Genomic DNA, 72,089 nt, shown 5'->3' with positions numbered 1-72,089 from the left:
GATGTGTTGGTGTAAAAGGCAAATTCTGTAGTAAAGAAATATATTAACACAGATTCAAAATATAGGATCCTACTTAGTTCATTAAATTCTTCACCTCCTTATTAGACCATTGTACCCCGACAGGAGCTTCCTAACTTATATGACTTGTTAAAGGACAAGAAATAGTTGTAAAAGTAAGTAAAAACTTTCTGCAATATCCTGCTAGTCCAAGGAAAGTCTCATGTGCCTCTTAGTACAGGATGCAGGCAAGAGTTATATGGTCTCTTTTTTCTCTGGTTGTAGCCTTCCCATTCCCCTTCCCATAAGGTAGCTAAAGTGTGCTGCTAACCACACCACCCTGTTAGTTTTTTCTACAGTTACAAACAACATGTCTGCTTGACTTATGGGTTCTAACACAGCCTGGCCATTATGTTAATGAAATTCCCCATCGTTTGGATGAATGGCCATTTAATCCATATATCCAAACGAATATCCATCAGCCTCTGAAAGGTGGTTGTAACTCCACCAAAATATAACACTGTGTACTATAATAGGCCATCACAGACATACAAACTGATTTTCTTTAGCAAAGGGAGTTAGTAGTATTTACCACTATCCCTTCATCAAGTTTAGTGTTATCAGATATTTGGCCTTCTTAAGTTCATTGCCAGCTCATAAAATAATAATAATAATTATAGTCACCAGATATCCATACCAGGAACAGAACAACTGCAGTGCATGTGGCAGCAGAGGTACCCCCAAAGAACTTGAAATTTGGTATGTTTCTGGCTACCTGCCCAAGCATAACTTCAAGAAAAAATGGGAGATAGGAATTATATAAAAGTGCAGACTTAGTCAGTTGTCCAGATAGTGCCATAAAACAAAATAGCAGCACGTATGGTTTCCAGTTTGAAACAAAATTAATATAGTACCTCTGCCTACTTCTCATTAGCAGTATTCAAGCCACATAGCCCCTCCAGAATACAGACAGTTTTTTGGGGAAATGAAAGTGCAGGACTGTAAGACATTTCCAGTCTCAGTTTCCAGCTCCACAAGTGGTACTTTCACAAGGTATATTCACAGATTAGTCCTGAATTGGTGTATAATCTATGCTTACTGAATCTTCTATCAGATAATCCTCCAAGTGAGGAACTAACTTCCTTATTTGGTGCATTCCAGCAACCTCCTTATATATAACCTTGATAGTCAGTTAGAACACTGTTGCTATAAAACTAGCCCATATTTACGATATTGGAATTTCATAACAAGAGGATGTCAAACCAGTCTATCAATGGAAAGTAAATCTAATCTTCTGTGCTCTATTAATTTAACATTCAGTTTACAAGTATTGAAAATTTATACCTGGAAATACATTCATAGGGCATTTATTACTCCTGATAAATTAGCCAAATTCAACTCTCTCGATAACATCATTTGTTAGAAATGCTCTTTAACATGTAAAGCAGACTGGACACATGTTTTTTATGATTGTATTAATATTACGGTTTTTGGGAAGAAATCACAAAATTTCTCCAAGCTATCTTCAAAGATTCTTTTGTTTTAACCAAATCTCTAGTTTTTCTGAATGTTAATGACACTACTGAAAAAAAAAAACTTATACCTACTTTGGTCCATACTAGCTGTGGAAAAGAAATGTATAACAAGAAAGTGGAAGTCATCACAAGAACCCACTCAGGAAGAATTCTTGAGATTAATGGAAGAAACAGTGTTACTAGAAATCAAGGTGAAAGAACTGAGGATTTTCCCTAAAACTTGGAATAACAATCCTTGGGTAAACATTATTGCTCTTATTGAGTCACTAAAAATGAATTCAAACTGACTTAATGTGTAACTTTTACATTTTATTGATTGAATATTACATTTTTTCTTTTTCTCTTTCTTTTCTTACTACATTGTTACTTGTTCAGGTCAATTGTACATAGTATGTATAAAGGGATATAGCATTTGTTCACACTGATTACTGTAATGCTAAATATTATTATATATGGAAAATAATAAAAAATGATTTGAGAAAAAAGTAATATTTCCGTGTTCCACAGTGCACATTTTTGAAGATACATGACACACATTCAAGGCACATGTTATAATATATGAAAATTATGCATGTATTGTTTGTCTTTTCGGCTTTTCCCGGTTAAGGGTTGCCACAGCGGAACTCCGGTCCGCTAATGATTGGCAGTCAATTTTTATGGTGCCCAGTTGCCAGCCCGATGCCCAAACTTCAATGAAGGTACACCCATTCACGCATGTCTTTCGGAGGCCACTCGACCTCGGGGAGGACATGCATATAATAAAAAGGCTACACATTTTTTTTTGCAGGATACCAGATGTTTCTCCAACAACTGTAAACGCAAATATATATATAGGAGAAAATGTAAGATAAAGTTGTAGAAACATTGTTCTTGTTTAATGAGATAACTTTGTTTGAGCATCTTGCATGTTCAGATAAATTTTTATTTCTTATTAGTACAACTTAGTACTTAAAAGAATGTGTTGCTACTTAATTATATTTCTCTGTCTTGCTGGCTGCTGTGCTGTTAAGCTACACCTCTACAATACTACACTAGATTGGACTGGATTAGACTACTTGACATCCTTCTGCTGTTTATGCTGATCATTCTGCTGACTACATTATAACTATTTGCTTTATATTTACTAAATTTATTTACACTATCTGTACTTATTGCCCTACAGTTACTTGGAACTATTCATTTAGGTCTTCTTTAGCTATTACTCTACGGTTACTGTACCTAAATAAATTCAGTTAGGCAATTTGTTGTTCATAAGTTCATAGGTCAGTATTAGGCTTGCTGCCCTTGCAGGCCATTTTAAGCCTATAGCCAATTTCCCTTTTTGTGCTCAAACTAACCTATCTCATTTGGTTAGAGATTGGTCTTACCCATCCAACGGCCAATAATTATATATTACCCCCTACAGAGATTAAATGGGACCATAACATAGATAATGTGAGGGGCACCCATGCATGGGATATTTACAAGCTGCCTTTCTACAAAGGGCAGCCTGGGGTAAATATTTTGTTTCCCATCCAAAGATTCAAGTTGAACATGAATATGGACAGTGATGAACTCTGTTTTATATGGATGGAGAGTCTGTTCCAGAGCAGTGGTATCCCCTGAGAGATATACTTGTACTTCCAAACTATTCTGTTGATGTTGCATAACAGGTTTAGATCCCTAGACTGAAAGCTAGGAGCAGTCATTGAATCCCCAAATCCCAAATGACTTAGCCATCCATCTGGCAGCTTTGTCCCAAATAAATAACTGGTGTCAGAATTTTTGGTATTAAACTAAATGCCAGAAAATGCAGCATTGTATCCTTTGGGAAGTTATTTACCCTGGGGAACTGCCACATTGATAATACACCCCAAATTATACCATTCAACTTGCTGATGTGCAGTAAATCCATCAGTATTTGATTGGACAAATCTTTGTATGCCAGACACAGGTCATCTGTTAGCAGTCTGTAGGATACTATGTATAGTGACAAGGCTTTGAGTCTATCCATGTAGGATATGTTTATTCCTTGTATCCTTTTATTAAGGTGTATCTGTGCGCATTCCAGTTGTTACATGTGTCTGGACAGATACATGCTAAAGGAGTCATTATACATAATGACTGGCCTAATAAGGGATTTGTGAAGGGGAACAATGACATCACTAGATCCAGACATAACTCCGTTGTTTATAAGCTGTGCAATATTGAATGACTTTCTTACAAAAATGGACACATGCTGGTCAATAGGTCACTGTCCACACAAATTCCCCAAGTCCCGAACAGCTAGTTCATCTTTTTAGTGGTATATTGTCATTGTGGTAGTTCAGTGGGGTACATGACTTCCCAAATGATGCAATAATGCATTTTCTGGTATTTAGTTTCATTCTATAATTCTGGCACCAGTTATTTATTTGGGACAAACCTTCCTGCAAGATGGCTTAGTCATTTGGGAATTCAATGACTCCTCCTTGCTTTAATTCATCTGCAAACGAGTCAGAGTCCTTTGTTATTGGCTTTTACTTCAAAAAAGTAGACGCCAAACAAAAGAGGTCCCAGTACAGAACCATGGAGGACTCCACTGGTGACTGGTATTTTTCTGGAGGTAACTTACCCTGTTTTTATTTCTTGCATCCTATCTGTGAACTATTTGGCAATCCAGCAGGTGACATAGGGGTCTATTCACAATTTATTTAGCTTTTCTAGTATGTGTGAATGGGGAATTGTGTCAAAAGCTTTGGTCAGGTTGAGGAATGCTGTGTGTGCTATTTTACCTTCATCTATTGCTTTTGTGACTTTTTTTAAAAAAGTCTACCAGATTGAGTAAGCATTACCTTCCCTTTGAAGAATCCAAACTGAGATGGGTTCAGTGTTTGGAGGGTCCCTATGTTCTGATTGATTACTTCCATATGTCTTTCCATGGCTTTGCATATGAGACTGGTCAGACGTATGAGTCTTTAATTGTATGGGTCTTTGGAAGGTCCTTCCCTTATGCAGAGGAATGACTGTAGCTGTTCTACATTCACTTGGTACAAAACCTGCATGGAGTCCGAGAGTGAATAGTGTTGATAGGGGTGTGGCTAATTGTCCTTCATGCTATTTAAGATGTATTCAGGGATATTTTAAGGACCCATTGATGCAATAATTTTAGCTTTTGATAGCACTTTTAGGATTTGGTCTTGTGTGATAGCTGGAGGAAAGCCACTATCAAGTATATCTTGAGGGACAGGCGGAGGGAGAGAGGGATAAAGTTAGAGCTAAATTTATTGGCCAAATGGTTCACTATATCTTCAGCCTCAATGTTGATAGCATCTTTCACAATCAGGTCAGTGCATCATTGCATTATGATTTTGAGATTTCTGATTGCTGCTGCTTGGTCTTGTCTGATAGCTGGAGACGAGCCACTTTCAGGCGTATTTTGATGGACAGACGAAGTGGACAGTAGTCTAAAGTTAGAGCTAAATTTATTGGCCAGAAGGTTCACTATATTTTCAGCCTCAGTGCAGGTAACATTATTCACAATCAGCTCAATGCATTGCTGCATTTTGCTTTTGAGATTACTGATTGCTGCTATTAGTTCGGTAGAGACCCAATTAACCTATTATTTCAGTTATTGATTGCATCTCATCTCTATTTTGATATTTGCAGATTGTGTTGCCACTTATATTGATTGATCCTTTAATTTGGAAACTGAACCTAGTGCTCTCATTTACTGTAATTGAAACTATTATATCAGACCATCTCATTTAAATTTGATACTTTTTAATTACTTTACTACTCCTTCATACTGCTGTTGTTTCTGAGTGTTTTGTACTAGTAAATATTACCACTGTCACTTATTGTGTCCTGAGTCAGTAGTAGTCACATCTCATATTGCCATCATTTTCTAGTCCAGACCATTGTCCCCTACTTTCTTATATCAAGAATATGTTATTAAGCTATCCTATTTGATCATACCCTTTCATACCCCGGCTAACTATATATTCCAACTCAGTGGTAGCCGGGGTGTGGGGGGCACAGCCCCCCACAATAAGGAGTTTGATTCCTGGCATTTTCACTCATTTGAGCATTCGTTGACTTGCTCTTTCAGTTATCTAATATAGACCCAAATTTTCTTGCATTTGGTCTACCCTTGGTAGCATATATTAAAAGGTCTGGCCACTGAAGTAGGAAGTGACCAGGCTTTTTCCTATTGGTATATGCTCGATTTACAAGTGGTATGCTGGCTAGGCTGACCAATCAGCATGTACGTCTTTTAACACTGATAAGAAGTCATTGCATAATCCACCATATACAATCTGCAATGTCCTTCCTAATAATGAGAGCTTCAGAAACCTTCCTTTGTGGCACTAAGTCAAATGCGCTCAGCATATCTGGGTATACAATTTTATAAGAAATGAGCTATCCACCGTGGGATGGTCATTTGCAGGGATAAATACTAAGGCATTGATGTTCATGGATGACTGCATTTTACTACAGACACTGAGAAATATAGCATCCAAGTATTTGGACATATTTTTAAAAATGTCCAAAGTTATTCAGGGATAAGGACCAATAAGGGGAAAACTGAACTACTCCCATTAAATGAAGAAACCAAGATTTGGAAAAAGACTGAATGCCAAACTTTCAGTAATTGACCTGGAAATTTATGTGGTAGAAAAATCTGCTAAGATGATATCATTAAACATACTTAAAATGTTTGAGCAACTTTATATTAATTTCCATACAAGGTTAAGGTTGCATTTGCAGTGGTGAGGTAGAATACAAGCGGAAAAACAGTATTATTGTCAAAGATTTATTATATATTAAGTAATTTTTCAAGAGACAGCAATATGTAAGATCCTTAAGAATATACAGAAATATTTCTTGCAATTTATATGTGGAGGGAGAAGATGGACAATACTGGATCAAGTATTATACATACTGGTAAAGGGATGGGGTTTTTGGGTGCCCAATACAAGAATGCATGCATTCATCTTTACCCTATACAAAATACTAGCATTAAGGGGGAGGGGGTATTCAGCCCACCTGTTCTCAACTGGAAACGCATGTTCTACACAGTGAAACACACTCATGGGAATATTTTGGTAAAGTAAGAAAGTAAGGACGGTTCCAAAATTCTTTGGAGTGCCCACTAGGGTAGACTAGATATACCAAGATTTAAAAATAGGAAGCAACACCATTTACTGGAAAGAGTAGAATGAGATGGGAATGACATATATGAGGGATCTTGTGACAAAGGTCAGTAGGATTTGGTATATGCTTATCTTTTAGGCAACTGCAAAATAAATGTGGCTTGCAAAATCTGGATATTTGGAAATACTGAGGTTACATTATGTAGATAAGGTCAGATGTGTATGATGCTGGGAAGGTCAGGCAAATAGACTTCACATTCTGGTTGTGTCCTGAAGTAGGCATGTTAGGGGAGCAGGTGGTGTGAGTGATTAAGGAGGTGCTGTAATCAAATCTACTCCATAGTCTTCTATGTGACTGTTAATTGACTCACCCACAGTGAATGATCAACAAAAGAACAAATGGTTACTACAGTACATTCCTATGTTCTAACAGGACACCATATTACACAACCATGGACATTTCCCAGTAAGCTTAAGGTGGACCAACATAAAATAATATCACCATGCAATCTGCCCAGTCTATCTAAGCCACATAGATCTTGCACAGAACGAAAGTAGAGCATTTTAACTTTCCCACTCAAGGGAGACCTCTACTGCTTTATGGGATAAAACTGTCCAGTGTGTATGCATGACAGTAGGTCATGGAAATAGAATTGGGCTTAACACTGATGTATAATTGTTGCAAAGGCTCAGCAAGTTGTATAACTGCCGAATATGGTTAATATGATTCTGTGCTGTTTAACAGTCAACACAAGAAGAATTATACTACTGCTGTTATTCTAGATATATGTACTATATGAAGTTTTTTTATGTTTGCGCATATAAGTTGTGTTTTTTCAATAAAGAAATATTATTAAATCCTGTGTTTATCATCAGACTACTGAGTAAAGAGACATACAGTCATCCTTGCCCAAGTCAGTCTGACTCATTTTTATTGACTTAAGTTGACCTTTGAGATATGTTTTCATGTAGAGTGTCTGTAACATTAACTGAGTGAGTCCTCATATTCATGTTCCCTTCTCTATTTCTAATTTTAAATCTAAGTACATTGTTTAATCTAATGTTACTGTCCTGGCATACATTTGCAGAGATATCCAGTGAGATCACAACCTTACTCCACTTCCTCTGACAAAGTCTGAGTACTTTTCTTTATCATTACTCTTTTAGTTAACACACTTTCTTATACTTTGTCACTATACTTATTAGCAGTAGTCAATGCCTGCTCGGAGTATAGCACTAAAGGCTGGCATCCTTTTTCTAACATTTTTTAATAATCTATTACAGTTTCACCAGGTATTTTTGCTTATTGCAAGCTTCTGTGCCATCAGTAAAATTTGATGAGGCTTTGCACACATACCTCATATTTCAACAGCACCAGGTTTAAAACTCTTCCACTAGTAGCAATCACGTTGCCTCCAACTTAAAAGATGTGTCCTTAAAGGCCCTCCATTCCTGCAGGTCATACTATTTTCACAGGACATGCAAAGATTTTCAAAGAGAAAGTATAAACTATACACTGGAACTAACAGTGACAGAGTTTGAGTCGGTTTACTATCGAAATTGCGATCGCCCATCGTCGAATGTACACACTGTCGACTCCTTTATGCAAAAGCTGTAATGCCGAGTCCTCAAGATATCGAACTAAAACACCGAACTTCGACATTTCCGACCGCTACACCACAAAACAAGTGCTACCGTGGGTCCAATGGGGGGCAAGATTTTGCATTTCGGAATATCGGTGTTCGACATCCCAGCAGTCGCTGTTTGGAGTTCGCGTTAGTGGTTTCAACGATGGGCGATCGCAATTTCGATAGTAAACCTGAGTCATTTAGAAGAAAACTCAATTGTGGCAACAGAACAAAACGATAATAAAAGAAAGTCATATGGAACAAAGGATCATTTGTTATTAAATAAATTCATAATGGAGAACTGTAAAAAGGGGATGAATCTAAGTATGGAATAGACTGACTACAAAAAAGCATTTGACAGTATCCCACATTCATACATCTTACACTGATCGATTACATTACAGCGATCATGAAACAGTGGCAGACCACTTTGCAATTAAGCCATGATAAAGGACAAATTATTATTCCAGGGATAAAAATTCAAGAGGGGATAGTTCATTGTGACTCATTGTCACCCCTGCTATTTTGTCTTGCCCTTAACCAATTAAACTGTCTACTTAACACATTATGCCACGGCTATGATTTGGCTCCTAGAAAACAACAAAGTATAAATACCTCTCATCTTCTTTTTGTCGATGATTTAAAACTGTTTAGTTCATTAGATGAAAGCACAACTGCAAGTGTTTAAAACTTTTTAGATGATATATGAACATCATTTGGTCTTAATAAACATGCAAAAGCAACCTGTAGAGCAGGAAAGCTGCAGAACCAAGAAAACATCCGTTTGGGACAGGAATGTGATATAAAAGAACCCGAGCAAGAGAGAGTATATAAATATTTAGGAAATTATGAAGGATCAATAAAACATGAGTAAATGTGAATAATACTTAGTAAGGAACATTTTAAAAGGCTTAAATTAATGCTAAAACCAGCATTGACATATAGGAATAAAGTCCAAGCTATAAACCAATTTGCTCTTGCTGTCTTAGCTTACAGTTTTGGAGTGACTGATTGGCCCCAAAATGCATTGGACAGGTTAGACAGGAAAACAAGAAGGGTGCTTCATGCTCATGATTTATAAAAATGAATGCACACCAAAGTTATATATCCCACATTCTGAAGGAGGTATTGACCACCTCAAAATTGATTACATGTATAGATTTGTAATTGTGGGACTGCACACATATCTGTTGACCTCACAAGACCCAAATGTAGTGAACGTTCTTAAACATGAGGAGAAAAAGTAAAGGACCAGATGAGTAGGCAAGAAATGGGGAAAATGCATAAATATATTGCAAGTATAGGAAACTCTTGGAACAACCTTATGCTGATCAGGACTGAGTGCAGGAATGTTTGAGGAGAGGTGAATTTAAAACAAAAGATGAAAGGTTAATATTGATGGCCGAAGATAGGGGACTGCATACATGTTGGTTTACAAAGTCCATTGAACATGTGGGGGAAACAGACAAATGTTGGTTTGTAAAACAGAACTGGAAACAGTCGCACATATTGTAGCTGGTTGTGATATAGTAATGGCAAAAGGATTGCATAATGAAAGGAACAATAATGTGGCAAGATTGTTGCATTGGGGATTGTGCAAGCATTATGGTATTGAAGTGGATGAAAAACATTGGAAACATGAGCCACAAAGCATCATAGAAAATGATGAAGTTTATATCACACGGGATCACCCACTACCAACAATTCAAAAAATAGATGCGAGAAAACCAGAAATAGTAGTCCATGAAAAGAAGACAAAGGTAGCATTGATTACTGAAATTGCTACACCCAGTGACTACAGTGTCTTATGTACAGAGAGACAGAAAGTCATAAGATGCCAGGATTTGCAGGCATAAACGAGGGGAATGCTGAAGAAGGATACCCAGACAGTTCCAATAGTAGTAGTAGAGGCATACTTAAAATATGTTACCAGTACATGTAACTCCATATGAATTGCAAAAGGTGTCATTACTGGGCACATTGCGGGTGCTGCAAAGAGCACTTTTGGCTAACATCAAAGACTGAGACAATACTAATTTCATGAACTTTAATTGTACTTTGGCTTAGGAATAGGGTCCATTCCTGTCATGGTATTAGAAACCCAAAAGACTTGGAGAAATTGAAAAAGGGAGAAACTATGTGTATTTTTGCATTTTCTCATAGGGCCAGATTTGAATAGAGTTGCTCTCAGTGTAAGTCTGCCCTGATTCCAAAAGGCTTGCTTTCAGTGTAAGTGACTTACTTCAGTGTAAGGCCTGTCTATAAACAGGTTTACAGTGGGAGCCAGATTCCAAAACACCTGATGCTAGCCTGCACTCTGTGTAAGTGGTCATTTACAATGACAGCAAGTCTTTTGGAATTGCAGCCCCTTGGCAAGTGGCTGTTTTTATACAGACATGCAGTCTCTGGGTGCGAAAGATCAGGAAGTGGTACTCTACTTTCTTTCTGTTCCTTAGATACCTTTAGATACCTTTATTGCCTTTAACTTTGAAAATAGGGGAAAACGTGGAATATTAAAAAACTAAAATAAATGAAGTATTAAGCACACTGCTTGTTTGTGTACTTTGACACAAATGGTCCCTAGAGTGCAAAAGATCAAGAGGGTGTAGTATACTTTTGCTGTCCCTTGGATATCCACTGTGCCTCTAATTAGAAAATAAGAAAAGAAAGATGCAGAGTTAAAAAAAATAAATAAAATGAAAGCAGTGCTCTTCGTACTCTATACTTGGCTGTTTTCATACAAACAAGTCAAGAGCCTCAAATAACTTGATTTTGTGCAAGTATTAAATAAATTAGATTATCAAGAAAATCACAGCAGATGATGCAACATTTGTGCCTTCAGCTTACAGAAACAATACAAAGAGACAGATGTTATGTCTTTCATGCAAGCATGACCACCCCATTTCCCATTTTAAGCTGGATGCTTTCCCTAAGTTTGCCATCAGGCAGTCTCATAATGTATATCAATCTCCTAATTCCTGAAGCCAGACTATGGCTGATACAGTCAAAAAGGCATTGTTTTCAAACAGGCTAGTTAAAGTTAATGAAAGTCAGAGATTCACTGTTTGGTCAGGAAGATTTATTTATGATTTCTAATGTCAGTTGTTACAGAAAAGACAAGTTCAGGTGCTTCTTTTCAAGTGTCTATGGGTCCAAAATTTGAAAATGATTACCCTTTATCCAGCATGACTGAATACTGCCCTTTCTGGAAGATCTCATGATTTCCCCCCTGAACAATGTTTTTACATTACAAAGTCTGAATCTGCAGATAAAACTACAGAAAGTGGGTGACACAAAACAAAATTCAGAATCATCAGTCATTCCACAAACCTTCTGCTTACCTAGACATAAAATTTTTGAAATTCTTGCAGTCCTAGGATGTGTCAGCAATGGGAGACACGACTGTAAGTGGTGTCTGAATGATTGTAGCAACTTGTTTGCTAATAAATGAACTGACTCTGAAATTTCAGTTCACATAGATACTCTTTTCACCTTTACAGAGTGTTTCTCATTTCCCTCAGTTGTTTGTCCACTACAAGTACTTACTATGCTTTCTGTTGTTGTGTTTGCTGGGAAATCACTGAATAAAATGTAATAAAACTAAAACATTTGAAACAAAAAACAAATGAATCATACAAAATACAAGTGAAATGCCAGCAGATGCTGAAGTACACTGCTTAGTAATTTCATACTTTGTGCCATTTTATTTTCTATTCATAGTATCAGAGAATCTCTACCAGAAGAAACATACTACTATGGCCATAATTTCTTTAATAATTCATCACAAGCAAAGATTATCAAAGCACACAAACATTCTCTATTCATTTTGTATGTGTGTGTATGTCTGTATGCGTGGTGGGTTATTTGAACATATGTGAAAGTAGCCAATCACCAGTCTATCTTTCTGTGATTAATATTCATTTGAGTGACACTCTTGTATCAAAATCAAGCATCTGGGTGGCCAAGGATGAACACAGGATAGCAGCAGATTTCTTCAGCTCCACCAATTTTATTACACTGACAGGAATTAATTACTTAAAAAATTAATTTTTGAAGTAATTTTCTTTCTAAATATGTTTGTTTTATATAGTTCTTGAACTATATCTAAAAAAGAAAGGAAATCTTAACAATATTCCTGTCAGAAATCACTTTGGAAATTTTCCTGTCAGTTTATCAGTCTGAAATGAGTTCCAGTAAGACAAATTCTCAAGACTCCAGCATCAAGAAAGAACTTCAGTCTCTGATAATTATAATCCAGCAACTTACTGCTAAGATGGATAAAATGGATACTAAAATAGACACCTTCATAGAAAAACTACAAAACAAATAGACTTGTTACATATAGACCTGCAACAACAGAAGATCCAGATGACAGGCATAGAAGAAACTGTGAATGACATGGAAAATAGAATACAAGAAGAGGAAATCAACATTGAGTTTCTGCTGAAACAAAATACACATTTACAAACAAAGCTGGATGACCTGGAAAATAGATCTAGGCAATAACATTAGGATTTTTGGACTGCCAGAAAATATTGAAGGTAACAATATTACTTCTTTTTTAACAACATGGCTCCCTAAAACTTTAGACTTACCAGAAGCATTCTCTTTTGGTATTGAAAGAGCACATAGATCTATAGCTAATACTAACTCTAACAAAAACTATCCTAGATCAGTTATAATTAGATTTCTATCATCTTTTGATAAAGAGATGGTTCTTAAATCTGCTTGGGCTAAAGCTCCTGTTAAGGTTAATGAGACAACTGTGTGTTTTGACAATGACTATTCTTCCATGGTAATAGCTAAAAGAAAAGTTTTTCTGCCACTAATAAGGGAGCTTAAAAAAGCACAGTTTAAAACATACCTTCTGTTTCCTGCCAAGCTTAAAATCTTCCTTCCTGATGGTCCTAAAATTTTCGATGACTTAGACTCTGCTTTACTATTTTTCAAAAAAAAATAAGATTTTGGATAAAATAGAAGAAATGGAATGGGCTAGTCCTTCATTAAAGAGACTGGCAACTGAAACTTCGTGGAAGACTTCAGAGAAGAAGAAGAGACTAAAAAACAAATGATTTGTTCTATGTTTTTTTCTCTCATCATTTTATTTCATTATTAATCTTTTTAAATATAGTTCCTGCATTTCCAAGAAGCAACAAATATTTTGAAAAAGATTTATTCAAAGTTATTCTCTGTGTGCAAAGAAATGTTTTGTTTCATAACTAGTCAAAATACCTGAATATTTAATGGCAAGTTGTGATTCAACTGGTTTCTCTTTCTGAAAAGGAGAAGTAAGGTCAGTAATTTGATACATTTTTTTTCTTTATCTTTTTTCTTCTTCTTTTCTTCTTTTCTTTGTTTAAACAATGACATTCTATTTAGATTATGTAGTGGGTAAAGGATGGGGGAGGGCAGGGAGAGAAGAGTAATGAAAATATGATTAATAGAATAATAACATATTTATTCCTTGTAAAAAGTTTATATGTTCTTCAAATGCTATTCCTAATTATACTTTCTTGATTACACTGCTTATGCTTGTTTGTAAATAATCTGTCATGCTTTAACTAATAATAATTAGAACTAAATAATAGTAAATAATATGTTTTATTTTAACTCTATTAATATAAACAGTAAGTAATAGTCCATTGTATATACTTCTTATAGATTTCTCTTACATTTTTTTATTTCTGCCTTACACCCTTTTACTTTCTACTCTCTTTTCTTTTTTTTATTAATATATAGAAATGCTTTTGATCATATAGACACAGTAAATAATAAGATTTGCATAAAAATTGAGTTGGGACAAAAATATTGAGTTTTATTACTTATTAATAATTTTGGGCTTAATTTCACTAACATAGAAGCTGTAATAACCTGTAAAATACATTGTGAAGGTTTTGTCATGTTTAGATGCATTTACACTGCTAAATGAATGTTTGTCACTAGTTTTTAATAAGTTTCCCACCAAAATGTTAAGAGAGACAATCTGGGATGTGGGCTGTCTCATGCACAGTGTCCATGAGCTACTTCAAAAGCTTCAACTCTCAGAATTCTCACAGAGAAGCTGAAAACAGCTAGTCTCACCTTTGACCTAGATATCACACTGACACATCACAGATTCAGGAATGACACTCTACCAAGAAATAGAAATGATACAAATGCGACTATGTGAAGGAAAATGAACTCTTTAACATCTAAATGTGAGTTATTTTATATAATTACTTAAATATCTATGTTATAATTCATAAAATATGTCAGTTATAATGAATTTAAATGATACAGTTTCTTGTAGTAAGTAAATGTCTTATTTTAGAAGGCATAGAAAATGAAACATTTATTCAAGTGTTTTTGAAAATCTACTTAACAGCAGCTTAATAATCTGTGTTAAAACTTATGTTCCAAACATATACATTACTATAACTCATTTAATTCATCTGATTGACAAGCATAAATAATTTTATAACTCTATACTGGAAGAAATTGTCATGTGATATATTTTAAAGCAGTAGTATAGCATGTAAAATCTAAAATCTAAAAAATGTGTGTTTGTTGTGTATTATTTTGTATAAAGCAGACAGATTTATTATAGGGACAGCAAGTAAGATAGTGCTAGGTAAGGACACAACTCAGTGAGATCAGAGTTGTAAAATCTGGTTACTAAAATGTGTTTGTTATGCATTCTTTGTATATAAAGACACAGAATTTATTATAAGGACAGCAAAGTAAGATACTAGGTGGTAAGGACCTAGCTCAGTGAGATCAGATATATATATATATGTGTGTGTGTGTGTGTGTGTGTGTGTGTGTGTGTGTGTGTGTGTATGTATGTATATATATATATATATATATGTGTGTGTGTGTGTGTGTGTGTGTGTGTGTGTGTGTGTGTGTGTGTGTGTGTGTGTATGTGTGTGTGTGTGTGTGTGTGTGTGTATGTGTATATATATATATATATATATATATATATATATATATATATGTGTGTGTGTGTGTGTGTGTGTGTGTGTGTGTGTGTGTGTGTGTGTATATATATATATATATATATATATATATATATATGTGTGTGTGTGTGTGTGTGTGTGTGTGTGTGTGTGTGTGTGTGTGTGTGTGTATATATGTATATAAGTGTTTCTGAGAATCTGCATAACTATGCAGTATGATTTATAACAATTTCTATGAATACAATATTTTATTCTATTGACAATAATGAGTTTGAGTAAATGCTCATATACAAGCAATTCAAGGTTTTTGGAAGCCGTTAATTGCATTTACATGACAGAAAATAGATGCATCTTAATATATGTAATGTCTGAATCATATTAGCCAAAGTTTTGATTTAAATGAATGTTAGAACTTATTTTCTCTCCTCTTGATTTCTAACATCAAGATTATTTGAATGCTATTTGAATACAAGTGTTTTATATTACATGGATGTATATAGTAGTATGAACAGTTTTTAAAAAAAAAAAAAAAAAGTTTATTTTAGTTTATATGATGCTGTTTTACCAAATGTGTAGTCTTGTCTTGCTAGATAATTGAATTGAAAACTGTTAACCTCAGTTAAATATAACTAGTTTTAAATTGATAAGGTGGTAGCTGAGGTACTGCTGCTTAGGGTAGGGGGTTAACTTGAGTGGTAAATACTACTCTAAGTTGGAGTTTATAACTCCAGGCTGGATGCAAGGTTTAATCCTTACATTATTTTCACTTGTTCATTGTATTTGTATATAGTTTTGACATCCACAAAATATTTTGTACATTCATTGTCACTACAAACAAAATTGAATCCTATATGAAATCCCATAAGAGATTCAATAAATACAGCTATATTTAAAGGTACACCTAAAGGAGGAGATGTAACATTACTTATCTTGTTATTTGTTATTTTGATCATAAGATTCTTAAGTTTTAAAAATGCCAAATGACATCTTTAAAAGGAATTTCTTTAAACATTAATGGATTGAATAATCCATGTAAAAGGGCAAGCCTAATAAGATACATTAATTTACATAAGGCCAACTTAGTCTTCCTGCAAGAAACCCATCTCTTGAAAAAAGATATTGATAAACTAGCCACAAACAAATATACAGTATTGGTTAGTTCAGAGCACACTCAGAAAAAAAGAGGAGTGGCTATTTTATGGAATAAAAGTATGCCCATTCCTAAAACCATTAAGTCTTATCAGGATGACAAAGGAATGTTTTGTATGGTTACAATACAAATTAATGGGAAGACTTACACTTTAATTAATGTATATTGGATACCTGGAATTGGTATTAATACAGTGAAACATCATCTTGATAAGATCATATCATTCTCTATAGGAGATATTATTTTAGCTGGTGACTTTAATTGTATACTACATGAAAGTGATACTACCACTATAGGGAAAAGAAGAATTACATCTAATGCAAAACATTTAAATGATTTTGCTAATTTTTATCATTTGAATGATATTAATAATCAGATAGATTCAAAATCATTACCATACACCTTTTTTTCTAACAGATACAAAACTTATTCAAAAATAGATAGGGTCTTTATTTCTAACCAGATGGTAACAGATTTAATTAATTCCAAAATAATGTCATGTCCTATATCTGATCATAATTCAATTGTTTTTGAATTCATGATAAAAAATACTCATAATGTTCAGATCAAAAGGATACCAGCATACTTAACTCAACTAAAAGACTATAAAGAATATATACTTTCAGAAGTAAAACAATTTTTAGACATAAATAATACTCCTGAAGTTTCCATTGTTTATGTTTGGGATGCCTTAAAATCATATCTATATGGACAAAGTATCAGATGGTATAATAATAAAAGGAAATCTTGGGATAAGGAATTGTTAGATATTCAAAGTAAATTAGACTCCTATAAACATAATAATAAAGAAAATATTATAGACAATAAAGTTATTGAAGAAATAAACAAACTAAATGAGAAATACAAAGAAATTTTAACTCATAAAGTTAAAATAACTTTAAAAAATACAAGTTTTTGTCTTATTCAATAAGCCCCAAATACTTACATAGACTTAAAAATAAAACAAAAAGGTTGAATAAACAAAACCATATCAAAGAAATCTTTTCTCTAAGGAAAAAGAAGAATGTTTCTAGTATACCAGAAATACTAGATGAATTTAGAAATCACTTTCACAAAATTAACCATAATAACATTAACATGGAACCTAAAGATAAAATAAAGGAGTTTATAACCACAAACATGAATAAAAAGCTTAATAAACAACAGATTAAACTATTGGACAAAAGTATTTCGTATACAGAGGTTACCACACAAATAAATAAGCTTAAATCAAACAAAGCACCGGGTAATGATGGTATTATACCAGAGATATATAAAATCCTTTCTAAAAGTACATATTCATTAATACATAAGGTTTTTATTTTGGTCCAAACTGAGTTAATAACCCCCCATCTTGGCAATATACATTTATTTCGCCAATTTTAAAACCTAATAAAGATCCAACTAGATGTTCTTCATATCGGCCCATCTCATTACTTAATGTTGATTATAAAATGTTTATGAGTATCTTTGCTGATAGATTGAAGACAATCATTCCTGGCATTATAGATATAGATCAGACAGGCTTCATTGTAAATAGAAATACTTTTGATAATATAAGAAGAACTTTAACATTAATAGATTTTGCAAATAGGAAAAAGAAAGATTTAACACTTATTAGTCTTGATATAAGTTCAGCATTTGATTCAGTAAGTTGGGACTATCTGTTTACCTTAATGAAGTGCACAAACTTCTCAGATGCATTTGTAAATCTAATTGAGCATTTATACAAAGGAACGTTGGCTTATATTAAGGTAGGAACATATGTTTCACAAAAATACCCATTCTTAAAGGTACAAAACAAGGATGTCCACTTTCTCCACTATTACTCACTTTAGTAATGGAGCCTTGGGCTAATTTGATCAGAAACAGTACTGACATAGAGGGTTTTGAAATAGATAAAAATACAACATCCAAAATTCAACTTTTTGCAGATGATGTTCTAATTACATCAGCAGGATCTAATTCTTCTATGCAGTCTCTATTTGATAACATGATGAATTTTAAAAGTATTTCTGGTTTAATATTCAATGAAGAAAAAACTAAAATACTACCTATATATACACGAAAAAATATTCTCATTAGTGATTTTACTAAATATGTACCCAGTTCAGGTCAGATAACTTATTTAGGTATAATACTATCTAAATATATTAAATCTATTATATATAATAATTATAATACCTGTTTTCTTAATATACAAAATCTTTTAATACCTGGAATAATATGTTTTTACTATGGAGGAGAGACTTACAATTATTAAAATGATAATATTCCCCAAGATGTTATACTTAATACAATCAATAATACTTCCACCTACAAAAATAATTATCAAGAAACTGAATACACTAATGTTAAATTTCCTATGGGCACCTAATAGACCTAGGATTGCATTAAAGAAACATACTAATAGCTGGTCTCAAGGGGTATTTCTTTTCCAGACTTTAATTTATATACTATCTCTTCTATTGTAAAAGTTATTACTTTATTAATAGATCAGTCATATGTTGCAAAATGGAAAGATTATTGGGAGCTAATTAGTATGCACTTCATGAAAATCTCCTTAACACATAAAAATATGATTGTAAATAACTCCATGTTATGGTTACTAAAGGAATTTTGTACTTCACCTATTACACCTAAACATATGGTTTGTTACCAATTAAATATTATTATGTTATCGTAACTTTATATTCATGCACCCTAAGTATAGGGAATGGAATTTTATTGTATTCCCTATAATGTATACTCAGGGTATGCTTTTGTCATCTACTTCTGAAGGAACTCATTTAGCTATAGATAATGATCTAAAGTACTGGTATCAGTTGATATCTGATAATAAAGTTAAAAATCTAGATTTTTTAAAACAAGAATTTGATCTAAGAGAAACTTGCTGGTTAGAGGTTCAGACCTTTAGACAACATCTCATTAATAAAATAGATCTAATGTCTATAACAGTTAAAGAATCTATTCCAACACTGATTGATCACTTGATATTAAATTTACAACATAAAGTTTCTGATAAAGGTAAACTTTCATACATACATAAAATTATCAGACAAGAAACTTTTTACAGTGTAGATTCATACTTGAATTATTTCACTTCTATTAATGGGGACCCACCAAATCAACAAGATAAACAATATATATTGGAATCTGCTTATAGAACTATGTCTTCCATTGTCTGGAGACTTTATACATGGAAATTTGTACATAGATCTTTTTATACACCTTTGATGATGAATAAAATAAATAATAAAGATAATCTATGTAAGAGATGTAATGTAGAAATTAATGCTGACTGGGCTCATATGTTTTATGACTGTATAAAATTGATAGAATACTGGAAGTCAATTAATGAATTTTTGCAGGCTCTTTTTACAGATAATTTCATTATTTCTAAATCTCTTATATTATTCAACACACCTGTACCTCAAAGTGTTAAAAGGTCAAGCTTCCCTTGTTATGGTCTATTCTAGCAGTGGCTAGGAAAATAATAACTAGAAATTGGATTTCAGATACACCTCCTTCGTTCAATGAATTTAAAAATGTTATGAATATAGTGTGCCATATGGAAATAAACACAATTAGGACAAGAACAAATAGAAAAACATCTTATTATATTGTATGGGATAATTTACAAAATTTGTTAAAAAATTTTTTAATTTCAATAGCATGGTATTTTAGTTTAATTAATTGATCTGATTGTAGTGGATGTCTTTGTAAATACTTTAGTTGTTTTGTTGAATGTTATAATAATACCTATTTTTAATTACTTGTATAAAATTGTTATGATATTTCTCTTATATGTTAAAACAATAAACCTGTTTTTAAAAAAAAATCAAGCATCTGAGGTGTACACAGTCAATATAATGGAAAAAAATTGTTTCTTATAAAGACAGTTTATGGATGACCAGTTATCATTTGCATAGCTAGACAACCATTAGTCTAACTTGGCAGGACTAGTGTAAGTTTATATAAAAGGAGTTGTAAATGCATTACTGTTGCTCTTGTTTATATTAGATCACAAACTGCTGAGGTATATACACTCAATAAGGTGACTAAAATACTGGGCACAAAGGCAGTCTATAGATGAAAATTGTTGAGTCCAACAACTATTTGTCCACAGTTGTACAGTCATTGACCTGGCTTGACAAACTATTTCATATTTGCAAAACAAGTTGAAATACATTACTATAGCTATTATATTTGTAATTTCATCACATTCAGACATTTGAGGTGTACACAGTCATTAAAGTGGTTAAAATTGTTGGGTACAATGTCAGAGCATGACTGAAAGTGACTGGCATTGCTGTTGTTTACAAAAATTCGACATTCATTGTCTTGGCATACCTATCACGTGTTTGTGCAAAACCGGTTAAAATGCATCAATGTGGCAATTATTTTTATAAGATCACAGTTAAGCTTTGGAGGTGTGCACGGTCTATAAAATTACTAAAATCTATCAGTGCATATATACTCTACACATGGAAGTGACCAGCCCTTGTTATTTCTTCATCTCAGATGGCTGTTAATGACCTAGTCTGGGATAACTAATATGTGTTTAGGTAAAACAAGTTGAAATACATCACTGGTGGCCTTTTTTTTTCTTGTTCAATCACAAATAGGCATCTCAAGTGTAGACAATCAATTAAACGGCTACGATTAGTTGATAAAGAGGCAGCATGTAGATTTAAAATACTGTAATTTGCTTATAGTTAAAAAGTTATTGATTTGGTTTGGTACGGGCAGTGTCATTTTATATGGGGTTTAATGACTATGAGCAATCTATTACCATGACTTCAGGACTTCACAGTCAAAATTGTTGTACCCTGTAAAAATGTATATTATTTGGCCCTGGAAGACTGAGTGTGTAAAGGTTTGAAGGCTTGAAAACAGTGTCTGTAATACTTTCGAAACACAATGCAAACAAAATCCATTTTGACTTTCTGAATGCCATGTTTGCTATACTCTCATGGCATGCTTAGTGCAAATGTCTTACAGCTTCCTTATTCTTACTCAGGAAATTGTTATTTTATTGGCAGCATCTGAATTTTTATCTTATACCTGTTTTCTACTGGAGTACATTCTATAACGTCATATCACTTTGCAAGCAAACCCGCTAGCAAGAATATCTGCATATTGATTTATTGTTACATCAGAACAAATTACTTTCATATATAATTCCTTCTGGAAACTATTTTTGGGTCACTGGATTTGTGCTTATGCTCTCTTCCCAAATTTCAACTCATACAGTGACAAACATTCCATGAAGATAAGTATGTGTGTGTGTGTGTGTGTGTGTGTGTGTGTGTGTGTGTGTGTGTGTGTGTGTGTGTGTGTGTGTGTGTGTGTGTGTGTGTGTGTGTGTGTGTGTGTTTGATGGCGTGTTTGTGTGTGTGAGCATTTATATTTCATATCATCAACTGCATTCGTACTGTACATAAAGCATCATGACAGACATTAGAAGAAAGTTCATTAGAAAATTTCAAACAGATTCAGACACACGGTCCTACATTCCTAAGTAACACTCATACACTTTCAAGGCCCCCTGGAATGCATTTTTTTACCATTTTGTCCATAACAAACATACATAATTGTAACATTTTCCACAAGACAAAATAAGTTTATTTGCAACTAATTATTATTAGTATTCTTATGAAATCATAACTGCAAACACTTATGTCTGAGAAAAAAATTACATTTCAAAAGAAACATTTCCGGCACATGCAGAGTGAGATGTATATATTTCATGTGTTGCATTATATAAATCTAGGTTTTGCCTGCCTTGTCCTGAAACTTTTATAATGAAGCAATACAAACATATTGGTTAGCATACATTGGGTCAAATTTAGATCAGAATGGCCATCAGAAGTCATCAGTCTGTAACATTTGCAGAATAGACAGCATACAATAAAGGCGTAGCTATCATTAACTTCAAACCCAGCAAAACTATTAAAAACATAAATCTGCAGTGTGTTGGTGGTAACTTTAAGCAAAAAGAAATATGCATTTTTATATGAAACTGATAGCCTTTTATATCTTATGACATAAAAACATATTAGAATTATTTCTGCACTAGGTTTCATAATACATATGTTTTGTTACCTTAAAACAAATGAATAGCGCCATCTGTGAGTATTTATAGTTAACTATAACACAACTTATACTGTTCCACTGGACAAAGATTAATAACCACCTTCTCTATATTCTCAGTCAATGAGACCCTCATCACCCCAGTCCCAGAGGCCAAATTACTAGGATTTACAATTGACCAATGACTAAGATACAACAAGGATATATCCCTAAGGATCTACTACTTTTGATCTACAGCACATTTGATCAAAACTCATTTGATCGACAGCACATTTACAGTATTCATGGCAATTAACAGGGATTTGTCCCCCTCCCCAATGTTGTGCGACCCTGGAGTTGATATATAAAGGTGGGGGGGCACAGCCCCCCACATTGGGGGGTGTGGGGGGGTGAAGCCCCCCACCTATTTTCGTTTAAAATATATACATTTTTTTTATTTTCTTCTTATATCAACTCCAGGGTTGCACAACTTTGAGGAGGGGGTCAAATCCCTGTTAATTGCCATGAATACTGGTTTTCGATCAAATGTGCTGTCGATCAAATGAGTTTCGATCAAATGTGCTGTCGATCAAAAGTAGTAGATCCATCCCTAACTATCTCCAAAGTCCGCAAAAAGCTAGGGACCCTATATCGCTGCAAAACGTGCCTTACTTCCGAGTCTAGAACTGCTGTAGCCAGAACCCATCTCTTATCAACATTACTTTATGCATCCCCAGTACTAATAAACCTAAACAATACTGACCTTAACAAACTTTCCACATGTTACAACAAAATCACCAGATTTGCAACCACTGCCAAATCACACTCCCACCACTGCCAGTCCTTACATACTTTACACTGGCTTGAATTTCCCAATTTATTACAATACCACCAATTCAGCCTAGCACACCAAATACTATACAGAAAACCCCTGCCCCATCTGGCTTACTAAACTTCTACAATTCAAATAGACAATTATGTTCCAGCAATAAAGCCCTGATTGAAAAAAATGCTAGGTAAATAGCTCTGGGGAATCTCTCTTCCCTCAGAAAGTTGCTAAAACCTGGAACACCCTTCCTCCTGACATCGGATTACAAAACTGTACTTCCACTTTTAAAAAACTCTTTAAATTATACTTTCACACCAACTGGCTATGCAACTGCAATGGCCCACCTTGAAGCCTTACTACATTGCAGAGGTACTATTTCCTTAAGCTTCTTGTAAATACTAATAATGTGCTCAACCAATGCTCATTGTAAATATTGTACATATGTTTTTGCTATGAAAATGCTATGCACACATATTGTACATACGTTTTTGATATGAAAATGCTATGTACGCATATTCCTTCATTAGGAACCAACTTTTGATCTACTATTTGCAATGTCTCTCTTGTGTTCAATAAATTCTCTACAACTATCTTTCTACTTTGCACTTGTTAACATTTTAAACTTTTGTAACATGTTGTTAACATTTAACATTTAAACTTTTATAACCTATAACTCTTACTATTGATTACTGTTCATTTTGTACTGTGTGGAGCTTTTCTCCCCAGGCCTCCACTGAAAACAGATACTAGTTGTCCAGTAAACAAATGTTAAATAAATAAAATAAATAAATAAATAAATCATACCAGAGATAAGTCCAGAAAACTGTGAATACCATTTTTGTTTTCACTACATCTTCTAATTAATTGATGGAGGCTGTATTTGTTATTATAGTACAGAAAAAGGCTATATATGACGAACAGTCATTTTTCTGATGTTGGGCTAAGCCTAGATTGGTACACAGAAATGGTGGTCTTATATGAATGATCATTTTTGTTACTGCCTGTATGATGATGTCCACAGTAACAGCTCAGAAATGAGCTTTTCACTTCCTGTTTGTTACTGCCTAAAAGTAACTATTTTAATACAGCTCAGAAATATCTGTCCAGAGAAACTGCAATTGACAATTTTTAAAAATACAGTTTTAACAATTTAAAATAATAAGATAAACATACTGTCAAAATGCAAAATAAAATGAGAAAGCGCTTAAAAAGCAACATTTAAATGTGGAATACTCACAAGATAAAAACAAAAATAAGGCAACCCAAAGTTAATGAACTGCGTAATTCAAAAAGAAGTGCTAGCCAGTGCAAAACCTAACATGGAGGCAACTTTAAGAACATGGAGAATAGCAATCTTTGTATACTGATTTATTTCCCTTGTCAAAGTGGAACTACAGACTGGCACCTGGGAGTTTGGATATTTTTATCTGTGTATAGTATTTTTCCTTGTGGTCTTGAACTTGAGGGCTGATAGTATTGACTCCAGATATTTTATCATATGGGATATATTGCAGACATATTTTGTAGATGAAGTGTCTCTGTATGGTTTTATTACAGGCTTATATTTTGAAGTGTGAAGCAAGTTGGCCGTTTAGGCAGATAATGTCTTCTCTGGACTTAATTACGTTCTAGCCACAGCTCAGTCAGTAGTTAGGTTGGGGTTAGTAGCTTTACCAATGATTACATGTAGTTCTGTTAGGGCTGAGGTGGACAAGTTAGGCTACAAATTTATACTGTATATCAAGTTGTAACAATTCAAGTCTATTTCAGTCAGTGAGATATACAAAAGACTACTCTATACTTATCAGGTGTCTTTGAGTTACTTTCTGGTTACTTGACTACTGCTGTTTTTTTTTAGGCCATTTTTTTCCTAGAGTTTGTAGGGTATAACAGGCCAAAACAGTTTTTTTTATCATAGGTTTTGGCCATGGGACATAACTCCCCCATGGAACACTGATACACATTTTGTTAAACAGTTGGATGATTACAACACCTTGTTACTTGACAATGTCACTCATCATGGAAAGTATAGTATATTATTTTATCTGGCTTGACCACAACCACTATACTGTTGACCCAGTGAGCAGGGTCCATAGATTTAGCAATGGCTCCCATGTTCTCAATCCCAGTGAGTAGGTTTGTTCTCACTTCAATGGCTCCCTGTGTCCCTCAGTAGTTCCACTCTTGTCCTCATATATGCTCTTATTCACTTATACTGGGTTTTTGTCTACCATGCTGCTGCTATTCACCACCCATTTGCAGGTGCATTATATGTGCGAATTTTTTTGGAATACAGACCAAAAGAATAAAAAAAAAAAACTAGCATAACTGTCCAAAACATCAGATGAGATATTATAGCTTATAATTTGCATTCTCTACTTCTGAGTACTCACACCACTGTACTGCTCTCTGCTTGTCTAGCATAACAGACCACACTGTAAGAATATGCAAATTTTTACCTCATAAGTCTGTGAACTAATGTCTTTGCAAATATCCATATCAGTTATGCAAATCATATCCCCGAACATTATTTACTTCACAAACATATGGATCAAGGCCCCTGTGAATCTGTGCATCATCTTGGCCAAGTGTGGAGTGGCCTTTAATGCTCTTCACTTATGTTTGCTGATTGTAAATGAATTTAATCATGTCCAGTTGTCCACAAGCTAATCTGCTCTATTTCATTTTGACCCAGTAGTTTCACTGTGTGACCACAAGTCAGTAGTGAATATTTAGACTAGGATGCATAGCCCTTTGAGCATTGGTCTCAAAATGCATCTTCAGGTGATATTAACAAGTTTTACAGTGATTACATGGCTATGTGTTGTGCCCAGTGAAGAAACTGTGCATACTACTTTTGTATACACATCAGCTGTATTCACAAAGAAATCTGATGGAGTGAGACAAGTGTTTGAGAAAGAGGGTTATTAAAGGCAGGACCTAAACAATCAACATTGTTTTAATATTTTTTACTGTATTATTTTGTTGAACGAAAACAAGAACCATTGAAAAGCATCCATAACATATTATATTATATAACAATATGACAGTAGTGCTTTTCTAATATTTATAGATAAATATATACATGTTTACATGTGACCAAGACATTAGCAATCTTGTTGAGGCATCTAATATTGTGAAGAAATACATGAACATGGAACAACATGAAATTAACCTTTTTTTATGATTTCTGGGACCTATATAGGTACCAGTAATAATCTATTACTAAACATAGCTTGCAGGCTTCTTTTCCATAGAATAGAGTTTTTAATAATTTTCAAATCTTCAAATTGGTTTGAAATATTCAATATGCATTTCCCCATCTGTACCTGGTGTGAGGTTTTCCATTCTCTTGCAATCACTAACATAGGAAACTCTTAATCCCATTAGCAGTTCCTCCTAATTAACCAACTTTACATAAAAACAAAATAAATAAATAAATAAATAAATATAGAACTGACACTCAGACACCAAGTTTTACAATGTCCTGGTTAGTGCTTGGCCATCACAGAGATATTTTAGCTCTTTTTCTGGACTTTGTGAGTCTTTGATGACCAAAATTAGTTTGTAGTAACACTTCTGCTCATTGATTTAGGGGCATTGCAGTTTTGTACTGATATATCAATGAGCAATCATGCTTTGCCAGCTCTGCTTAAACAACAGAGTATTTGTATATAAGTTGCCTGGTTTATCTCTAACAATATGGTCAGCCACTATACACCTATTAGATAACTCAGGATTTTGTTAATAAGCTTATTTGACCTTTTTTAGCTTTTTGGTAGATATAAAACTTGTCACTGTGATGCTTTACAAATAATTTTATACATCACTTTTAGGCTCAGAAAAGGGTCAGTCATATATAGGAATTCTGGACAATACAGCAATAGCCAGCTGTTTGTCTGGTACATGTACAGCTTTAGCACCAAATCTTCACAATTTCATTAACATTCTTTGGCACCTTGGAAGCACTTTGCCAATATCATACCAATTGTTTAATGAAGCTAGTTTTGTATGATCAGTCTGAAGTTGGAATCATTTGAGCACCAAAAGTACCTAGAGAATATCTCACATACAAAAACACTCACAAAACACTATTTTTTAACTTGTGAATATCTCTACTCTGAGACTGTTGATATTCTGGAACAATAAGCTATAAGACATAACACTCGTTTATCTAGATTGAGCAATACAGCACCCCCACACTTAGCAACTAGCATCTGCACTCAAAACTGTAGTTTTAGCAACATTATAATAAGATATTCCTGGAGCAGCAGAAAGCATTTCTTTTATTTTGACAAAGTCTTAAACTTGAGTATGCTCCCGACACCATGGCACATTTTTCTTTAACACATCTATAAAAGAATGGAGGGCTGTTGACATGTCTGGCACAAACTTACCCAACAAGTTGATCATGCATAGAGCCTGACACATTTCATTAACACAAGATGGATGTTGCAATTCAGCTACTGCTCAAATCTTGCTTGCCTTTGGTTTCATATCAATATATATATATATATATATATATATATATATATATATATATATATATATGTATATATAGATATGCATACACATATATTGAGAGAAAGAAAGTGAGTCTAACGTATTTCAACTCTGCTTTGTTAAACAGTATTTGATTTGGTCAAGTTTGAGAAGTTTGACACCAGATGTTTTTTGTAAGTAATACACTTCCTACCCTTGAATCACATCAAGACCAAATACTAGGATGTCAATCATAACACTTTCACTGGCTGGGCCAATATTTTACTTTAGAAACTTTAGTGTTCTGAAGTTATACCACATGGCAGCCTTTTGAAAAAGAATCTTCCTATAAGGTAAAGAACATTGTCAGGTTTGACTTTCTTGCCTTAAAGGAATTTATCTAAAACCATAAGAGGCATCTAGTGTAGAAAATAGTTTTACATTGACTAGCTTGGGTGCTATGTCTTCAAATGTAGTCAGTATGATCTTCTCATCCACCACAACAACAGTTAGCTTCTTTAAATACACACCAATTTTCACCTGATCATTGTTTAAAATTACTAGCACCGTAGGAGAACATCACTTGGTTTGTTCAAAAACATGCTTAGTGAAGAGTAAGACTTGCATTCTCTTGAGTTCTGCTTCTGTGTTGGTCACCAAAGGTGAATGATACCCTTCTCAGTGTAGTTATGGTGTATGAAAAGTATATGCATTTCATTTGATTTTTACTGGTTAACAGTTAAGCAAACCAACTTCACTAAATGTATATGCACTGACTTAATTTATTCTGGTCATTAAGCCCTTAACATACCACAGCTTTACTGAGTCCATCCAACACATAAACTCAAAACTCAGATGTGTGCCCCATCCACTAAAGCACACCTAGAGTTTTAACAATGCACTTGAGCTTGCCTGCAGGACTATAGAATTTCAGTATTTGCTGCTTGCAACTGTGGATGCTTTGGGAAACTTCTATATGTAGCATGTAATATTTTATTTTATTTTTTATTTTACATTTCTTTATCAGAACAGTATACTGATCACAGCTTACCCTTTCATGGACTATCTGGGTGATGTATTACTCACATGCTAATATCACAATAACATCATCACTATACATTTATTTTAGAACTCAAAACTGTTCCATAAATTGGTATATTTACTTGCCAGTCAGCTTCTACATCTGCCACAAAAGTAACTTAACAAAAGAAGAAAAGAAAGAAAAAAAAACACTTTCTGCACATTATAAGTTTTATTAGTACTCTCTGCATAGACTAATTTATGTTTGGGGTCTCACAAACAACAGCTAAAAGTCCCATTCTAATACATTTCTTGCATCTTCTCCCTCATGCAGCAAACTGCTCTTCCTTATGATTACATTCACTTCTCTTGCATTTACTAGGCTTCCCCTTGCTTTTTTTCCTCAGACATTCATGAAAGATTGATTAGCATTATAACGTTTAAGGAACTTGCTGTGGATTTTGAGCTTTACTTCATACACATCATTTACTATATTTAAGTTATCTTTCAGACTCTTTACAACCTTAAATATCTAATCTTTAATTTTAATCTTTGGCTATTTGCATTTCTTTTTCTAATAAATTTACTTCCAGCTGTAACGTTTCCAGTACTTCTGCATCAGTTAAGCCAGCTAGAGTTCTGTCTCTTACTTGTTCATCTTTAATGACTTTAAAATCACAGTTTTCTGCCATTTCATATAATCATCTCATAAACAACTCCACACACTCACCCTTTTCTTATACACATCTGTAAAAACAAGGCATGCCATGTGTTATGTTTTTTTTGGCAGAAAATGTTCATTGATCTTGATAATCACTGATTGATATCCTAAAACTTTGGCCCTTTGAGAATGCAAAGGAGATGTATATATGTTTTGACCTCTCTTCTCACAGCATACAGGAGCATGTCTCCTCAGATTTCTTCTGATTCTTTATCAAATTTCATTGTTACTCAAAATCATGTGAATCTATATCTTCAGGCATGCCAGCCAAACCATTTCAAAAAGTTAAATGGCTCTGGTGGATTAAACTTCATCATGGTAGAAAACATTTAGTAATTTGGACTTTGTGAGATAATACTTTGGTTTTTGGTAACGATTAACTATAAGCATTTTTGGATCACTTGGTGTGATGTAGTACAGTTTTTCAACCTATAATGGCATTTTTCAATTTTCACTCATTGCAAAAATCCTTGATCTGACACATGTCAGATAGCGGTACAAAACATAGACTAATCCTAGCACTAACCATCTCAAAAAATCAGGATTCATCACGAGTTTCAATGCACAGGTAACTTTATTAGAAACAACATAGCAGCTCATTGCAAGTGATGTTAACACTTCAACATCTCACATCTATTTCTCACTAGCTCAATATAAGAAATGTATTATGATAAAGACCTGTCTTAAAAGGGCTACCCTTTTAATACATTTGTATTAAAAGGGTAACAGCACTATGTATGCATATACTCACACTCCAGCAGCTTTAATTCACTTTGCATTGACAGCTCTCATAAATGATAACAAACCTCTAGAAATCATTTATAATAATGCAAAAGATTAGTAAATAGTGAAGGAAAAGTCAGATGATTTTATTTCCAGACATCCTATCAGTAGTGAACAGACGAAACGCTGGCAATCTAAGAGGTATGCACAGTGTATTCATTTTTTATCATGACATTCAGTTTCAAGAGCATTAACATTAGAGGAAATTCAAACAGAAGCAAGTAATTACCTAGTTTTTTGGAAGAAAAAAGAATTACACCAGACAAATATTTGGTGCAAAACACAGATTTAAATGTATGTTCCTCCATTAGGAAGTTGATAACATTATCTATTGATTTCAACTGACAGTGCTCTCTGTCTTAACGGAATAAACTGGTGAATGTCAGAACAGCCAGCAAACTCATATAAATCATTACAAAGAAGAGCTGTCTAACTAGCAAGTGGAACATCTCAGGGAATCAAAATGATAATGGCACTGCTAAGGAGGAAATCATGGTTTCCAGACATTGATACATGCTTTGGTAGTTGCCTAACTTGATAAATTAATGTGCAAAGCAATATTTCAGTACCAGTGAAACAGCATTGAAACCTTCCTGACTGTATTAAATTATATCATTTTAAATTAATTGTTTTGAACATTTTTCCAGTAAACAATGAAACAAAATGCATTTCTATCATAAAGTAGTATCAGTAAATATGCATTATTTCTCATCTAAATAACATTAAAGAAATCTGTTAACTAATGAAAATATTACTGCTAGCAAACAACTTTATCTGTCATTGTTTCATCTACAAAATAGTTACTAGGTATCTTTGCAAAGAGGAAATTTACTGTAGCATAAGCAGCACTAAACGTTTCTACTAGACACTCAGCTGTATCTCTGACCTTAGCAGCACAAAAGATCTGGAAAAAGCTAAAATTTATTTGTGGGGGAGAAAAGCCCAAAACCAGGGACACATTTTGGAAAGTTGCTAGAATAAATATATATTTCACTGCCAAGTATTGAACCCAGGAGCCTGTGCAAAACTGTCAGAGCAACAAACCACTATGCCATATATCATCTTTTAAGAATCGAAAGGAAGACTGAAACTTAAATGGCTACCATTTAGTCAACATCTTAGCACAAAAGACATATTCAGTGAGTTCAGTTATCACCATGATGATGCCAATAATGGGGAATACAGTATCTATTGAGAACACCAGAGCAAACAGGAGGACATGCAGACTCACACAGGAGACACCCAGCCAAGAAACAAATCAGACAACCTGTAGCTGTCAGGCAACATGCTACCACTGACTGGCTGTGTTAAGTAACAAAAATACAGAAACCACAGATTTTAAGGAACAGAACAGAACAAATATGGGTGGTGGGTAGACACACACACACACACACACACACACACACACACACACACACACACACACACACACTGTCCCACCTGTCTGTCCTCCACGCCGCTTCTGTGCATGCTGTTGGGTCTCCTGGAGCCTCCAGCCTGTGGACGATGCAGTCTGGTGACCTTCTGGTTGTCACTGCACAGATCTCTGGGCTGGAAGGGTGGAGTTTCCTAACAGAGCAGTCTGTGGAGTTCTGGTCTGCCTAACACAGCAGTCAGGAACTAAGCATGCATGCACGGAGTGCAGGACTACTCGTGAAATTTTTTAATTTTATTTTTTATGTTCTACTGCAGTCCCCCTGTTCAGTACAGAATAGCCAGCAAAACTGTTTTCAGTACTTTGTGTAGACTTTTTGGTCCTCTGCCCACAGAACAACACCATTTAGTAATAGCAGCTGATGCAGAAGATAATGAGTTGTTAAAAACATTGCCTCCAGTTTGAGACTATACTTATTCTTGTCATGAACAAAATCTTATTTTTTAAAAATGATACATTTCCTTATTTCTGAAAACTAATACTGGACCAAAATGTAAAAGCTGTAAATTTGCAAACTTTGTAAGAAAGTTTGGTTTCAAACACAGAAAGGTGAAATGAAAAGTATGTGACTACAAGCCATTCATTTATTTGAAAAAGTATGTATTCTCTGGGTAAAGATTTGAAAATAGCTCATGACAAAATAATTCCTTAGAACCACATGCATATACATATTTTTAATGGAGTATAGGGCAATGTAGTACTCTCTAAAACATTAATTCTCTTTGTAGGCTTTGCTGAAAATGGTTTTAAAAACCAAGTGTCCCACTTATAAACAGAAAGAAATGCTGGCCAGTAGCCTCTATCTGTGTGCAGTAAGCATCTGGTGGCTAATACACTGAATGAATACAAATAAATAGAAACACAGTTCAGATGAGCTAAACAAAATTTTATTGAACCACTAAAGTGAAAAATAATCAGTTTCATCCAACTATTTTCTAGAGCTGTAGACTTTAATGTTCATGCCAGAATAATTGTGTTTCTTAATGTTATTTCTTAATTGAACAGTGCTAAGCTCAAATCCAGCATTTGCAGTAGAAAATAACATCCCATTCCCAAGCACACAAATGTAATGCACTTGTCAGTCTCAGCCTGAAGGGGGTTGGATGTGGGAGATAAACAAAGAGGAATGGTAGAGATCATTGGAGATTATTCTGAATTTGGAAAGGAAAGAATTAGATGACTTAGTTAAGGTGGAGAGACAATGTGCTTTCTCCCAGTTGCTTGGCTTTGTTAGCTCAAGGGTTGTATTCATGAATGGCTAATCTTTCTGCTGCTACCATGTGTGCATCGCAATATCATGTTATGTTGTATTCCTTAAATAGCTCTACACATTGGGTAGCGCCAATAAAAAAAAGGTAAATGGCAGAGTATGCTAATGAAAGCATAACTAACTGAATTACATGCTAATTAACCAATCCAAGATGGTGGATTGGTTAATTAGCATGTAATTAACCAATCCAAGATGGTGGAGCCATTCAAGCTGCTATAAAGTAATCTTGTAGACTTGGTGTGGCTCTTTGCTATGAACTCCAAAACCTATTGGAATATAGCCACCATCACACTTACAAAAAATACATTTTAGGGGCTGTTGCTCCTCTCTTGCATGTGTTATGTGCAACAGGCTCAAATCTATGCTGCTGCTGCTGATGATAATAGACCTCATCCAAGGAGAAGAAGGGTGTTCTGACCCCATTTAACTTATTGTGAACTGCATTATATTGAAATATTAGAGCAATACAGGATTGTTAGGGAAACATTACAAGAACTATGCAGTCTCTGCTGCCCCCACTTCAGTCTCAGGGGAAATTGAAGAGAACCTATACCAGTGGAAACTAAAATATGTGTAACTATTACATTCCAGAGACCCCCAAGGGATATACTAGGGGTGTCACAGGCCTCAGCCTCAGGAATATCACACCAATGTCTTAATGCTATGTGAGAACATGCAAAGGAGTACATCTATTTGCCACGCACGCTAGAGGAGAGAGTAAGAATGCTGCACGGATTTTATGATATAGCATACTTTCCTGAAAGTCTAGGGGCCATAAATTGCACTGACATAGAAATAAAAGCCCCACCTGGTGAACAGAGAAGGACATTCATCAACAGGAAGGGGTTCTACTCTATCAGCTGCCAGTTTGTCTCAGGCAGTTACCATGATTACTCACACATATGGCACATCTCTTAGCTCTACACAAGGTTTGCTAGGGTGATGTTTCACAAGGCCATCTACTGGGTGATGCAGGTTAGGCACTAGAACTGTGGCTCATGACACCCATCAGAAATGCACACATACCCACAGAAGAAAGATGTATTAATGTCCATGCTTAAACAAGAAATATCATAGCACATATATTTGGCATGCTGAAGCCATGGTTCTGCTGTCTAGATACATCATGGGATGCCCTGCAATATGACACAGGCACCTGTGCAGAAATTCTCACAGTTTGTGTCGTGTTGTACAATTTTATCTTGAGGAAACAGCTGTAACAGGGACAGCAAGGACCAGGACCATACATTCGTTGAGTACAGGCAGGGCCAACACCACCAGCACATACAGATGAGGATTCTGAGGGAGAACCTCCAGCTGCAGAGGGAGCCAGCAGATGTAGGTGTTTACAATATGCCCCTGCCCTGGCTAAGAGGCAAAGGATAGCACACACACTCACCTCCTAAAAGGCAAAGAATAACAGACACACTTACCAGCTAAGATGCAAATATTGCACACACACACTCACCAGTAAAGGAATACATTAACAACCTAAGCACATACAAATATTAAAACTGATGCCAACCAATGTCCACAAACTTTACTTTCCCATGTAATGGCTGTGTACAGATAGCATCAGGCAGAGACAGCCCCAAAGCACATGAACCATATCTATAATAATGTCATGATAAGTGTGGAACCTGTAGTATATGAACAATGTGTAAGGAGATAAATGTAAATAATATACAAGCAAACAACTAGTTGTAAATGTACTCAGTCAGAACCTGTGTGAGGTGCCCACCCATGGCAGTATTAGTTATAGGAATGATATCTGCAATATAAAGCTATGCATTGTACACAATAACCGGCATCAAGCCAGTCACTTACCCACTGTACACAAAGTAGTAAACAGGACAATTATAGCAACAGTTTCACAAGTACAACAATAAGCAGGAATAAAGTATCAGTGATTTGAATGCATGACTTACAATACTAACGGAAAAAAATCTTTTCAAAATGATCATATACAAAACCATCCAAAATATTCTTATGTGATACATAGCGTCTATATTACATGATTGAAGCTTCAGTTAGTCAAGTAACTAAAGCTCGAATACTAAATATCGAAAACGCAAAACCGCGAACAGCAGTTTCCATGCAGGGAAACAATGCCGTAGTCTCAACAAAAAAAAAAAAAACATTAAACACAAATTAAGTGGGAGACTTTGCCCCCCACACCCCCCTGATGTTGGGGGCTGTGCCTCCCCACCCCCTTAACTAAATATACCAACTCCGAGATCGATCCACATTGCAGAATGGGCAAAATCTGCGTAATGGCCAAACAAATTGTTTCCGTACGTGGAAAGGGCAATTCGCGGTTTTGCATTTTTGACATTTATTGATCGAGCTTTATTTACTTGACTAACTAAAGCTTCAGTCACGTACTATAGACCCGATACATATTCATAAAATCAACACAGTGTGAAAGTCTCCACTCTGTGCATCAGACATATATGCAACCATAAGTCAAACGCAAATGAATAAATGCCATGGTGCAGTCATCATCCTTTGCATGGGGGGAAGTAGGCTAATGCTGACACCAAAGTAGTGAGTGTGTGTGAGTAAAACACACAGAAAATTCAGTAAAGTATGAAATATCTCAGGGCAAGTAACAGGAAATGCATCCCAATCAATATTAAGGTTTGATTAGCTTGCATGTCTGTAAGTCAGTATGGTTAGCTTTTGTGAAATGTGTGTGTGTGTGTGTGTGTGTGTGTGTGTGTGTGTGTGTGTGTGTGTGTGTGTGTGTGTGTGTGTGTGTGTGTGTGTGTATGTCTGCATGTCTGCATGAATATAATCAAGCTCTGTGCTGGCACTACATCCTGGCATGTCGGACAGTTGTGAGCCATGCATGGTAGAGTTGTCAGTTCAGAGTCATCACTCCTGACCACGTGAACTGCCTCTGCCAGGAGATACACTGTCACTTCCATGTCCCCGCTTCAATGTTGGAGTACTACCTGAACATGAGCAATGTCTGTTGGATGAGCTCTCTTCATGGCTATGTCCAGGACCGTGGCACTGTGGCCTGCCACATCTGAGTGTTGACACCTCAATCACTGATGGAGCAGTGAAAGTAGTGCCACTGTATGAGAGCAAGATGCTCTGGCTCTAAGTACATGTGGCTGCCAACCCTTGCCAAGCAGACATTCCATCACAGATACTGCCTGATTCAGTTTGTCACTCACTCCATCCAATGACTCAACAAAACAATTGAGGCAGATATGCATGTTGGAATGCACCATGTCTAGGACTTGCACTATCTCTTCCGAGACCCTGGTGAAACAGGCCTGTACCTCCATGATGGCACTATACATATGGAGGCACATAGTGACACACCAGCACCATGAAGGGGTAAACAGTAAGCCTCCTCCAAGCACCTCTAGCAACTCTCCTGTGTGATACCATGCCATCACGATGGTTATGAGCAGACTCAACCAGCTCTGCAGTTGCAATACCCACATTACCCCAATAAACTGTTTCACCCTCAACCTTCCCCATCTCTGACAGCTCAGTGGAAATGGTATGCAGAGGCATACTGAGTGTCCAAAATAAAGCCAGTGGATATGTGAGCCACAACCTCAGTGTCAGACTGAACCTCTGCACTCTCTGACTGTGGCGCTGTAATCACAACTATGCAGGTAAAAGCTGCACTATCTAAAGCCAAAAACACAGCATCCATGGGACTGGACAGCATCCCAGGCTGCATTTTACATGAACTTCAGAATGAACCAGCTCCCCACCTAAACACCATGTTCAATCCTAGCCTCATGTCAGGCTTTGTGCTCACTGAATGGTGCAGAGCAACAGTTATCCCACTCCACAAAGGGGAAGCCACCACTGATCCCGGGAACTATTGCCCTATTAGCCTGATGAGCCAGGTCTGTAAGGCCATGGAACATATCATGGAATTCATAAACAAAGACATTGGTAACCTCCAAACTCTGAACCCCACCCAGTTCGGGTTTGTGAAAGGCAGACCATGCCTCCTGAACCTGATCGACTTCTCTAATGCCGTCACCAAAGCCATAGACAAGGGTAAGGTGGTTTACACAGCCTGTCTTGACTTTGCCAAGGCTTTTGACACCATCCCCCATTCTGGATTTATAGCTAAACTCACTAAACTAGGTATAAATCCCTACATCACAAGATGGGTTGCCAGCATGCTCACTGACAAAACCCACACTGTAAAAGTTGCATACTCCAAATCTGACTTCAAACCAGTGACAAGTGGAGTACCACAGGGTTCAGTCCTGGGACCTTTCCTGTTTGGTATCTACTTCTCTGAAGTACAGGCTAACACAGAAGGCCTTTGGCTAATGAAGTTCACAGATGACTGCAAACTAGGAGCCATAGTCGAGTCCCCAAATGATGTGGACATCCTACAGAAGGGCCTCACTGAGACAAATGCCTGGTGTCAGAGCCATGGCCTCAAGCTCAATGCCAAAAAGTGCATTGTCATCCCCTTTGGTAAAGACTCTGTACCCATGAACTATCACACAGGCAGCAGTCTACTTAACTCCAAATGTGTGATGAGAAACCTTGGACCCAGGTGGACAGTAGTCTCTCCTTTGATAATCACATCACCACAGTAGTCAGGAAATCCTTCTAAGTGGCACACCTCATAACAAAAGGATTCTAATCCAGGAAAAAAAGAGATCATTGTTCCCCTCTACTCGACACTCATTAGACCCATTATAGAGTACAACGCCCCTTTTGGAATGTACCTCACAAGACATATGCAGCAGCTGGAAAGGCCACAGAAGTACCTCACAAAGAGGAGTACTGGCATCAAACAGATGCCCTACACTGACCATCTCAAAAAATTCCAGCTTTACTCTGTAGCATATCGCCTACTCTGAGGTGATTTCTGCCTATCATATAAAGCTATGTCAAACCCAGAGCTGTTGGACATGTTACACCTAAAGAAATCCTAATCCCTCCAAGCTACATCCTCTAGGGACCTAAACCTTGTCACCACAATAAACAGGACATGCTGGAAGGATAGATTCCTGTCCCAGAGACTTCCCATACTCTGGAACAAGCTACCTATCTATGTCAAGCAAAGTTCCTCATCAGCACTCTTCAAGAAAAATCTTGATGAGTGGATGGGAAATAGGAAATACGTGCCGGGGATCATTTCTGTGGCTCTGCTCGACAGATGCACAGGAAAATAACTTTCTTGGGTGGCGTAAGCCAGGAAACCTTGTTGTCTAGGCTTACTTAGGGCCTTGGGCCGATAGCCTAGTATCTACCTATGAACCTGTGAACCTATGAGACAAGGACAAGAGAATAATGCTATGCCTATCTTCCCCTTAACAAATATCTCAGAATCAATCAGACTGACCACCCCCCTCCCCCAACAAAATCTCTGTTGGACTCTGTCTCTTGTAAGGCATGCATCTCAATGTGTCCAGATGCACAAGTAGTAACACATACGGAGGTCTAGAATGGCAGTAAAAAGCCTTATATATAGCATACCTGGAAGTTCTTCTTGGGACACTCTCGGCCTGTTGCTCTCATCAGCACCTACATCAAGGAGTCTGTGTGAACCATCTACTGAACTGTTGGGGTGGCTGATAGTGGACAGGAACTGCTCAGTTTCAGTAAGCGGTTATTCAGTAGTAGGACCACTCCCTGTGGTCATCTGATCTCGTAATAACACAGATGGTCTGGGTGCCTTAATCTTGTGTGACATGAAACAGAAAAAAGACAAAACACATTTGTAGCACTTAGAGAAATCATTCTCCTTAAATAAAATCTGTGCACCCATCCACAACACAAAAACAGTTGAACACACAATGATCATTTTGGACTACACACAAGATCCTCACCCCCCCCCCCAAAAAAAAAAAAAGAAAAATTGTAATGCATTAGCATTATAGCCATTCGGTTAACATTTCTGTAATGAGCACACCAGTTATGTAACTGACTACTTGATGGCAGGATTATCAACAACTACTCAAACATTTAATGTAGAAATGCCCAGGCAATTTCCTTAGTCTCTCCAATGTTATGGAGGTTGCCACAGAACAACTGAGAAGCCTAACACCACTTAGCACTGTATGTTAGCTACACATGCACAATCCCTGGAAGTTGTTAATAAACACAATACACTTGTCTGCGCTAACTGGTGAAATTCCAACAGCAAATGGTAACATAATACTGTAATGTAACCATGCCATTCATTAACAAACTTGGAAAGTACAGCAAGAATTGACATGTCTGCAGTATACCGACAGTGAATGAAAAAAATTCATACAGATAAAAGAAATTGTTATTGCATTTTGAAATACATTCCAAATAGGAAAATGTAAGCAGTTTGTGAAGAGGACAAACATACCCTATGAAATAATGCTGCATGTTGCAAAAAAATATCCTCCAAATAAATACCAGTAACAGTCTGTCTCTATCAAATCAAGTCATCCCTCCTTCCACTTCCATACCTACACCATTAACCTTATATACTGTGAGATTCAGTAAACTCCATGTAGGTTCTGCACAGATCCTACAAGGAGTGTTTTCGAGTACGTGATACTGCTCATTGCTCGGCATCGCACCATGATTATTAATTATGCACAGTGCATGTAAGCAAGGTTTCATGGCTCACACCAGTGTTGCTGGCCATGCAACCTGTACACTGAGAATGTGGATCATATCACCCAACCTTTTACTGCAAAAAATCCGGACAAACACTAAATTAATTGAAGGAAAAAGGGCCAAAAATATGGACAGATTTATTATACTGGTCTGATAACTGTAGAAAGTAGGTAGAATAATAAGATTTGTGTTAGCATGCATATTCTGAAGGATATGAAGTAAGAAAATGAAGTGTATGTCATTCTGTATTGAATTAAATCTTCCCAGTAAACCACACATTTTATAAGTAACAACCCAAAACTATGATGCAAACATCTGGACATTCTGCAAAAATCTGTACAATCTCCCTTTTTCTTTTTTTTTTAGGCCAGTGTTTGTGTGATGCGCCACTTGGCATAAACATGTTTAGCTATGCTCACCTTTGCACGAAGCACAGCAACAAAAAATTGGAGGAATGGACCACCCAGGTTGTAGACAGGACCCAGACAGACACTGACATAAACCAGATGAATTCAATTAATAATATTGACTATCACGCACAGTAAGCAGCATTGCACTATGATTAAAAGTGAGTACTTTACAATAATTGCTAAGATAGGGCGTATCATGTCACTAATCCCATGACAGCAGGTGTTAAGTGTATGTGTGGAGTGCACATGGTCCCGGTTCTAGTACAGGGTGTGCACATTTTGTTTTACTGTTATGAGATTGCAGATTATAGCAATGAAGTGCAACATGCAGAATTGCTTTCTCAACCTTCTTAGGAGAACTGTAGACATGGATCATTTAACTAGCACATTTACACAAGTAGCTCTATACGTAATAATCTTGAAATTGCATTGCTTACCACTGTTGCACATTGTTTAACATCAGGCAAACACAGTGCCCACAAGTGAGCACCCTTGCCTACCATGTTTGCGTTGATGGCAAGCAATGTGCAATGTTTTCAAATGTTGCAAAACCAAAATGTGCACACTCTCAGTAAGTGCGAGATGTGCAACAGGTGGAAAAACATCAACATACAAAATGCAATTGGTGGTAAATGCTCATTATATATTGAGCTTGAGCTATGGCAGGCATGTCAGGAGTTGCTTGTGTGGGTGTGCTTTCAGACATGGAGGTAGGGTGTCCAGGAGTCCAAAGTTTTTGTTGGACTCCTAGTTAAGGAACATGGGCCCCAGTTGCTGCAGTGGAACTATTCAGGCTTAGAATATAAGTCTGAAGCCTGGAATGGTATTGCCAGGGCTTTAACCAGTGCTACAGGTATCTCCAGCATTGGTGAGCAATGCAGGCATTGATGACCTCTGCAGGAGGAAGCTGGATTCCTCAACCATTGGATTGGGGAAATTAGTGCAGGAGAAACCCCACAGAAGTGTAAGTACCAATTTCAGTGAGTAACTGTAAGAGTTAAAAGGTGAATATAGTTAAGACTGGTATTCATAATGGTGTTCTGTTCTGTTTTTTCCACAACTGCTGCAGAGTGAGCCTCGAATGTCAGGTTCCATGTTGTGCGTTTGTTAAGAATGCAAGAAGCATGTGGTAGGCATCAGAACAGTACTGTCTAAATGGTATTTTAATAACAATAATAACATGTATAGTAATTTAGTAGCACTAAAAGATAAGGACTGCTTAGTTGGTATTTAATACTGTTGTATCAAATTGAGCATGCATATCCCAACTGTAAAAGAAACTATGTATGCCTTAGCCTGTAGAATAAGGCAGTGTGCCATATTCTAAAATAACAATGAGCATGTATCTCAAAACTGTAAAAGGAAACTATGCATGCAGTTGTCTGTAGGACAACAGAACAGACAAGTATTTGAGAGTAGTCATCAGCTGTGGGTTCAAAAACCACACTTCTCCAATATACAATACTGTTAGGTTTTTCATTATTATTGGAATGTAACTTCATACCGCTATACCGCTGGCACAAAAATGCTTTCTGTAAACTGTAATCAGTATAATTGGAACATGCATATGTGCAATATATGCACACATCAAGGATTGCTGGCTGCAATCTGTACTATAGTTTGTATCTGTTATGAACTGGGCAGTCTTAAAAGTAAGGAAGAAATTTGGTAAGAGTTTGTAGTGTTAAAAGTAAAAGTAACATAATATAGTCAAATAATTGTATCAATGCTTTGTATATCACATATGAAGTTACTAATGTTCTCTCTTTTTTCTCTAACCCCAACCCTTTTTTCTCCCTTTTTAAAATTTTTTTTTTGTTTTTTTCCACAGCACAGAGGGTTAGGCCTGTCTCACAGGACCACCTGCCATCAGTCCACAAGCTACAGCACCATTGCCCAGCATGTCTGGTGTACAATCTGGTAGCAAACCTTCTAACACCCCTGCATTATCTGGCCCCTCAGGTAGTTCTGCCCCAGAGGATAGGCCTGTGGCTACTTCTGGGAGAAGTGGCAGCAGTGGCAGAGGTGGTGAGTTTATCACCTGAAAAGAACTGCCAGGGATGGTGTGTAAGATTGTGCGCCACACTGTGGGTGCATGCCTATGCCAGGTGGAGCACCTGCTCTCCATCCTCATCCACAGCACTCATAGGAAACACAGATACCAGTGGTGCAATAAGGTGACAGTGATGACAGTCAACTGGGTGAGGACTAGATTCTGACTTTCAACTGCCTTGACATGCATGGAACATGGATTTTCCACCCTCTCCCCATCCATGGTGTTCACCTACCTCATGTGTCTTGCTTGTCTTGTCTGTCTGCAATTGCTTCCTCATCTGCTCAACTTACCTGACCAAGCCATTTCTACAGTGCTTCCCCAACATTCCTCTCTCTCAAAAAAAAGTGGACACCTTCCCCCAAACAAAATAGAATCCATCCATACATAGCCCTCCATTTCACACATGTCTTCATGAAAAACATGATTCAGTCCAATTTCTTACACAACAGACTGTGTTGTGGTCACCCCTCTCTCTGGAGGTGACAGTGCAAATTCAGCTAAATTTGTGCATATTTATTCATGTTTTATTCTTGAAGAAATGGATAGCTATGGTTCATTCCTACATCCTACCTGCACATTCCTTCCCACCTTTCACTTTGTTCTTCCTCATTCTTGCTCCCCAACCGGCAGTGAAATTATTTTAGATATTAATAAGAGATGGGATACAGACACTCACCAGTCTGTTTGTGAAACCTGATGAAGAAGGATCACTCACCCACTTCATCTTAACCTTGCTCTAGTAAGTGAACTAGGGAACACTAATTCTTTAGTCAATCAGGAAATATAGTGAGATTAGTTAAGGATTGTTTTTCTGTATCTGTGTGAATCTTTCCATCTGTGTTATTTTTAATATTTCCTGTGAATGAAACTCTGATGTTTACTGTAAATAGATATTTAGCATGTTCATGTTCTTCTATTATCTATTATTACATTTATTTAAACGCTTTATTGTGGCCGGTATTTTAGAGAATATTTTAACCTTTGAGAGTACTTCTATTTATTAGGTGATACTGTGGCCACTTCTGAAAGTCTTGCTATTTGGTCATCACCACTGATATTAGTATTACTTTTACTCAGTATAATTGGGTACTCTGGCAAGATCTTTAAAGTATCTGGCTTTGTGGGTGATCTGGTGGCAGTGTATCTACATTATAGCCTGGGCAAAGGTGGTAGAGCTAGTAAAGCTGTACCAGCCTTTTCCAGGTGTGTGTGTGTGTGTGTGTGTGTGTGTGTGTGTGTGTGTGTGTGTGTGTGTGTGTGTGTGTGTGTGTGTGTGTGAAAACCAAAGCTCAAAGAAAGTATATGTGTGTCAGCTACATTGAAAAGGGACACTGACAGCACTGATTTCACAGAGAGGGTGGTGGAGGACTTGGCTTGGAACTCCCAGCTAAGGACTTAACTCTCTGGCTGTGTCATTGAGGAGTCTTATTTGGGACCTGGGTAGAGATAGGGAAACCCAGCCCCAGGATGGGAGTATGTTTCATGTGTGATCTTAAGAGAAACTGTGCTTGTGCAGAGAGCTACATCTGAGAATACTGTGTGTATCTATTTTAGTTCCATGTGAGCACCCCTCACTTGTGCCAGTGGTGAGGGATGAGGCTCCCTGATAACTGTCCCAGAGAAGGTTGCCACATATTAATGGCAGTGGTGGGATATTAATTGAACTTCTTTAATCTGTATGTGTGTGTATTCTAAGCAGCCGCAAGGTAAACATACAGAGTTTCCTTTTCACAACAGTTTATTTATTTATTTATTTTTTGCTAGTTTAGTTTAGTCAGGGAAAGTGGGCAAATATGTCAGCAGAGGATTATGGCAAGCTGACAAAGAACCAGTTGGCCAAGCTGTGTGAAGCCAAACGACTTGTGCATGCCAACCTGACTAAAGAGAAAATGATTTCAGCCTTAGTCACAGCTGCCACATCAACCAGCAACCAGGAGGGTAACCAGTCTGTCAATGGGGTTTTGCAGCTCTCAGCAACAGGACAGTTCATCTTTTCCTCAGAGGACTTAAATACTCATCTGGAGTTAAAGAGACTTGAACAGGAGGCCAAACATTTGGCATTAGAATCAGCAGAGAGTTTGCAGTGTTTGAAGTCTGAAGAAAATGAGAAAGATCACCAACATGAGGGGGAGATGCTGACACTTTGTCAGGGTCATGGAGGTAATGGGAAGGAAATAACTGAATCCTAATAGCAATAAAGGTAAGTAAATGTCTTCCACAGTTTACAGAGGGTGATAATTTTGATAGCTTTATTAATATTTTTGAAAGAGTATATAAACAGTATAATGTTGACCAAGGGTTCTGTGTACGGTTCCTGACCCCCTTATTCCACAGTAAAGCTGTAACTGTTGTTTCTAAATTGTATGATGTTGATTGTTTAAATTATGACAAGGTTAAGCAATGTTTATTGAAATGTTTTAAGTTAACACCTGAAGCTTACAGAAAAAAGTTTTGTGAGCATAGATGCAAGGCATATGAAAGTGTATGTCATTATATTGCAGAGTTAAGCACTTATTTTCCTAGGTGGGTGAGTGGGTGTTAGGTCACCACTTTTGAAAGGCTGTCAGACCTTTTAGGGAGGGAGCAAGCCCTTAGCACTTTGTCTGAGGACATGAGAATCTGGTTGGCAGAACAGGGCTGTAACTTTGCAAATGAGCTGGGGAAAAAGGGGGATCTCTACTATGCAAGCAGGGCATCACTGCACAAGAAGGGAATACCCAGTGCTGCACATGGTATAAGGGAACAAATGGTGGGCAGCCTAACCCACTCAAACTGAGTCCACCAGTAACAAGGGAAGCCACTAGTTCAGGTACACAGCCAGGATCAAGGTTTAGGTGTTGTAAATGTAACCAGAGTGGCCATGTAGCATACAGATGTCCATAGAAGCAAGGTAGATAACAAAAGTTGGGTGAGCCAGCAAGTGGGAATAACAGAATGTCAGTGGTAAGTTCTCAGGAGAAAACAGGGGTAATAAACTACCATCAGAGTTTGTATCTTATCGTAGTGGATGGATGCCAGACCATTGCTAGGAGAGCCACAGCCTCTGACATAACCTGCAGTGGTTAAAGAGGAGCAGTACATGCTTGGGCAGTCCACTCCAGTCAGAGTCCTAGGAGGTACCCCATTCTAAATACCTTGGCTAGGGCTCACCTTGACTGGGAGGGTGGAAAAGGAAGCAAGCAAGTAGGTGTATTTGAGGATATACCTGCAGATGTCTTGATAGGGAATGATTTTGATAATGGAGTGCCTTTTGTGCATGCAGTTACATGCAGTCAGGCTTGGAGACAGACATGAGGGTATGATAGTCTGGGTTATGCCCAGACAGACCCCACATCTGAAGCTGGGACTGGTGAGGTTGTTATTTCAGGGATGGAGCTACCCTGTAGCAGTGAGCCTGAAGGTAAGCCGCAGCTGCTGGTAGGTGCTGATGATCCCTTGGACAGAGTGAGTGCAAGGGCACATGTGAGTGGTAGTACCCAGGCTGATAGTGAGGCACTGCTGTCAGATGATACCAAACATCCTGTGGAATGGGAGCTGGGAAGGGTGACAAAGATATAGTTGAGACAGGCTCAGCTCTCGGACCCTATATTACAGGGCTTGAGGAAGGTAGCTAGGGAGGCACTGATTATAAAGAAAAAGGGAAATCTGTATACTTGAACAGAGGATTACTGCATAGAGAATGGACTCCTGAAGGAGGGCTTGAAGATGAGCTAATACACCAGTTGGTGGTGCCTACAGCCTACCATCTGGCACTTCCAGACATAGCCCATGACATTCCTTTTGCAGGTCATATGGGCATAAAGTGTAGCAAGAGACATGTTATGCACAGCTTTTATTGGCCTGGGATTGCAAGAGATGTAACAGGGCATTGCAGGACCTCTGAGAAGTGCCAAAAAGTAGGCAAGGCAGGAGACAAGGTCAAAGCTCCTTTAATGCCTTTGCCTGTGATTGAGGTGCCATTCCAGAGGGTAGCTATAGATATTGTGGGGCCTCTGAGTATCCTGTTGGTAGTAGATGGTGGTACTAGATACCCTGAGACAGTGGCTCTGTCCTCCATTGAAGCAGAGAAGGTGGCAAATGCTTTGTTAGAGATTTTCAGCAGGGTAGGTTTCCTGAGAGAAATACTGACTAACAGACATGCCTATTTCATGTAAGACATACTGGCTTGACTGAGGGAGCACTGTGGGGTGAAGCACCTAAATACCACCCCTACCATCCCCAGACTAATGGCGTTGTGGAGAATTTAAACTCTGCACTAAACACCATGCTACAGGCATTTGCAGACCAGTTTAAGAGAGAGTGGGACAAGTATTTGTCCTGCTATTTGCATATAGAGAGGTACACCAGGAATCCACAGGTTTTTTACCCTTTGACTTGCTGTATGGGCATAGGGTGAGGGGGCCTTAAGATTTGATTTATGAGTAGGAGGATGAGTGTGAATCCCACAAGGAGACTGTTATGGCATATGTTCTAAACCTCAGGACAAGACTTAGGGAGATCAGGGGCTTGGGCCAAGAAAACCTGGCAGGAGCCCAACAGCAGAAAAAGGTCTGGTATGACAGGAATGCTTGAGCCCCAGTGTGTGCTGTGGGACAGCTGGTTATGGTGCTGTTTCCTGTCAGACACAATAAGCTTCAGGCAGATTGGGAGGGCCCTTCAAGGTAGCAAGGAAGGTTAGTGATGATAACTACATGATAAACCTGCTAGGCAGGAGGCAGGGGCACAAATTGTACCATGCTAAAATGATGAAGCCTTACCATAGGTTCATAGGTGTTTACTGGCTAACAACCATGCATCCCAAATCTCTGACAAGTTCTGATATCCTTGATAAGTGTAAGCATGGGCCTGGGAGATGAACCATTTACAGGTAACCTGTGCTCATTAGAGACATAGGAGCCAAACCAGGGAAGAACTTCTGGTTTCCCATCCAATTGTCCAAGTTGCACTTGTATTGGGTTAGAGAGGAACTCTGCTTCACATGGATGGGAAGGCTGTTCCATAGACTGGGTCCTCTCTGGGCTACATACCTATCTCTCCATCCAGTCATATTTATATTACAGGAAAGGTTTAAGTCTTTAGAACGGATAAGTCTGGTGCTTTTTGTTTTGTGGATATGCAGGGGGTCCATCAGAGTGGGGTCTCACAATACCCTGCATGCCAGGCATAGATTTTGCCTCAAAAGCCTATAGGAAACAGAATACAGGGATAGGACCTTGAGGCGGTACGCATATCACATTTTACTTACACCCTGTATTCTTTTAGTGAGGAACCACTGTGGATGTTCCATTTGTTGGATATGTCTGCTTAGGTACATACCAAAGGGGGTATTGTACTCAATGATATGTCTGATAAATGCTGAATACAGTGAAACAATGACTTCCTTTAACTTAGATGCCATACTTTTGTTTATATGTTCTGCAACATAGAATGATTTCCTTGAAGGAGTCTGAGTGGGATCTATGGCTACATTGAGACAGCCAGCAAAATGCCAAGTTACTAAGGTGGATCCTAGAGTTGCAGGCATATGACATGACAGTGCAGCACTGTAGTGGGTTCAGCAATGCCAATACAGATGGGTTCTCAGAACAGGTTATGGGTTAATGTTTTTCCATACAGGGCCATTTCTCTCAAGCCAAATTTCTCCAGGGTGACTGGTGACTGGAAAAACTAGTTTGTCTTCAAGGTAGCGAGAGATGTGATGATGTGAGGTATTGCCAGCTATGCCAGGAAAAGTAAGGCAGTAGATGTATAACATATGCCAGCATAGCTAAGAATGTTTGTAAAGAATTATATGTAATTTGTATATCAAACTGATTTGTCCAGATGCTTGTGTTGAAAAATGTATTTGTAAAGCTGCGTGCATTAAAAATATACCAACAGCTGATTCTGCTGGACAGGAAACAAATACACCTGTATGACAGACTGTATTGTAACTGTTGAAACAAATATATTGCAACAGAAGATACTGGAAGAGAAGAGGTTAATCTCAGTCCAGCTAACTTTGAAAAATATTCTGAAATTAAATTACCTTGTTAAGGCCATAAAGATTGTATTACACAGTTCTGACTGCAGCCAGAGATGAAATATCTGTAATAAGCCTGGCTTAGTAGCTCTCTAGGAAAAGTGGAAGTGTTAAAATTGTTTTACAACTTCCAGATGCTGTAACACATCTTAGCAAAGCTCTATGTATGTGTATTATGACACATATGTGCTAGATTCTAGGTCAGCTTCTAGTCGGGGGGAGTGTGGGAACCACAAAATCAGATGACCAGATGTGATGTCATTCTATAACCAGCACTGAAATTATTTTAGATATTTTTGAGAGATTGGATAGAGATGCTCAGCAGTCTGTTTGTGAAACCTGACAAAGAATGATCACTCACCCATTTCATCTTGCCTTGCTCTAGTAAGTAAACTAGGGAACAGTAATTCTTTAGTCAGTCAGGAAAATACAGTGAAATTAGTTAAGTATTGTTTTTCTGTTGCTGTGTGAATCTTTCCATTGGTGTTATTTTTAATATTTCCTGTGATGAAACTCTGGTGTTTACTGTAAATAAATATTTAGTATTTTCATGTCCTTTTATTATTTATTATTAAATATATTTAAACTTTTCATTGTGGCTGGTCTTTTACAGAATATTTTAACCTTTGACAGTACTTATATATATTTGGTGACACTGTTGCCACTCCTGAAAGCCTCACTGTTTGGTCAAAATTACCAATGGTATTAGTATTAATTTCAATCAGCATAATGCATACCCTGGCAAGAAACTTAGAGTAGCTGGCTTTGTTGGTATTCTGGTAAAAATGTATATGCATTATAGCCTAGGCAAAGATAGTAGAGCTAATAAAGCTGTGCCAGCATTTCCCATGTGTGTGTGTGTGTGTGTGTGTGTGTGTGTGTGTGTGTGTGTGTGTGTGTGTGTGTGTGTGTGTGTGTGTGAAAACTAAACCTCAAAGTGAATGTGTGTGTCAACTACGTTGAACAGGGACAGTGACAGCACTGATTTCACAGACAAGGTGGAAGAGGACTTGGCCTGGAACATCTGGCTAAGAACGTAACTCTATAGCTGTGTCAGTGGGGAGTCTTATATGGGGCCTGGAGAGAGAGAGAATGTGAAACCCAGCCCCAGGATGGAAGTGTGCTCACTGTGTGTTCTTAAGGGAAATTGTGCTTGGTGCAGAGAGCTGCATCTGAATACACTGTGTGTATCTATTTGTTTTCCAAGAGAACATCCCTCACTAGTGTCAGTGGTGAGGATTGAGGCTTCTAGATTACTGGCCCAGAGGGGGGACATCAAAGACATACAAAGCACTGATACAATTATTTGACTCTATTCTGTTACCTTTGCTTATAAGACTACCAACTGCTAACAAATACCTTGTTTACTGTTAAGACTACCCAGCTCTTAACAGATGCACAATATAGTACAGATTGCAGCAAGCAATCCTTGATCTGTACATACATTGCACATATGCATGGTCTATGTATTTTCTATGTAAGATTGCAGCACCTTGTACAGCAGCGGCCTCTTTGGCTCTTATTGTTCGTTCTGTGTCCTGTTATTGTTTTTGGTAATTGGACCTTTTTTCTGGTCATTGGAAGTTGAGTGTAGAAGGGAGGTGTCTGTGGTGTCAGTTGATCAGTGGATCAGTGGATCCATTGGACGGTGGAGTGTGGATTTGCTCAGGTGGCTTGTAGTGGTTGGAGTGGCAGAATGGAGCACCTGGAAGCCGTTGTTTAGGCCTGTGTGTGTGTGGAGAGAGCCAGATGGAGTGGATGGCAGAGACCGGGTGTAGGATGGTGTTGTGTCAGATCGAACAATTTGTGGAAGTGGAATTGGATCGCTGCCGGCGAAGATGAGGTTGGTGAAGTGGATGGCGGATGGAAACTGTGATCGTGAAGACTGTGGTCATTGGCCTGAAGAAGCTGGAGGATGGTGACTGGAGTCAGCTTGGATGTGGGCTGATACAGATGTTGAATGTCTGTTTTATTGGATTGTTGGTATAGACTGGTTTTACCAGTGAGGAGATGAAGCTTCAGTTGCTGGGACTCTGTATTATATGTATATATCTGTTTATGTGATTTACGTCCTGTGTTTTATATGTGTGTATCTGTTTATGTGATTTTCTTGCTGTGTTTTTGTTGAAATGGCTTGTACTATGCATTAATGTGCTAAAAGGAATGTAATTTCATTCAGCTGTTCACTTTTTGGTTGTACAGTCTGAATGACAATAAAGTTTTGCTTTGCTTTGCTTTCCAATTATACTAATTACATTTTAGAGCAGGCCAGTGATGATACTGCTTTAGAGCTCTGACATTACATTGTAATATCAATGAAAACTTAACAGTATTGTATATTTCGGAACTGTGGATTTTGAAGGCACAACCTATGACTAGCCTGTAATACTGACCTGTCGTGTTGGCCTCCAGAGTAATGCATGTACTCTTTCCTATTAGAGTTGAGAAATGAATGCTCAATTTGATACAGCTGTATAATTAACAAATAAATGCATCATAACTTTTAATGGTAAAATAACCTGGCTTTTGGGATGCATGCATACATACCACATGAGTCTCACATAAGTGCCAGTCTAGTGACATGGGTTTGCACATTTTATTCTCAGTCTATAACAGCTGCAGAAAAAACAGAAAAGAAAAGAATACCATTAAGTATACCAATCCTGACTATATCCAGCTTTTAACGTTTACAAGTAGTCTCTGTAAGTGATACCTACACATCTGTGTGATGCCTCCCAGTCCAACATTCCTCAGTCTAACAGTTGAGGGTATCCCTCTTCCTCATCCTGAGGTCTCTGTATTGATTCCTACGTTGCTCATCAGTGTGGGGGATACTAGTAGCACTGGCCAGCACCTAGGCCAGACTATTCCATGCCTCTGCCTTGTAACCCAAGCCACAATAGCGCCTTTGCAAAAGCCTAGGCCCATGTTCATTCACTAGCAGTCCACAAAACATTTTGTACTCCTGGACACGCTATATTTGAGCACAGAATCTCAGAAACTCTTCAGGAACACCTACCATGTCTATAACAGATCAAAACCAGTGTAGAATGATGTTTTCCCATCAATTGCAGGTATCATGCTTACTGGCAGTACACACTTTCTGTTTTTGCAACTTTTGAAAGTGTTGCACATTGCTTACCATGGCAGAAACAGTTTGTGCGAGACCGCATGCTGCTGGGAAATGTGTTTTTGTGGTGGCCAATAGCATTAACTGAATGAATTTGGTGCATGTTTGTGGCTACCTGGGTCCTGTCTGTTACCTGGGTGGCCCATTTGTCCAGTTTTTGCACTGCTGTTCTATGTGCAAATGAAATGTGCATAAGCAAAGCCATTTGTGCTAAGTGGTGCATCGAGCAAACAGTGGACACAAAAAAAAGAAGAAAAAAATATAAAGAATGGAAAATTAGTTGATATGCAGAAAATCAGTTTATGATATACACAGTAGAAAGTGTTAGTACTTGTAACATATGACTACAAATATCTGGATCCAAACTCTAACTGCACTGCACCATCAGAAAACAGGAGGAGACACTTATCTGTCTGCCTCACAAACAGTTTTGCAGCAAATACATGATGTACACAGCCAAGTACAACTGAATGTACATTGATATCAATGCATGACCTATTTGTAAATATATTCTATTTAATATATTTGGATGTCGAGCACTTAGTGATCACACAACCTGATATGATTATTCCTTGCAAATATACAGTTGTGTCCTACCTTTCTGTGTTTCTTGGTCATTCAGCAGTCATCTGACCAATGCTCAGAGACATGCAGTGTGTAAGCCAGTCTATATCATTTACTTTAAAATGTGTGAGGATATTAACTGGGAACAATATGATATGCAGTTGCAATCAAATTAATGGAAGGTTGGATGGCACAAACATGCATAGACTGCTGTTTTGGGATGGGGAGCAAAGATGGGCTCCTGTCATGGCACATGCAAGAGTATAATGTTCCTTTGAGAGGGGTGGACCTAGACTAGCTACTTTTATGGCATAAACAAGGATATGTTGCTCTTGTCACTCTCCTTCTTTTGCATGCTGCCTTTGATCTTGTGAGGGTGGTGAAGCCAGAAACTATGTGTCTCATTACTTTCTAACTTCTCTCTGTTATGATTTCCCATTACAAATGTGTGGTGCTAAATTGAGGGTATGCAGTGATCATCAGTACTTTGTGGAGGTATCTATGTGTGAATATTTGAGACGTGATGCCTACTTCTTGCTAATGGACACATGCAAGTCAAATAACTTTCTCCTGGGGGGGCGGAGCCTTGATGGTCAACTGAGAGCAGTGAATTATGAGAGCTCTATAAACTAGCATAATAATATAGAAAAAAATTATTATTTTCAAGTTTAAAATGTCACAAATCTATACATAAACTACTAAACTACATAGATATCAATGTTGGTGGATATATACAAAAATGTTCCTGTCAAGTAACTTAGAGATATATTGAGTAACTGAATAGGAACAACTCAAAGAATTCTCGTCCAGATGCTGCTTTGAAAAAAGAACTGCAATTGATGACATCTACCTTACAGGAATTCTCTTTGAAAATGGAAGGCTTGAAAAATGACTTAGAAAACCTCAAGTTAAATTCTCAAAAACAGACTGATACTCTTAATGAACTATTACAGCAAGATCATAAAAACATGACAAATATAGAGACTTCTCTAAATGACATTGAAGGGAGAATCAAAGAGGAAGAATTCCAAAAATAATTTCTGCTTAAACAAAATACATGGCTGCTTAACAAAATAGATAACACAAACAGGGAAAGGAGAAACAACATAAGGATCTTTGGTATGCTTGAAAACACTGAAGGAGAAGACATTATTTCATTCTTAGCAACCAGGATTCCTGAATTTTTATACTTGAAAGAGGGGCTTTCATTTGGAATTGAAAGGGTGCATAGAGCACCGAAGAAACCTGCTTCTAACTCAACAAATTCTCCACCTAGATCCATAGTTATAACATTTATTTCATTTCTGGACAAGGAATTAATATTAAAATCTGCTTGGAGAAAGTGAGTCTTAAAATACAATCAAAGCCTGATAAGGTTTGACAATGATTATTTTTTCCAGAATACTAGAACAAAGGAAAAAAGTCTGCCCAATAATAAAACTGTTGAAACAAAACAACATTAAAGCACAACTGGTCTTTCCAGCCAAGATAAAAATACTTTTTGCCAATGAGATGAGAACCTTTAATGACTTAGAATAAGCTACTTTATTCATCAAAACAACAACATAGTGTCTATCTCAAAAGAAATGGAATGGATGTCCCCTACTCTTAAAAGAATAAAATAAACAAATCCTTGGACTGATGCTACAAAGAAGAAACAAAAACTGATTCCAAGATAGCTATCCCAAAAAAATAACTCTTACAACTACATCTCTCAAAGTATCAACTGATATGGTACATTACTTGTCTTCTGGTTTTATTTTTAAAAAAGGAGGGTTTCTTAAACTACTGAGAAACAGTAATGATGTATTCAGAATGTTCAAAGAGTCCAATAATTCTTCACAAATAAAGGTAGGTCAAGATGATTTACTATTTACATTATATATAACCCAAACAAAGCAACATACAATACGAACATAGATGTTTCTATTCCCCTACTTGAACTCAATGAATACTTATCTTGTTCATTTTTCATTGTTTTTACTTACAATAATTTAAATAATTAATTAACTAATACAACAAGGTGCCATTCATTAGAGTTCAGACTCAAATGTAACAAATTAACATCATATATAATAGCAGTAACAGAAGAGTGTTTTGAAAAAAAAAACGTCATGGAGACTAATACTTTCTGCAGTTAAAGTATGATTTAAAAATGTCATGTATATCCTGGTTAAATAATAGTAGCAAGCTCTTAGTACAAATGTCATTATTATTCTGCCTAAATATAGTTAATATCAATTATGGGAGATATCACAGCTATAAGTGCTGTTTGATCAATCCTGATATGGTGTGGTTGGATGCAGCTGTGTCTGGCAGCTAGTACAAATGTCATTATTATTCTGTCTAAACATAGTTAATATCAATTATGGCAGGTATCATAGCTTTGTGTGCTACTTAAGCCTGACGTGGTGTGTGTGGATGCTGCTGTGTCTGGCAGGTGCTGTATGTTGCCTTTTTCATCTCCGTGAAGCTGTGGTTTGCAGCTTGTGATCGAGGTTTACTGATGCTTGTGTATTATAGGTTCATAGGTAGGTACTAGGCTATCTGCCCGAGGGCATTTATAAGCCTAGTCAGAGTGTGTCAGCTTTCGCCACCCCATTGATTAAATGAGTCTCTGTCAAGGGGAGCCAATGAAGTGATCCCAGGGGTGTATTTTCTGTTATCCATCCACTCGTCAAGGTTTCTCTTGAAGAGTGTTAGTGAGGGGCTCTGCCTAATGTAGTTAGGAATTTTGTTCCAAAGCTTGAGGAGTCTCTGTGACAGGAATCTATTTCTCCAGCATGTTCTATTTATTGTTGTGGAGAGGTTTAGCTCACTAGAGTGAGTGGTTCACAGTGACTTGGATTTCTTTAGGTTGAGCATGTCCATCCATTCTGAGTTGGACATGGCTTTGTAAGTCAGGCAGAGATCACCTCTGAGTAAGCGATATGCCACTGAGTACAACCGGAGTTTTTCCAGTCGGGCTGCATAGGACATATGTTTGAGGCCAGTAATCCTCTTGGTGAGGTACTTTTGTGGTCTTTCCAGCTGTTGGAAGTGTCTTATGAGATACATCTGAAAATAGGGCATTGTACTCTGTGATGGGCCTGATGAGTGATGAGTAGAGGAGCACTATAACCTCTTTATTTTTAGATGCAAACCCTTAAGTAATTGGATGGGCTACATAGAAGAATTTCCTAACTACTTTGGCAATATGATTGTCAAAGGAGAGATTACTATCTACCTGGGTCCCCAGATCTCTTATTACCTCTTCTATATTAAGGGGGCTGCCACCTATGTGGTAATTCATGGGTGTTTTGTTTTTCCCAAATGGGATGACTATGCATTTTTTGGCATTTAGCTTGAGACCGTGACATTGACACCAGGTGTCCGTCTCAGTAAGGCCCTTTTGGAGAATGTCCATGTCAGCCGGAGAGTCACTTATGGCTCCCAGTTTGCAGTCATCGGCAAACTTGGTTAGCCATAGTATTCCTGTGTTTCCCTGTACTTCTGAGAAGTATATGTCAAACAGTATGGATCCCAGGACCGAGTCTTGTGGGAAACCACTTGTGACTGGTTTAGAGTCGGACCTAGAGCCCACTATTCTTACAGTGTGAGTTCTGTCTGTAAGCCAGTTGGCAACCCATCTTGTGACGTAGGGGTTTATGTTCAGGCTGATGAGATTTTCTATAATTCCCAAGTGGGGAATAGTGTCAAAAGCCTTGGCGAGGTCAAGGTAGGCTGTGTGAACCACCTTCCCCTTCCTTAGGAAGAGACATTTGGTGTTTTAGCCTGTATCCAGGACACGGGGGTGGATAAAACTGTGATTTGGGATATTTTGGCAGAGAATAGTTTGTTTATACATCTGCTGAGTGAGAGGTGGGAAGGCTGACAGAATGTGTTATCTCTTGTTTTGGTGGCTTGTAGGGAGTTTTTTTTTTTTTTTTTTGATCTGTTTACTCTCTGTTCTTTTCTTGGCTTCTGCCTCACTGAAAGGGATGGAATTTAGGCTGGAAGTTGCAGTGAAGTGAAGCTTTACTTCAGGTGCATCACAAGCTTCTGGTATGCAGTGCAAGAACACATTAACAGAAACAGACACTCCAAGGTTGCTATGGTAACAGAGACTAAGTGAAAATAATGCTTAACAGCTCTGAGGAGCCTCCGAGATGATTCTCAGCAATGAAGTTTTTGGTTTAAAAAAAAAATATATATATATATATATATATATATATATATATATATATATATATATAATAAAAGGACTGTTTTAAACCACATGTACACATATTGATGGTCTCCCAAAACTTTGTTTATCTCATTAAGTTGATTCTTAATAAAAATATATATATAATAATAATAAGCACAATTTTATATTTAGAATGAATTTTGTTCCAAACACATTAATGACTTACATAAGAGTGGAAGTCTGAGTTATTGTGAAAGACTAAGAGCACATGGTCTTGTGCAGTACCCTTTGCAGTGGTCTGGGAGGTGAGCTTGCTCGGATGTGTTGGGCATATAGAGATAGCTGATTCTAGGGGTGTTTAATAACATGGGCTTGTGTATAATAATACTACTGTCTTAACTTTTCATAAATGACATACATTACATTGATCATCAAGGGGAAGAATGTTAATTTTCTTATATAAGTAAATATGGCTAACAAGTCATGTAATTCCTTTAACTTGAGTTGCAGTTTTTCTAATCCATCTTGACGATATATAATACTTAAGTGATTACCAAGGTAACTAATGTTTATACATGACATCAAACTGACAAAGTTGTTCAAGAAAAACAATAGAAGCCTGAACTTGAAATGTCACAGAATGTAAAAATCATAGTTTGAACAAATAGTATTAAATTGACAATATACACTCAGTTTAATAACATGGGCTTGTGCATAATAACACTACTGTTTCAATTTGTTATAAATGACATACACTATATTGAACATCAAGCATGATGATTTTCTCATATAAATAAATGTGCATAACAAGTCATATAATTGCTTTAACTTGAATTGTGGTTTTGTAATCTGTCTTGACCATAAATAATACTTAAACTGTTACCAAGGTAACTAATATTTTATACATGACATCAAACTGACAAAGTTGTTCAAGGGAAACAATAGAAGCCTGAACTAGGAATCTCACAAAATGTAACAATCACATTCTGAACAAATAGTATTAAATTGACAATAATCACTCAGTTTAATGTTGCCTGATTATACAAAATAGAATGTTGCCATTTAAATCGAAAAACATTCAGTATATGTCATAAAAAGGCAATTTATTACTATGGAAAGGGAACTTTTAATCATTAATCACAATAAGTGAATTTGTTGTATTTAACCTATAATTTCACTCATTTTATAATAAGAAATGAGAGATATGAAAATTCTTATGTGTAGGAAATGGGGGAAGGGGGATACACTGATATTTAAATGCACTAACTTTCATCAATGTTCACATAAAACAAACTTGATGCTTTAAGTAAGTTAGCAACAAACAAAGTGATTACTTACATGCTGGCAAACAATGAAATATAACTTCTGATATATCCAATAAAATTCATTGTATTATAGCCATTAGGTATAAGTATTATTACAATCTATTTATATTAAGTAATACGTTTAGAATGACTTCATCAATAAGGTTGAATATGTTAAATAAATGTGTGCTATAATCTTTTTCTGAGGTTTTACATATGATACATCCTACTTTACTATGATTGAATTGCTTGTCATCTATCTGTCATGTAAATATTAACTGCTTATACAATAAGTAGACATTTATATTGTATTAGAATTCTGTCTTATCTACAATAGTACTATATTCGCTTCAAAATAATATAAATATTGCTTATTTCTATTACAAATATTCTAGATATGATAATTCATTTTATGGAGCTCAGATGTTCTGGATTGAGTGATAATCTGATGGACTTAGGTTTATCCATCATATTAGGAATGATTTTCATTTCATGGCTAGTGCGGATTTTAGTTTTAACATTTATTAATTTAAATTTGTTATTTCACAAAAACATTTTAGTATGCCTGACCAAAACAATACTTTATTAGTAAACACTCAAAGTATAAAACTGATAATTTCCTTTAAAAGTTCAAACATATACTTTAAGGTTATCAGAGGAAAATGTTTAATAGTACAATAAAACAAAAAATACATAGTCTAAATAACCTAAGATGGATTTAAATTTGTTGTCTTTAAATACCAATGGCTTAAACAATCCTAGCAAGAGATCAAATCTACTGAAATGTTTAAAATTGAACAAAGCAAAATTGTCTTCCTTCAAGAAACTCATTTCAAAACAAATGACAATTACAAATGGAATCCTAAGGAATATATGATATTGGTGCAATCCACTTATAAGACAAAAACAAAAGGTGTGACAATCTTATAGAAAACAAATGTCATTAACCTAGAAATCACTTATACATATGAAGATAAAGAAGGCCTTATGGCATTAGTAATAGTTAAATATAATAACAGAACATGGACCCTAGACTATCTATACTGGTTACCAGGTATTAGAACAGGAACTGTTAAAAAACACTTGGATTTCATTTCCAATAATTATAAAGGCAACTTAATATTAGAATGAGATTTTAACTGTATATTTGCTATTTCTGAAACTACAAATAAAAGACCTCTGCATATATCTGCTGTATCAAAAGTTTTAAATGAGTGGGTAGAATCATTTAATCTTGTAGATACTTTAAAATGGAAAGAAGATAAATCTTTGATGTTTTCCCATCAAGATCACAGATTTGGTACCCAAACTAGAATAGATAAAATATTTGCTGCTTATGACTTACACTCAAAAATCATTAATTTCTCAGTCACTCCCTGACCCTTTTTAGTCCACAATTCATTGATACTAAAACTTCAAAATGAGTTCAAACGATTAATCTTTGATTCCAGATTTCCAGCATATATAACTAAAATTAAAGAGTTCAAACCCTGGTTATTATCAGAATTACAGTTATTCTTAGATATTAATTACACCAAAGAGATAAATAAAATAATCATATGGGATTCATTAAAAGCTTACATATATGTAAAACTCTAACTTGGTATAAAAAAATCAGAGAATGGGATTCTGAATTATTACATCTACAATCCAAACTGTTGTCAGTAAAAGCTGAAAAAATCAAAATCATTTGGAGATGAAAAAGAAAGTAGAAGTATTAAACAATAAATACAACAAAAATGTAATACATAAAAATAGTTTAGCTTTAGAAAAACTAAAAATTAATGCCTTGGCCTCTTTTCCCAAATATCTACATAATTTATCCACAAGAATCAAAATACAGTCAAAAGCTAATTACATTAAAAGTATCTTCCATGAAAAGAAAAGGAAAAATGTCTTGAATGTAGGTGAGATTCTTGATGCCTATAGCAATCACTATATGGAACATTCCCAAAAAGAAAATATACATATCTATCAATTAAATCTAGATGAAAAATGTTCTAATATAAAAAAGTACCAGAAAAATTAAAATTAGAACTGCAAGCACCCATATCCTACAAAGAAATCACAGATACAATAAAAGAGTGTAAAAATAATAAATCTCCAGGTATAGATGGCATAATTATGGAAATATATAACCTTTTTCCTTCATAGATATTATCCCTCTTCCATAAAACTATATTAGAAATTCAGTCACAAGGTTTAATACCACCCTCTTAGAGATATTCCTTAATCACACCAATCCTAAAGGAAAACAAATCCCCAAACCTCTGTACCTCATATAGACCTATATAATTATTAAATAACAATTATAAGATATTTATGACAATATTAACTAACAAAATGAAAATACCACTGTCCAAAACAATAAATAATAATCAAACTGGATTTTATATATATCATAGACACACACATGACAATATTAAAAGGATAATTTCTCTTATAGATTATGTTAATAAAGAAAATAAACACTCATAATTGGCTTATATATAGAGAAAGCCTTTGATTCCCTACAATGGGACTATTTATTCAAAATCCTAATGCTATTTGAATTTCTTGCATCCTTTGTTCATCTCCTAAAGAATATATACAAATCATTTAGCGTATGCCAAGTTAGGTCCTTTTACCTCTGAATCTATACATATAATAAAAAGCACTAAACAAAGATGTCCCATGTCACTGATTCTCTTTGCTCTGGCTATTGAAATATTGGCAGATTCAATTCGTAATAATATAAAAATCAAAGGAATATATTTTTATGAGCAATACAATTCTAAAGTAATGCTATTTGCTGATGACATATTACTAACATTATCTAATACAAAAGAGACATTAGAAGAATTAGATATATTAATTGACAGATTTCGCATGACATCAGGACTCCATTTCAATAAATTAAGATCAAAAATTTTATTTTTAAATAAAAAAGAGATGCAGACTAAGGAGGGTTACATTATAGGGAAACAAGAATCCACCTTAAATATCTAGGAATTGAGTTATGCAAGGATAATAATGAATTAGTCGAAAAAAACTACAATAATTTCATCAATACAATTAAAATATCTGTGGAAAAATGGAACAAAATAATATTAACATTTGAAGATAGACTTCAGTTAATAAAAATGGTTTCACTGCCCAAGATCCTATATATAGCCTTGGCAATACAGCTGTTACCAGAAAGGAATATACTTAAAGAAATTAATTCATGCCTAATAAAATTTTTATGGTTTCCCAAAAGAAACAGAATATCTTTAATACAGCATATTAGTCCAAGGAAACAGGGAGGATTAAGCTTTCTTGATATAGAAACATATATAAAAGCATCACTATCTAAAACAATCTCAGATTGGATAAGTCTAAATTACTCTGCAAACTGGAAAGAATTACTAACTGCAATATCAATAAATGAATTTGATTTACAAAAAAAAAAAATCAAATAATAGATAAAAACAATTTGCCATGGCTCATACTATGTATTAGTATGCAATATAACATAACTAAACCCACTAAAACTCATATGATTAATTATTACAGTGACTCATTTAGGAAAATTATTAATGCAAATATAGATTTAAAAATCTGGTTTTATGTTTTAACACCATTTATAGTCACAAAGAACTTTCCACATAAAATATATAGACAAATTATTAATTCCTGGGAACAGAAAGGATTTGCTTGTTGGCTCCAGTGTATCAAATAACTGAATGTTTTAGATATGCAAGTAATAAAAACAACATACAAAATCCTGCAACAAGACTGGCTATCTTTACAGAGTATTCTGTCATATTCACAAGATTTAAGTAGAATAATTAACAATTCTTAATTTAAAGAAATACCTTCATTTATGAAATACATATATGAAATCATATATAATAACTTTGACATGGGAAACAGTATTTCAAAATTTTACAAAATATTGATAAAGTATAATCAACACCCCAAACCTCATATTGGAAATATATAACAATAGGACACTCAATAGAGTTAACTGAAGATATTAAAACAAATATATTATTAGCAATAAAATATACATCCTTTACAAAATACTGGAAAGCTTTTAAGTGGAAATGCTTACACAGAGCATTCTTAATCCCAGATAGAATCAGTAAAATTAGTTCTTCCATAAAAGAAATATGTTGGAGATGTGAGCACATACACAATGCAGATTGGAACCACATTTTCTTTGATTGTGTTAAAATTAAGCTATTTTGGAATGGTATTAATCACTTTCTACAAGCTTTGTTTATTTAACTAAAGCTCTTGTATTATTAAATGTGAATGAAGGTCCTCATTTGAATAGGTCAAACATGCATCTAGTATGGACTGTACTTGCAATTTCAAAAAACTGTATAACAAGAAGATGGAATACAAATACAATATCATCTTTGGAAGACTTATACAGCCTACTGAAGACAACAGCAATATTAGACATTAAAATTAAAGAACTAAGAATTTATCCAAAGCCATCTATCAACAACCCTTGCAGGAAAAGTCTTACCGTTGATTGACACTATACAATAATTGACCAGACACTCTGATAATGGATTGGACACACATAAAGTAACTGTATACATTAATATATGTGTCAGGCTAATGTAAATAGTGTACATAGTTATTTAAGATGTTATGTATAAATACTATGGAATTCATTCTAATGTATTTGAAAAATTTTAAAAAAATTGAGAAAAAAAATAACTTTCTGCTGTCTTGTTACATTAATTTCTGTACAAATCTCCCACATTTCAGTTGCTTACTGTACCAAGTGATAAAATACAAAGACATGTCATAATATTAATATACAATACAGTACATGTTCATGGCTTACCTTGTAAATGCAGCAGTTGCCAAAGTGTTAGTTCAAGGATGACTGTGATGCATGTGGTATGCAGCCAGTACATGGGGAGGTAAAGGCTGTGGCTCTGAGTTGAGGCCAACAAAGGTTGCAGCATTCCTGTATTGTGTCCCTGTCCACCCTGTAGCACTCTACAATGTCCATGTTGTGTATGTTGCAATAAGTTAAATGTGGCCTGAAAACTCTTCTCTGTCTTGGCCTAGGCCTATTGGCAGCAACATTGGCTTCAGCCTGTAGCACATACACATGGAGTTAAGCAGCATCAGCTCCTAACATTCTGTCTGTGCAGACTTTCTGTGTCTGTACTACACTACTTTTGAAATCCACAGGAAAAAACAGCATGAAGTCTCCATTGCTGTTTTATAACTTGTTGAATAGCTATACCAGATTGGCCGATTAACATGCAGTTCAGCTACATATGCTGTAATTAACATCTATGAAATACATCCTACATAGATGAAGTCCATTAATAACCTACTCCATTATAAAAAGGCAAATGTGTAGCTAGCCAAACTGATGGTGAGGATACTTGCTACATGTTCAGGAAAGCAAAATATTTCCAAAGCTATCTTTACAGAGGAGTATTGAACTCCAGCACGTATGGTCTCATTTCTCACCTACATAATGCATATGCTGGAGGATATTTAATGAATAATGTGAAGCAAAGCCTTTTAACTGTTATCTGTACACATTAGTTAAAAGTGTACTGATGGCATGGCCATGTTTGTCAAGCCATTTCAGAGGTACAAATGATTGACAATACATGGAAATAGTAAGCTGTGTGAAGCATTTGTACAAATGTTTCAGGGACAAGTCCTTTGAATGCATGTTTACCATTTCAAATGTGTTTTATTAGTAGAATGGTTCATGTGCCTGTTCTTTTGTGGGTAGGGGGAGCAAAGAAATGTTACTGGTATACCACAAACTAGAATGGACTGTTAGTTTGGGAGGGAGCACAGTTGAGGTACTGCTATGGCACATACAAGGATATGTTGCTCTTGCTGCTCTCCTTGTTTTGTACCCTGTCTGTTCATAGTATCTCACAGCTGTCGAATGTTTTGTTTTTCCAGTGGGTACTACTGACTGCCTACCTTAACTGTCTTATCTGGTAACAGTTTCTTCGTAGTTATGTGATACTTATTTGTATTATCATTCTGTTGTCTTTTAGGACAGAAAATGTCACCGAGGCACAGACCCCTCTTCAGTGAGGCTGTGAATACTATAATTATTGACATGCTCTGTCAGCATGGGGCTTTTTTTCTGTGAAGGGGTCATCAAAATAAGCCAGAGAGGCTGAGACTATGTCAGCAGATCGTTACCAACATGAATTATGTGGGCAGAAGTTATGAGCAGGTGCACCACCAGACCACTGAAATGATCACCTCAGTATGGTGGCGTGCAGCTGTTATTGCCCAAGATCAGAGGGTAACTGGAGTTGGTCTGCTGCAGAATCACCTCTCACCTCATTGAGGAATTCCTGGCAAATCTTCTGCAACAGGACAATTAACAACATATCATTGACATGGGTGCCACTCCTTCTCAGTCCCAGGAACAGCTTCCAGACAGGCTTTGTTATATGACCAGTTGAATACTGTTGTATAGTAAAACAATTGAAATAAAAGTTAGTTTTGTGTTGTATGTTTTTTTTTGGGGGGTGAGGGATTGAAGACTGGTACAGTGATAAGCTCAGTTTGGTTTGCCACATTATTATTGAATGTAAACTTCATGCAGATATAGAGGAGTACATGTAGTATCCCATGTCTTACTGTTAAATGGGATGATGTTGCCCTTACCTCTTGCTTAACTTATTTCAGGACAGTCAGGAATACAGTGACATATGCCTCCTGCAGATGTCAAGCCAAATAAAGTTATTTCAGTACTGCAAATCAATTTATAGAAATATCATAATGTGTCATTTTAGGTCTGTTGTGTGTATTGCTGTACTGTCTGTAAGAGTGGCAGCACTTTTAGTTGCTTAGCATATACTGCACAATAGTAGTGCAGGTTTAAATATATGCCTGTATTTCTCCCTTTTTATCACCGGTGATTATGACAGTGGGAGTGTGGACTCTGTGCCACATGATGTCAATCTCTCATTAGACACTGATGATGATAGTGGCAAAACTGAGGCACAGTCAGGGTGCAAAGGTTGAATCTGAGACAAAGCTTGACATCCAGCTACCCTCTTCTTTTTCCATGGTCACAACCAGTAGGCCTATGCCTACCCAGTCCACTGAGCCCACAGATATAGAACAGGTGGAGGATGAAGACATTGAGCAGGGAAGTGTGGCTACTGCAGCATCAGTGCCTGTTAAGTCTGGCTGTAGCCAAAGTGTTGTCGAGGTGCCACCCAGGATGGTTGGTAGGGGTGCTCAGAGGGTGCCTGCTCTCCCTCCTCCACATGCTGCAGGTGTCTCTCAGTGTATGATTATGGTCATCATGTAGGCACAGGGATGTTCAGAAAGTCACTCCAGACAAATGTTCAGGACTGTGGATATTGCACTGTCTGACATGCGTGACTGCCTCCACTGTGTCACCGATTCACTGGATCGGATGAATGACACATTGGAATGAGGGGTGCCTGTGAAGGACCGAGAGGTATCTGTCATGAAATGAGCAGTGTCTGTGATGGAATGTCTGCTGGGAGGGAAACAGCATCCTCATGGGTATAGTTTTAGCCACAACATCTGCTGATAGGCAGCGTGACCATGCCTGATCACAGTCCTATAGTGGCAATACATGCAATGGTCCCTCAGTGAGTGTGCTGTCCACACACAAATGTAGCAGGCCATGGGGTTGTGGTCCTGGCCATTTCCATGAAGGGAGCATATCTAGCAGACATCTGAAATTGGGCATGGAGGTGCCAGTGCAACTCCTGGCAGAGTCACTTCTTACGGTTGGGGGTGACAAAGATGAACTGCCACCTCTACCATGCATGGCTCACACCTGTCCGACATACCAAGATACAGAGCTAGCACTGAGCTTGGCTGTGTTCATGCAGACTCTCACAAACCACTTTCACATGGAGAACCATACAGAGATACATAAACAGCCTGCCTGCTCTCCTTCATCCTCAGACACATTCACCGATCTTTTGTGTCAGTCTAGGCCTCCTGATCCCCCAGCACTTTAAGTGATGATAACTGTGCCATATCCCTATTTTATCTCTTTTGGATTCATAGATACAAAAGCTTTGTGTCTAATGCACAGGGTGCATAGCTGCATTTGTGCCTAGTATATCTACATTTGTGTTGAACTAATAATTGTACCTGTCACTTATATTTGCCTTGGCAAATTATACACATCATGTCAGTGCTTTCTTGTTTATTCTCTTGTAAGGGTTGTGAAGTCAAAAACTGCAATGTGTCTCCTTACTTTATAACTTTTCTCTTTGATGTTTTCCGCTACATACATATGGTGCACATCATAAGATATGCCATATCATTCAGATCTCGGAATTCTATGACAGCACTGTAGTCAGAATCATCAGAACAGTAATACAGTATAATGTTCTCTTTTTCATGAACCTCACTAGACACATGCAGCAGCTGGACAGACCACATGGGTAGATTAAAAGGCATGTCGCTGTCATCTGTCTGGTATTGCATTATTTTTATAAGCCACTTACTTTTGTTTTAAGCACTTGGGCATCAAGCCAGTTGTCTTACATTAAGAAGATTTGTAGTTTACACTCTTGTGGGAGGAGACAGTAACCGCTGCCCTTCTGAGCTGGGAATTGCTGGTTGAATGCTTATCATGCCTGTTGTTCTAAGTGTCTTTGTTATCATTTAAGCACTTGGTCTCCTCCATGCCTGCTCTTTTACATTAGAAAGTTTGTGTTGTAGCCTCTTGTGGCAGGAGAGGATAGCCTACACCCTTCTAAGCTGGGAATTGCCAGTTGAAGACTAATTGTGTCTGTTATTCTGAAAGTGTCTTTGTTCTGGTTTAGGCACTTGGGTCCCAGACCACTTATTTCACACTAGGAAGATTTGTTGTCTACACTCTTGTTGGAGTATTCTACTGAATTGCTACTTTATTTAACCTGTTTTTTTCTGCTGTTGTGATTGCAATTGTCTACACTTTGAGTTTCTAGTACTTCTGCATTTTATAACATAGGCTCAATTCAGACTTGCTGAATCTACACCATTTGGTATCATTTGAACACTAAACCTAGCCCTCTTACATTAAGAAGATGCCCTGCACCATTTTGGTAGAAGTGTGCAGCCAAGGATCCATCTGAGTTGTGGATTGCTGGAATAAGGCTCAGTCTTGGCCTTTCCCTTTATTTAATTGTTTAAAACCTTTAACTTTACTTGTATTCCAGCATCATGTTTGGCCAGGTTTGCACCCAGTTTTCCAGAGCTGCGCAGAGCTTGCACTGCTGCTCTGTGACCAATTCAGTTTTGCATTCTGAAACATTGACACATTTTTCTACCTCTAGCCCTCCACAGAAGAGACATTTTTTGTTAGTTTTACAGCAAAACCTGCTCCCTCTAGCCCACTCCCCACTAGTTACTACAGTATAAACCTTCCATAATGGACGGACACTTTCCCACCATTTCTCCAGATAGCCTGATTGACATGGGCATCCTGAGGCAATGTAGCAATTACCTCATATGTACTGACAACCAGTTACTGCTAAAACAAACTAATACAACATGAGGAAGGTGTAGCTATACTATGAATTTGGTATCAATTCTCTCACATATCAAAAAAACAGATATCAAACATGTTATCAGCATACACACCTCTTGCACATAACAAGCTCACAACACATAAACCCACATACGTGGAGGTACTCATTACAAGTCTGCCTAAAGATCCGAGACCTCCCAAACACAAACCTATTGCACACACTGCAGACCCAACAAAATGCACTACATATAATAATACAAACAACAGTGTCTCAGCCAATAAGCCCCTAAGGCAAAACACCTCAAGACCAAATGTCTTGGCCAGAAGTGACTCCATAATGAGACACACATATATCCCCCTCACCAGGCTGGACAAGGAGATGGTCAGGGTCAGCTGCCAGGTGCCAGGGTCTATCAGATCATGCATGCACTCAAGTCTCTCAACAATAAGTACCATTATGACTGTCATATTCCATGTTGCAGTGAATTACTGGAAATGTACCTCACTGTACATGACTGAGCTCTTAGATTATCTGTTCCAGGCAGGTGTGTCCCTAGCCCTAAGCAGCATTCAACTTTCACCCAGAATGATTCCTCAATATGAACAAAACATGATTGACTTTAACAAATGGCTTAGCTTCTGTTGTCAGTCCAGTAGGATCCAGTATCTGTCAGCCTGGGAAGATATGGTCAACAGACTACACTGCTTTGCCACAGATGGTCTTAAGCTGTTGCCTCTTGGCTTTCAGTTACTGGAAAAGATACTTGCCTACTCCCTACTGGTCTTTTTAGGCAATGTCAAATCAACTAAATTCCCAACGTAAAAAAAATTAACTAAAGACAAACTGAAGGTTATGCTACTTAAGGCAAAGAGTGTAAAGCAGAAACTGCACTCACTGGAAGCACTCCTTACCTTGGAAGATGCCAATGTCTGTGCAGTCACAGAGACTTGGTTCAAGGCCACAGAGAGCCCCCTAACCATGCAAGGCCACAATGCCTTCCACACGTTCAGACATCAAAACAAGCATGAGAGAACCAAAGGTGGAGATGTATACATCTTCATTAAAGACAAATACACCTCAAGACTGCTCAAGCAGTACAAGTCGATAGTGCTACTCCAAGTCCAACTAACTGTAGGTAAAACCCCTTCCATATCATTGTTAGCTGTAGGTCCCCCACCATGAACTACAAGAACCACTCTGCCTATATGGACCTACTTGAGTCACTCAAGATACAGCCAAACAATCATGTGTGATTTCAAATATCCTTCCATCAACTGGGAGTCATATATGAGCACAAACACACTTGTCTTAAGGTTCCTGGACTTTGTTAATACACATGCTCTGTAATCAATAGTTTGCATCCCCCTAAGGGGTGCTAATATCCTAGACTTAGTACTCACCAACAAAGAAGGTCTCTGCACTAACCCCTGTGTCTTGCCCTCCCTGGTCAATTTGGATCAGAATTCAGTCTCCTTCGAATTAGCAATCATACCTGACACCCCTTCAAGAGCAGAACAGCTGAAATATTTCTCTAAAGGAAACTATAGCCTCCTAAGTGATGGCATAAATAGTTGAAACCCCTGCTACCACTGTCAGCAATGACTGCTATACAGAGATGTACACAATTGGCCTGTATAAACACCTATCCAAATGTATAGAGTCAGGTGAACTTAAATGGATCAAAGCAAGGTCTTCACAGAAAACCAAGTCACACTGGTGGGCACCAAACATAAATATGTTATACAACAAGTGGAAGAAAATAATACTGAAGAACATGAGGGAACTAACTTAACAGGGGATGGAAACCTCCACAGCTTGAACTAGCAAATTAGCTATCTTGTAAAGTCCTCTAAAGCCAACTATAAAACTAAACTAGCATCCCTAGCTAAAGATAATCAGGAGTCATTATTTAGCTCTCATAAATCTAAAAGGGAAGGGCTAACCTTACCCCAAACTATTAGTAGACGGTACCACTCATACTGACCCTGAGGACATCACTAACCTGCTAGCAGACAAATGTGGGGCAAATTTCACCCCCCCCTGCCCTCACCAGACATACCCCAAAGCATACCTGTCACCAATCCTCTACCTATTATTGCCAAAGAGCAGGTCATAACCACACTCTCCATGGGCAAAAACACAGTTGCTATGGGACTAGAAAACATCCCAAGTTGCCTAGTAAATGGTCTGAAACAGGACCTAGTGGAACCAGATGACACTCTCTTCAACCACAGTGTAAGTACTGGCTTTGTCCCAGCAGAGTGGAACACAGCAACATTAATTCCCTTGCAAAAAAGGGGTCTGTCAACTGATCCTGGTAACTACAGACTCATAAGTCTAACCAGCCTTAGCTGCAAGGCCATGGAGAGAATAATCATGGACCTTATTAACAAAGACATAGGTGACTTTCAAACTCTTGACCCGACTCAATTTGGCTTTGTTAAGGGTAGATCATTCTTATTAAACCTGGTGGAATTCTTTGGGAATATCACCAAAGCCCTGGACGAAGGAAAACACCACATACAGCCTATCTTGACTTAGCCAAGGGTTTTGACACAATCCTCCACTCAGGCATCATTGAGATCCTCACACAGCTGAGAATAAATCTAAGGTAACTTCCCTTCTTAGTCTAGCAGAAGCATATCAGTGTCAAGCAGGAATGGAAATTAAACCAGAAGTAGATACAAATCAGGCAGCAACTGATTGTGCCAAAAAAAAAAAAAGAAAGACTATAAGGTGAAGGATCAGATGAGAAGGCAAGAAATGTGGAAAATTATAAATATAGTTGCAAGTACAGAAAACTCTTGGAACAATCTCATGTTGATCAGGATTGAATGCAGGAATGGTTAAGGAGAGGCGAATTCAAACCAAAGGATGAAAGGTTAATATTAGTGGCCCAATTTTTATTTATTTATTTTATTTTATTTTTATTTTTATTTTACATTTGTTGACCGGGCTAGTCCAACTGGATACATGTCCATTTTCAGTGGAGGCCCGGGGAGAAAAGCTCCAAGATCATGGTTACATAAACAAATACAATGATGAAGTTAAAACAAGTAAATACACTGACAGTTAAAGGCACAATAAAGCAAGCAAGTAGTTATAGGTATGATTTAAAGAGATACAGATTTGAACAGCCGGGCAAGCAGGCTATTTTGTGGACTCTTAGGTTTTTTGGGTTGGGTGGAGGCTTGGAAAGGCCTTGGTGAGGCAGGGACGTTAACTATTAGTCTGGATTGGAGCAAGGGCATAACCATTGAGACTTCAGGAGTGCTCTGAGATGTATTTTTAAATTGGTGCGGAGAGGACATAAGTCTTAGGTTGTTTGGAAGGGCATTCCAGGATTTGCCAATGGAATTGGCATATAGTGCTTCACCACCGGAGTTGTTAGATTTAACGGTCAGTACTTGTAGACTTTTGGAAGACCTGAGGGACTTAACGTTGGAGTGCAGGGTGAGGATTTTATTCAGTGAGGGGGTTTTATCTGGATGGTTGATAATTTTAAAAGCCTCAATTAGTTGGTTGAGTTTGAGAATATTAGGCAGTTCTAGCCATTCTAGTGACCTTAGATTTAGGCAGTGATGGTGCTAAGTTCATGCATACTGCTCTTTTACATTAGAAAGTTTGTGTTGTAGCCTCTTGTGGCAGGAGAGGATAGCCTACACCCTTCTAAGCTGGGAATTGCCAGTTGAAGACTAATTGTGTCTGTTATTCTGAAAGTGTCTTTGTTCTGGTTTAGGCACTTGGGTCACAGACCACTTATTTCACACTAGGAAGGTTTGTTGTCTACACTCTTGTTGGGGTATTCTACTGAATTGCTACTTTATTTAACCTGTTTTTTTTCTGCTGTTGTGATTGCGAATGTCTACACTTTGAGTTTCTAGTACTTCTGCATTTTATAACATAGGCTCAATTCAGACTTGCTGAATCTACACCATTTGGTATCATTTGAACACTAAACCTAGCCCTCTTACATTAAGAAGGTGCCCTGCACCATTTTGGTAGAAGTGTGCAGCCAAGGATCCATCTGAGTTGTGGATTGCTGGAATAAGGCTCAGTCTTGGCCTTTCCCTTTATTTAATTGTTTAAAACCTTTAACTTTGCTTGTATTCCAGCATCATGTTTGGCCAGGTTTGCACCCAGTTTTCCAGAGCTGCACAGAGCTTGCACTGCTGCTCTGTGACCAATTCAGTTTTGCATTCTGAAACATTGACACATTTTTCTACCTCTAGCCCTCCACAGAAGAGACACTTTTTGTTAGTTTTACAGCAAAACCTGCTCCCTCTAGCCCACTCCCCACTAGTTATTACAGTATAAACCTTCCATAATGGACGGACACTTTCCCACCATTTCTCCAGATAGCCTGATTGACATGGCATCCTGAGGCAATGTAGCAATTACCACATATGTACTGACAACCAGTTACTGCTAAAACAAACTAATACAACATGAGAAAGTTGTAGCTATACTATGAATTTGGTATCAATTCTCACATATCAAGAAAACAGATATCAAACATGTTATCAGCATACACACCTCTTGCACATAACAAGCTCACAACACATAAACTCACATACGTGGAGGTACTCATTACAAGTCTACCTAAAGATCCGAGACCTCCCAAACACAAACCTATTGCACACACTGCAGACCCAACAAAATGCACTACATATAATAATACAAACAACAGTGTCTCAGCCAATAAGCCCCTAAGGCAAAACACCTCAAGACCAAATGTCTTGGCCAGAAGTGACTCCATAATGAGACACACATATATCCCCCTCACCAGGCTGGACAAGGAGATGGTCAGGATTAGCTGCCAGGTGCTAGGGTCTATCAGATCATGCATGCACTCAAGTCTCTCAACAATAAGTACCATTATGACTGTCATAGTCCATGTTGCAGTGAATTCCTAGAAATGTACCTCACTGTACATGACTGAGCTCTTAGATTATCTGTCCCAGGCAGGTGTGTCCCTAGCCCTAAGCAGCATTCAGCTTTCACCCAGAATGATTCCTCAATATGAACAAAACATGATTGACTTTAACAAATGGCTTAGCTTCTGTTGTCAGTCCAGTAGGATCCAGTATCTGTCAGCCTGGGAAGATATGGTCAACAGACTACACTGCTTTGCCACAGATGGTCTTAAGCTGTTGCCTCTTGGCTTTCAGTTACTGGAAAAGATACTTGCCTACTCCCTAGTGGTCTTTTTAGGCAATGTCAAATCAACTAAATTCCCAACGTAAAAAAAATTAACTAAAGACAAACTGAAGGTTATGCTACTTAATGCAAAGAGTGTAAAGCAGAAACTGCACTCACTGGAAGCACTCCTTACCTTGGAAGATGCCAATGTCTGTGCAGTCACAGAGACTT

The sequence above is a fragment of the Protopterus annectens genome, chromosome 7.part0, assembly GCF_019279795.1.
Source record: "Protopterus annectens isolate FY-2018-M chromosome 7.part0, PAN1.0, whole genome shotgun sequence".
NCBI lineage: Eukaryota > Metazoa > Chordata > Ceratodontiformes > Protopteridae > Protopterus > Protopterus annectens.
Note: the sequence above shows the minus strand (reverse complement) of the source record.